The sequence below is a fragment of the Myzus persicae genome, unplaced genomic scaffold (assembly GCF_001856785.1).
Source record: "Myzus persicae strain clone G006 unplaced genomic scaffold, MPER_G0061.0, whole genome shotgun sequence".
Classification (NCBI taxonomy): Eukaryota; Metazoa; Arthropoda; class Insecta; order Hemiptera; family Aphididae; genus Myzus; species Myzus persicae.
In genome coordinates this window covers 734,367-806,455 of record NW_019104022.1, presented here as the reverse complement: position 1 = coordinate 806,455, position 72,089 = coordinate 734,367, and the positions used below count along the sequence as shown (strand labels likewise).

Below are 72,089 nucleotides of genomic sequence, written 5' to 3'. Positions count from 1 at the left end.
TCCATAATTGTACATTCAATTTTGAATACGGTGACTGCAGTATTTTATATTTACCTCTCACATCACAACACCAATTTTTACTGGATAACGACAACTAAAGTCAGCGCAGTCCTCATCAGAATAAAATAGCCCAACATCTGCTGAGCAATTTAATCTATAGTTGATTATGCTAAACCACAGAAATTGAGCTAAAGAGAATATTTCAAATATTATATAATATGCTCTCTATTATTCACTAAATTAGACTATGAAATATTGGAGACTGCTTCCGCTCAGAATAATTTTTTTACCATACACAATGACTTATTATTGAATTCCAATTTAACAAGTCCATTCGAGTGACCTACTCAATGACGAGATACTGAGTGTACCTACTACACACTGAGTGACTTTTTCAAATATTTTTTATGTCAAAAGACTCTTACAAATATACAATACCCTTAATATCCTGAACGTTTTATTTTAATTTTAATAATATTCAAATTATATTATTATTAACTTAAATAGCTACACTTTTATTCATTTTTAATCAAATAGTTGTTAATTTCAAAAAATATTAATATAAATTAATAACCTGTGTTTTTAATCTTGAATTCAAAAAAAGTTATATTTCTGAAAAGTAAAAGTATAATACAATTGACAATTCATAATTTAATACCATTCCTTATGAGAAAAAAAGCTTAATGTCTGGAATGAATGAACAATGTGTCACAACTCTTATTATTATTCTTAACAATTAATATTGTATATACCATACCTATAAACATATATATATTTATACTATACATCAGCTCACTTTACTAGTAACCCAATTTAAATAACTTTATTATAATAAATTAACCACTTAATTCAATATTAAACCATGACCTTTTTTAAAAATAATATTAACTTTTAGAATATAAAATGAACATAAAGGATGCCAAGTAAAATATTTAGGTAAAATATGTTGTTAGTACAAAATTTAAAAATACACTTTTATTTAAAAAAAAACTAAAAAGACATAAATTTGATTCAACACTAAAATATAAATATAGTACCTAGATTAAAATGAAACATATCTATAAATAATAGTGACCAATAAATAGAATGATTAATTTATCATACAAAATATCTAATAATTATGTCAAAGAATTATTAAAAAAACATTTACACACTTATTTAAAATTGTGATTCTTGTACTTCATTTTATTTTAAGACATTTATACGAGTTGTATTAATACAAAAAATAAAAATATGAAATATATGAAAGAAACCATGAAAAACTATTGAGGAATATAGCTTAACAACAACACTGGAAAATATTTTTATTAAATATTGATAGTAATTTTTGTCAGAAATAATACCTAACTATAGCTGGTACGATACTTTACCAGAACTGTATTTAATTAGAAAAATATTTATATTATATATAGAACTCATCGTCTTCAAAATAATAATATGTAATTTTTTTCTTTCAACGATTGATTTTTATACGAATTAATTGTACGGTATAAACAGTATTAAAAATATGGTTTCCAAAATATGAATAAAATATTTAAAATTGTTTTTAAATGTAAAGCAATGTAACTCGTATTACTCGTAATACGTCATCATAATGAATTCTACATAAGGTGAATAAGTCGAGATAAGTTCTCAAGGGCTAACGCCGTTTCAGCTTAACGAAATCATTATAAAAATAAATATTCATATATTCCAAACATAGATGTTAAGAGAAAATATTATTAGAGAGGTCATAGGTATTAGGTACCTAATATTCTCACTGATTGGTCAAAATCCGATGCAAAAATGAATAAAATACATTATAATTTTACAAGTGGTCGTATATTGATCATGGTGATGACTCTGAGTCATGCTGAGTCTGATTGACAAATATTATTTATTATAATATTGATATCATTATCTGAACTCGATAGAGAATTATAATTTTAAATAAATAGGTATTCGCAGTAATCACAACAAAATGCAAATTGAATGGTAAGTATTTGGTAAGAAGTGTTTTTTTTTAGCTTTTAAACTATTAAGAAAATGAATAACAATAAATACATATGATAATTATTTGTAACCAATGACATGACGGTTCTCGCAATCAATGCTAAAATAGCTTGCTTTCTACTCTTTTAAATTTAAGTTTTTGGGGATGTATCATTTGGACTCACTATAAAATATCGATAAAATAGACAGTGATGTAGCTAAATAGCTTATCCAAGGTGTCGTGCACTCGTGCAAAGTTAATCTAACGTAAAATATTAACTTTTAAAACAATCATACCTTTATATTATAGACTTTGGTATTCAAGCCATGCTGTTGCTGTTAAATTTAATTTACATTAAATGTAACAACCGTTTATATATTACTATCATAACATACCTATAGCTTAATTAAATGTTTTTAACATTAATGAGAATTGATAGTAATACTATATACAGACTAATTTCTTGCATACACTCCGAGACTGATTTCATTAATTCAGTAAATCATGAAAATAAAACAGTAAATAAAATAAAATAATACGTTCAAGACCGACATTGGTCTAAAGTAGATATTCAACCAATACTTTACAAAAAATCTACAATTGTATTTACTACTGGCAGTTATTTCAGAGCCATTACGATTTACAATGACTGTCGTGACAGACAATAACAAACATAATAGGCAAATAACTCTAATGACTAAAAGGTATTCTTACATTCTATAATATCGGTATGATATATAAAACAATTCATTTTTTAACTTTTAATCGAAATGGCTAATAATTAATCACTATCTTTCTATCTACATTTTTATTTATCTCTTCTTTCTTTTTTTTATTTCTATATAATATATTTACATCAAAGTATTTATTTATATTATTATTATGTTTTATTATTTAATACTTGTTTCATATTTGTAGTCAAATTTGTTATTAAACATGATTGAAAAAGTAGTAAATATATTGTAAACATTATTTACTTGGACTACCAAACACAGTAAATACTTACAAATCTGAAAAACTATTGTAAAATGATAATAATTTAAATAAAATATAATAACCAGAATTTTGATAATTTTTACCAATCACTCCGTATTTTTCTATGTTATCTTTCCTAGAGCTTAGAACATGATTTTAACGTAAATTGCAAGCTATTTGGTCGATCATACTGTAACTCGAATCTACGAGTCTATGCGCCAATCATTTACCAGCATATATGTTTTATATTATCGATCAACTGTTATTAATTTACAGATATATATTTAATGATGAATAAAATGCTAACTTGGAGGGCTAGTGATGCATACAATATCAAGAATGTTTATGTTAGAACTTTAAGATTTATAAAATCTTTATACTATTACATTTATATCTTATAAATTGTAATTTTTCGTGTGACGGACGTGTTCACATTTCAAATCTTAATATTTATCAACTTTCAACACTTTTATTTTATGCTCAGTATATTATTATGAACTACAGTAAAATATCCCTATACATAAATAATTTTAATTTAAAACTACAAATACATTTTTAAAAAAAATATTTTTTACCTTTGTAAACAGCATACAATTTGTTTGAATAAAACAAATAATTTTTTACTATTTCCTCGTCCAATACATAACAGTAATATTTGTGGAAGACTTTTGTTTTACACTTTTTCCCCTTAACCTAATGTTTCGTGGTGTGAAAAATAATTTGCTATATCAACATTAATGCATCAATAAACCCAAAAAGTGTTTTGAATTATCTTTCAAACTACATACTCATTCTACTCTTTAACCATTTACCCATACAACTGACGGCCATCTATTTTTTTCATTCTGAAAATAAAACAGAATTATTTACAATTTATAGAATACCGTGCACTAACGGGAAGTCCTGGTTTGTGCATGTTTAACAAATTTTAATTTTGTGAATAAGGTACATATTTTTCTTCTGACTTAACAGATTTAGAACTGTTTATGAATATATTTACAGGTGTGGTTTAAAAATGCATGTACAATTTACATTGCTAATTACTCTTAACTTACATAATATGTTAATATTTAATATTTATTAATTAATACTAATTGAGTATCATATATTATTATCTTACTACTATATCCCGTAATAACAATTGCTCATTAATATTAAATATTTCATATAATCTATTATCTCACCAGGTGTATCATTTGTCCATAAATGTATTCAATGCTTAACTGATTCCAAAGATTCTTTGAGACCATAATTATTTATATTTATATAATTCATTTTGTTTTTTCTTATATATCTTAAGTCCATCTTCTGATGTATGTAAGCAGCGAGGTATACAAAACTTTTATATTTGCAAAGGGAGTGGGGAGTTCTGTGGGAAAAACATAACCAATCACCTATACACAAAAAAGGGTAATAACATAAAGACTACTAATTACAACTAAAAAAATATACAAAATAATATAAATAAATATACCTACAATTTAAGTTGCTTGTGATAGAAATTTTATTTAATTGACAACGATTATCTACTGACGTGCTTGGTAATACCTATTATTATAAGTCTTTATTGAACAATGTATATGCATTTTTACAGTTATTTTAAATGATTTATCTTACAAATATTTCAAGCCAATATAAATGGATTATTGCACCTGAGGATTTTTTTTTTTAATAGTTTATTCCCCAATCCCCAGATAGCCAAAGAAAATTTAATTTCCACCTGCATGGCCGAGGTATTGTTAAACAACAATAATGAACACCGTTCAGTAAGAAAGTCGATGTACTAATCTCTTTACTAAAGGTACCTACTATTAAAATATAATATACAGAATATTTATGTGCTAAACTAATTGATGGAAAATATCGTGTTTACAGATCAGTAGATAAAATAAATGTAAACGTCTATTAACAATAAAAATGATTAAGTCATCATCGTCAATATGATAAAGACTATTTACGATGATTTATTATGAAAAACCCTATGAAGTGGAAAACAATATAATCGTTTATAACGTTGAGAAATTAAACTATTAGGAGACATTTATTGTTTAAATTATGTTCTAAAAAAAACTAATTTATAATCGATTCAATTTATAAGTCATATATCTACTACATAATTCTATGAAAAGCTTAAAGTTAAAAAATAAAAACAATTCAGTCTATTTAATAATTGTATTATGTAACAATAATTATTGTTAAAAATTATATAATATATATTGAAATAAAAAATGTTTTGGTTGTTGTTTCCATTTCCACCTTTGCTAACAGTGAAATGTTTATCCACGCATTTAAATATAAGTAAAAAATATTTGTTATATCACTTTTTTATTTAAAAATTTAACATCGTTTCTGTGTATTTATTTTAACAATCACAAATTCAATTATTACAAAAATATTTATTATTTACATTAAATGTACACCCATATTTTTTTTTCTCTAAGGAAAAAATTGGCACGTTTATTACGATATTTTATCAATATTATTATAATTCAAATATCAAATATAAATTAAATTTATCATGACATAGTCTTACAAAAATATTGAGGTCCCTACGTAACCAAAATATCAAATATGAATTCATTCATTAAATAATAAATAAATATTATCAATTTCTGGAATATTGTTAAATAAATTATAAATCTTTATGTTCAAATAATACGTTTCTTAAACTCAACACCTAAAAATTAAAAATGTTTGTTTTAAAAATATTGACTAGGTAAAACGGCCAAATGTGAGCTCTGCCCGTTTCGATCCCTTGTAGGTAACAAGTACTTAGTACACACAAATAGTTAATCAATATTATAAATTATAATATGTTATTTTCTGAAAGTGATAGGAAATCTTTGGTATCCAAAAACTATTCTCGGTGTAGCGTGAAGTTTTATTTACAGAAATATTATACGATGTCTGCCGTACACGGATGAATACAGATCGAATATACCAATGTCGTACTAATCAAACTTCACAGTTATTCCATCTTAGTGTGAATATTACTGGGATGTTTAAAAATTACCGATTTCAATAATACAATTTGAGTATGATTTCCATATAAATTAGTTATTCTTTTATATCTCTATGTTTAATCATTATAATAATATAATTATGCAGTGATAAATGTATCCTAATCGTTTAACTGCCAAAAAATTGTTTACTTTAAAACAACAACAAAAATCATGGTATAACGTATAAAGTAAACAATAATATAGCTTGTAAACGAACTAATGAAGCCGAAATAATTGTATACTCTTAAGTAGTAAGTAAGTATTATATATTATTTAAATAGATTCAATACCTAGCACAATAATGTATAGTGTGTTGGTGACACGTATCTATAATAAGTATACGAATGTACACACGAATGTTACATACTTAGAAAAAGTTTATGATGACATTTGGTTACTAGTAAAAAAAAAAAACAAAAAAAGAAGAAATAATGTTGTTAAGATGCGTGTAAAGTTTGTCAAGTCGGACTATAAGGCTTGAATCCCGTTCGAATTATAGCACGAAGCTTATTTGTTACAACGGATTAAGGAAACAACATTTCGTATTTTGTTGAAACTTCTATCGATGACGTTAATAATAATAATAATAGAATTATATAGAGAGCGAAAACACATTCATCCCATCGGAAAGTCCTTGGCTGTCATATCCATATGACCGGGAAACGTGTACTTATATCACTATAATACATGCAGTTTTTCAATTTAAATTTGAGTGTTTTTTTGAAATCTTTATTTCTTTATAAACTGAATAGTAATTACAAAACAGCATTTTTTTTTTAAATATTATGTATATTATAATAGTATTTTTTTTGTTATCATTTAATTGTTTACTTAACGAGAATTTCGATCCCCTATTCAACTGCTTTCATTCCACTTTATTCACACTTTATTTTAAAAAATGTCAATGGCTACAAATTGTTTTTAAAAAAATTCAAAAACGATAATACATTTCGAGATGATAAGAATCATCAGTGAGAAAAATCGTCCTGCAGTGTATACTAACCTATTTTAGTATTCAGTATAATATAGTGTCTATATATGTATATATATTCTGCAGATATGTGAATTAAATAGTCGATTTCCGCCGTTAAAAAAGTAAATAATTCAATTCCAGTTCGCAATACGACAGTGCAGAGATGACATAGGCAGGTAGAATATAATCGTTCCAAATAAAAAAAAACCAACTAAGATCGTGCTCAATATAATTATAGCTGGACCATATTCCGTCAATTTATGTTATATATTACGTATTACCGGTCTGCATGTATAGGCCAACTTCCCAATTAAACGACAATCTGATTTATTTTGTTATATTATTCACTTGACGACGTCAACGCGCACGTATTATAATATCACATACACGCACATAATATTATTATGTACCTAGGTACTTAAGAAGTGTACCCGAACCACTGTGGCGAAAATAATTCGAGACGATTATTGATTAATCGTATTCATCACGGTCGCCGTGTTATTCGGCGAGGAATTCGAGATCCTTATAGTGGAACCTATATATATATATACATATATTAGATACAATATATATTATTCAGCAGCGTGCAAGTATATATTATACACAAGTACCTGAGCTGCCAAAGTATGCAGCATAACAAGCTGCAGGAACAGGAGGACGACCGTGAGTAACACTGTACAATTAATACTGCCATTTAATTCGTATCATTCGCAGCGGAGAGCACTGGCGGCTTCGATCACGGCTCCACAATATTATTACCTAGGTATTATTATTATAAATAATCGCAACCGATGTGCATCGTTTTGTTTTATGATAATTATCGCCTGCAATATACCATTATACGATGATATTAATCTTTTCAGTCGCATTAGCCGAATTGTGTTGACACATCTGAAAATATGACTAGACACTCAAATATTATTATAATATTAGCTGGTACGTATGCATAGTGATTTGTATAATATTTTCGTGTACTGGTGTTGTACTGGTACAATGGTGCGTATTATATAATATTATGGTGATATGGCTGTCGTATGAAAATCCAACGGAAATCTTGTATTATGAGTTCACACTTGACGCATACGATGTGTGGTACCTACGTATTATATCGTGTATTATAATATTATGCAAATCCCATCAAAACATCAACCCCACGTGTTGGCACCACGCACTGCACAATGGCAGTTGTGTAATATAATATTAATAATTGTTACATAATTAAACGGTAAAAGCTGTGCAAAATGCTATTATATTGACGTTTTTTACAAACATTAAAGTTAAAAGTTAAAACATCAACGACGAAAAATAAAAAAAACGAGACATTCAGTTTTGGGTCTGAGCTTCGTTGTAGTAGTATATAGGTATATGATCATCATTAGAAAAGTCAGCACAGTCGAGGTTAGTCTACTAAAAAAAGGTAAAAACTCAGATTTTTTTGTGCAGAAACTTAGCGATATAAATACTTTAATGTTTAAACTATATATGTATGGTTGGTGAAAACTTTTTTTTTCAAATTTAAAATTATTTAAGTGTAGCTATTTACACTGCAGCGGGTCGGGGTGATACGAGAATAATCACTCCTTGCCTAATTCATACGATCTGACACATTATGATTCCGTTTACACTTTGTATGATGGCGCTGAACATCAAACACCTACGTCATGCTTTGAAGTTTGGAGACTCTTGATTCGTAGTATGCAGGAACACAACTGAAACAATTTAAGACAACGGCAAAACAAATTGCATCACGTCCTTATAGTTATAGTTTATATGTGTAGGTACCTACTAAGAAACATAAAATTAATCATTAACAATTTAATTTAATTAATTTTTGTCGTTATGTCACGTTTTATTATGTATCTATATATGTTGGTACCTACATTAAATATTAATATAATCATTATTGAATTTATATGAGGACCACTAAAAACTAACTTGCAGCATCCGTCCAATGAGTTATAATCAAGTCATCCTTTTTGTTTGATTTGTATGAACAAAAATTAGAACCAAGAAGTTTTCAACCCTTTCTTTGCATCATAATTATTTTGTATTAAACGGACCGCCGATTTTTTACGTAAATTGAAACAGACATTTTATTCTTGACAAAGGTCTTTTTTTATTTAATTTAAAAACAAAATCAATATATAATATGTATGTATATATTATATACATATTATACATAATATTATTATTTATTTGAAGTCAGTGGTATTTTAATGAACATTTTTCTTAATTATTTTTTACACAACAATTCCTGTATTGTACAAATTAAAATATATTTGAATAAGATATAAAGACTTCACTGCAATAAAATAAGATGAATTTTTAATCCAAACATCAACCATTTAATAGATACAGCTAGAGCCATGGGTTGTGCGGGGTAAGTTATAGGATCACTATTATTCTTTTCACTCTCTTACGCACGAGTATATTGATAGATCGCTTACGATATTTCTATTTTTCTGTAAAATATGAGCATATTGTAATTGTAAAATGTCACATACTCACGTAAAGTCATAACTCATTGCAAACAAATTTAAATTTCCGTCATATACAAACAGAGATAATAATTTTTCCAATTGTAAGGTTGGTTGTTGGTCAATTCACTCTAATATTAATATATAACAACAAAAGGTCGCAGAAGGTTTTGAATTGTACATGTCGTGTGGGTCGAAGAGAGAAAACAAAATATAGTGCTCTGACTTCTTACATTTTTCTAAAAAATACATTTTTGTCATTTTTATACTCCTAGCTATATTATACAAGATCAAATTAATAAAGAACTCATTTTTACACATGCCTACGTTATATTATATTGTTATTACTGTTAAGCATTACAAGAAGCACATCTTCTACTCCACGAATCGCAATATGTATTAACTAGCAAGTTATTAGGTACCTAGTAATAAGTATTAACCATTATTGTCGTTTTGTTTGAGCATAACCAATCGTGATACGTATCTTGAGTGCTGTCACAATCAGGTCTCAAAGAGTGTAAAAGAGAATAAAATCGTCTGATTGGAGCCAATAAACATTTTCTAATTAAGCACCAATAAATGCCTAAGGGTATTCGTATCTACGCTTTTAAATTGAAACTTAAAATAAGCGCTTCCGTTCGTTTGATCGCAATTATACAGTTGAAACACGAGCCGATGCCAGAGCTGAACAATATTTTGATGTACACATTTTATATCAGAATAGAACGATTTTCTTGTCAAATCAAATATTACATTTATATGTGCGTATAAATAAATAATGTTACTAACCAAAACCATGACCGTCAAATGCAAAAAACAGGGCTTATTATTATAATATATTATAGTGACGTGTGTATTGAGTTGAACTATAACAAACAAAAATAAATAATATGTTTATTATATTAGACTTTTGTCGCCTCGGAATCGCGCAAAATGCCACCACTAGTTCCACCATCGTGAAAACGCAAAAGTCGAATAATATTACGAAAATTGGTATGTCTCCTTATATAAAATCACGAAATCGATAATTTGCAATATTTTTATTTTTAACTGGCCTATATACTTTTATATGCATCCTATTTCATTAATAATTTCTTATTTTAGTATAAGGTATAATTTTCTAAAACGACGTAAAATCGTTTTTTCAGACATTTTGCAACAGGTCAACTTTTATCACTTTTTTATGTATGAAAAAAATATGGACTTAAAAAAACTGTCCACATTATTTTCAATTAATTAACAACAACAAAATAAAGCAATAGGTTTTACCTCATTTTTTTCAGGTAAAATCATGAAATAGGTACACTGGGTCAGTTTATACGTAATCGTAATCAGTAATCACCCTTTTAAAATTTCCGCTGGTGGTAACACTAAGTTTGGCTCCAAAAAAAACTAGGACCAAAACTAACGTTTACATTTTTATTACGCTGAATTATACAGCAAAATATACTTTATAGTTAAAAACGAACAAAGATTTTATTTGGGTTATAAAATTCAATAGTCCAATCCCTGTCGGCTGTAACTTAGTCACACCCTATAGTCACGCCAGTACCTATGCCACTGTAATACCGTATGAATGGACAAATTGTATATTGTGCCCACCACAGTGAAAGAGTAGCAAAAAGAGTAAAGTAAATATTGTTTAAGGTATTTTTTTTTATTTTTTTAATGAGCATAGTCATTTGCGCATCCATATGTTATTTATTGGATGATATAAATGAGTCACTTAATATAGGTACATTTAAGAATACAATTTTCAAAAAAAAAAAAAATTCAACGCATTGTAAAATGTATTAATAATTTATGCAGGTAAATAAAATTGTGCCAAATAACCAAGTACGGAAATATGCAGAGTAAAATGCTGGAAATGCGTGAAATACCAGCATGTTCACCTACATTTTTAGCTTTAGCCACAAGTTCAAATTATAGTTTTAAATATTATACTTATAGGCCATATTATTTTTAATTATTTAGATTTTTATACCATTCAAGCAGTGTCCCTTGGCGATGTACACTTCTTTTTTTCTAATGAGAACAACCTTTTTTTTGGACGCTGGGTCGTGGCCTCGTGGGTGAATGGAAATAGGTTTTAATTAGGTACGTATTAAAAATTTCCAGTTATCTAGGCAACATGGATCCGGATAATCATAGTGGATAATAATCTATAGGTGCCCACCTAGTGTACAACAAAATGTATTTTTTTTTAATTATTGTGTACATTATTTTAAATGTAATTATATATATATATATACCGTGTGTCCGTGGAAATCGGGTACACTTTATCACTCATTACCCTGTAAATAATTTTCATTTATTTCTATGAATTACAATTTTTTAAGCTCATGTATTTTACGCAACACAACTTCATTTTGTTTAAATGGCAACCCCTATTTTGAATATCATTTTTGAATTGATCTTTTTTTTCAAGTAATTTTGATCTATCAATTTGTATTCTAATCCCACAATTTTCAAAGTTAAAGCTAAGTATAATTTAAAAAATAAATAAATAGAATCATTCAGTAAATTTGATTTTTTTTTTTTAAATTTTAGGTCACTGACCCTGGCACCACGAAGTACAAATTTAGTGACAAAAATTGTTTCAAAAATTAGTAACCAATTCGTAATAATTCGTAACCACAAATTTGGAATTTGGAATTCAAGTATAACCACCCAAAATCAATTATCCGTTTGCGGGTGCCCTTCAAAATACGGAGAAAAATACGTTTAAATTGTACGTATTTTTTCCTTTTAAACACCATGATACAATCACACGTGATTAAACAATTTAAATAATAAATTAATTACTTTTTATGAATTGGTATTTTATTTCATTCTTATTCGTTATTTAATCATAGTGTTTAGAAGGGAAAAATACGCACAATAAAAAAAAAACAAATTTAGTAAATTTTCTAGTTAGTCCTCCCTTATAAGACGAATTATCATCCCCTCCCACTTCCCCGAAAGAATAATTCTGACTATGCCACTGAGTGAATGGCTTATTGTTGGGAATAGATTAACTTGTATACGTAAACAATAATTTATAAAGGTACGAAGGTAAGTACCAATAATGTAGTCTCTGTACTTGATACAAATATACATATACGTACCTACCTAATACTTATTACTTATTGATAATAATTGTCTACTGATGTGGTTATACAATTATAACCAAATAATATATCATATACATTTGTAATATCTACTTAAAACGTCCATTAGCATTAATGTTTTGTTTAATATTTGATTTTAAATAGGTATTTAATAATAGGTAAGTACCAGCTATATGTAGGTAAATGTAGGTAATAGTGTAATACGCATGGATTTTTATCGAGTTTGATGCTGCGTGAAAGTTTTTGAACGTTTTTACTTTCCTAAAAAGTCTAAACCTAATAAGGAATGTTTAGAACAAAAATAATACACAACATTGTAAAACCAATAAAGCCTCCTCTAAATCTAATAATCGATTTCATTTTATCAAATAGGTACCAAACTTGTATTTTAACAAGAGAAAACACTCCAAATATCTATATGATGGTGTATAGGTATAGGTAGTACCGACTTTGTACCTACATGAAACTTATTATTACATTATACTTTTATCATTTGAAATTCCGTTTAAAACGAATAATCTGTTCTATTTGCCATAATTTACGACGATACTCCTAACTTTACTATTATATTGGTAGGTATATAGATTATATTTTCTTATTTGCATTTATTTTATTGCCTGTATCAAAATTGTTTTTTTAAATTGTTATTGATATAATGATATGTGAACTATTTAATTTATCTATTCTATTTTCCATTATTTTTATATTTATCTTGATAAAAATTATATTTTTTATCTTTATCTGTATCTAGATAATTAATTGTTTGATATCTAGACTCAACAATATAGTCCAAAGTATTTAGTTATTCATTCTTATAAGTATAAGATTGTCGGTTAAAAATGTTTCCCAGAGAAGTACCTACACATAAAATTACCAAATTGTATTATGCACCTACGATAAATATAATAGTCGCACGCATCTTAGGCACTGTAAACAAAATATTATTAAATTATATATTATTGATATAATAGGTACCTACATTGTATATCATGAACTTTTTCTAGCAGTATTGTATAATATTTGTACATTTATTATTTGTATACCTACCCAAATATGTATACAACTTTTAAAAAAATGAATAATATTTAAAATTGTAGGTAACTAGGTGGTTAAATATTACCAAGGAGAAATGTATTATGATTTGAAAAAAAACAAATGCAACCTGAATATTGTAACAAACAATTAGTAAACGTATAATTATACTTTTCAATAACTAAACAATCGTATTATTGAATTATACTTTGAATTTTATTTCATTTTATTTTTCAATGATTTAAATTTATGGGATTAATATTTAATGTAGGTATAGTCTATAGTCTATACTCTATACTCTATACTTCAAAATGTGATAACTAATCAAATACTTAAATATTAAAACGTTAAACCATTAAAATGTGTACGATGTATGTATCTATTTAAAACAATTATTAATAGTTATACAATATTGTGAAAAACTAACAACAAATAGTTTATTGTCCATCAAAAGAAGAAAACCCACAATCATAATACTATATTTCCATAAAAAACATTTTCGTAATTTCAAGGAATTTATGTTACACAAAGTTGCTTTGATCGTATATTCATATGTTACATACGAAAATAGTTTTAAACTATTATTATATACCTAATATGAAACAAATTAGTTTAAAAATACAAAGTTAAAAAACTTCTGATTGACAACATCGTAGGTACCTAGGTATTATGTTAAGTTCTATTCTATTTAAAACACTAAGAACATAATTCAATTACGATTTAAGAGTAGTAAATTTAAAAAATAAATTAAATAAATGTGCCCACACCTATTCATATTTCCATAGTTAGATAACTTGTGTAAGTATTACATACAATGTAATTTGCTTTATTCCCCACACATTTGTATTATAAAGTAAGTAAGTACCTGATCTTAGATTGGATACGGCATCGGTAAGCATAATACAACATAAAAAAAACTATATATGTCACCGCGCTAACTAGCGATCAAATTGAGCAAGGTCGGTTCTTCACGGATATTGAAAAGTTTAAAAAAAGAGCAGTAGATGACGCTACCATTATCGTCAGAAAGTGTGGACCAATTGACCAAAGTTTATTATATGAATAATCTAGTCTCGAGATGAACTGGAAAGCATAATATACTACATAGCATAAATAAATGCATAATATTAGCTTTTGCGCCTGTTGGGGTAGGTTAAAATTAGAATTAGAGTTAAGGATCATAAAATGATTAAATAAATATTTTTAAAAATTCAAAAAATTGGAGCCCAGTAAGGCCTTCCGATAGTAACACGAGAGTAAGGAAAATCATCAATTTGTATGAGTTTTTTTTTTATCTACATCCCGTAAATGATGACCATTAGCTGTGTCTAGGGGAAAATGGTTGATTTGAAACACGTATTTGTAGCGTGGCAAGGGTGTGTTGCTAAAAAGTAAAAACCCGGGTGGTCACTAATCCGAGTGCTAACAACGACCAGCCGGTTCATACAAGCTCAGAGCATTGCCGCCAATTGGGCGTATGACCGCGCTGCACCAAACCACGTTTTAGTTTTTATAATACCCATGATGTGAAAATAATAATCCTGACATCTGCTGTTAATGGCAATAAAACAAATTTGAAAAAATTAAAAAATTATTTGGCAGTATGATATACATAACTAACCTATGCTCGAATTAATTACAAACGTTTTAGTCATATCCAAAATTTGAAAAAATGTTAAATAGGTACTGTTTCGTAAATTATCTAATATATTATATTTTTTGATTCGTTCGATCATCCTTCCATCGCAAATTTATAATACAAACAAAATACATACCTATAAAGAATTCGGCAGCAACTGGTCTCGTTAGACCCTTACATAAAAAAAAATTAACATTATAACATTTTGTAGATGTTATAATAATATGTGTATTATATAAATGAAATGAAATGTTTTGGATATCCACTTAGGTGAAAATGAAAAAATTGAGTAATACACCAACAGGGACACAATATTCAATAATAAACTACAACGGCAACATCCATTTTTAAGTCCTTAAATCGATCATAGTATAAGTAGGTATATACAAGGCCGGAAAAGCACTTTTAAATTGTTTTTATTTTAAGAAAAATGTATGAAAGGCCAATTTTGCATTTTCAAATATTTAACTTATACAGATGTCATACAAAGCTTTTCTTCAATCTCAAAAATAATTCAATAAATTTGATGACCATGTATATTTTATAATTTTATTGGATACATTTAGCTAGTCACTTTCTATAAACATATTGTCTAGACAGTAACAAAATATCTTACTTATTTTATAATAATTAACATATATAATATAATATTATATTATATTATATTATACATATTTATATTAATAAATAGGTACATTATTTATACTAAACATGTCCAAAAATTTGAGTAGGGACAAAATATTATAATATCCTAAACAGAAACAAAAGCCTTTAAAATTTCACTTTTCATTTAATATCAAACAAACATTTTGTACAGTTTAAATCGAGAAAAATATTCATCTCTCCCAATATTTTATATAATTGTCATCCTAATTATACTTATACATAAATAATATTGACAAATAAATTGATATAGGTAACCAATATTTAATATTGTAAATTATTACATTTTACTACTTACTACTAATTTATTAACATGCTAGTTTCACTGTTTTAGATAAAACAATTTCAATTTTACAATTTTTGGTTTAAAAAACATTTTATTATAACAATTTAAAATTTTAATAACAATCTATATTTAAATTAAATAAAAACAAAAATAAATATCTAATGATAAATCATATATTTTATCAAATAACTCAGTAATTATTATTTTAAATAAATATTTTTTCTTATGATCTAGGTTAAATAATACAGTTTTTATAAATTAATTATTAGAAGTTAAACTATACCATAATACATTTAAGTATTCAACTTTTAATAATTAATTGTTATATCACATAACATTCTTTACCAAATTCAAATATTTTAAAAATAAAGGTTTTTAACAGATAGAAATTTAATTTCCCACCGAAATTTGACAAAAAATAAAAATTAGTTCTATAATATTGGTGTTGGAACCACCTCTCATAACTATTAAGAGGTTTGAGGATTAAGTTAAAAAATTAATCATTACCTAATAAGTACTAATAAATGAGTATATAAACATAAAATGTACATTACAATATAATGGTCAAATCTGTACAATAATTATAACTTATAATATTTCAACTAAAAAATATTTGTCTACCAACTGACTAAATTATAATACTTCCATAATTATATTATATTAGTTTACCTTCTTATAAAATTTTTCAAAATTGGATGGGGTACAATAAAAAAACACTAAATCTTTGTTATATCACTTTACAGTAGGTGCACATAATTACTAGTGGTCAATATATTATACCACTTTTAAAAAGAAATGTAATTTAACATTATTTATAAATAAGTTTATAACGTTGAATAATAAGCTTTATGTCACTGATGATTTGGCATCATACCATGTTGTGGTCCCATAGCTGACATTGGAACATTACCATAGTTGTTACAACCAGGTCCAACCATATTTGGATTTTGTCCAACCATATTAGGGTTCTGCCCAACCATATTAGGGTTCGGCCCGACCATATTTGGGTTTTGTACAACCATATTGGGGTTCTGCCCAACCATATTAGGATTTGGACCACCCAAATTAGGATTTGGACCAACCATATTAGGATTTTGATTCATCATGTGTTGTCCCATTAAAGGTGAAGGAACTGGACCTCCAGGAGTCATTTGCGGATGCATGTTCATAGACGCAGGTGACATTTGTGGTTGGGGTTCGGATGGAAGAACAAAGTTTGACATTAAATCTCGAATGGCTGGAAAAATAGAACATTCATTGTGATTGAGAGCAAATTCAGCAAACCTCTTCATATGAAGACTAGCAGCAGATATTGCTGATGCTGGACCAGCGTCTCTCTTTTCAGCAAGTTGTGTAAGATTAGTAGCAGTATCATACACCAGAGGTAAGACTAGTGAAGGAACTTCATTACTATTGTATGTTATTCCAATTCTAGTGATTTGTAAAAAAAATAAAATTTTGTTTCTACAAATCAAAAGTGCTTCTTTGCCAACAGGCACAATTGGAGTTGCTGATGGTGGTATTCTTAGACACCATTGAACTGTCCATTTCATTTGTTGTTGTTGAATAAGTCCAGGAATCATTTCTAATTTGATTATTTGTATGAAGTCCTTGAGTACTGTATACGGGCAATTCAACATTCTAGTGAACCCAAGTAATGTATTTGGCTTACAAGGTGGTATTGCTACTTTACTTTCAAAAAACTTTTCTAAAATATTTAACTCTTCGACATTCCATGGATCTTTTTGTTCTGGAATACATGATATTTTTAAATGTAATGACTGGAAATGTTGCATGTTAATAAAAGCTCGACATTGCAATGTTTCAACTTTGAAATTTACAACACCTGGTTCGGAGGAACTCAGAGCAATCAGATTTTCTTCAGTTTGAACAAATCTTTGTAGATTTCTTCTCATATAAACACAACCTAAAAATCTTTCTAAAGGACACTGTTTGGGAGCAGGGAGTCCTTGTGGATGTGCTGTTGGTGTACATAATGCATTCAATGCTTCATGAGTAATAATGGTAGGAACTGCCCCAGCCCAAGACTTTTGAGGAAGCACTCTAGAAGTATGGCCGTATCCACTCTTATGATCAGGACTTTGTAAAGAATGTCCCGCAGGTGATTGTCCCTGAGCTCTAGCTGGAGACAGACGAGGTAAACCGGGAGAACCAGGCCAATTTGATGCAGCAGGTGATGTCATGCTTTGAGATTGAAATGGACTCACTTCTGGTGGATGTGTACTAGAACTCAATCCAAATCCTGAGCCTGGTCCTGGTGATGAGTTTGGTAACATTCCTGCTGGACTAGGTACATGTAGAGGGTTAGAAGGAGAACTAGCTAATAAACTTGAACCTGGTGAAGGGTGTGGTAACATTGAAGGGGAAGGGTTAATAGCTGATGGTGGAGATGCCAAGTTAAATGATGTCACCGGGCTATTGTTAAATTGCTGTTGTGAATTTTGAGACATGCTCGACACACCCACTGCAGGATGTGGACTTGCTGGTGTATGCGGATTACTTCCAGGTGTTGTGTTACCAGTAGAGTGAAACCGTAAACCTTGTGCAGGTGACTGAGGGCCTCTATGCGAGGAACTCAAAAAGTTACCTTCCACATTATCCATAGTGATTGGTGAAGGAGGGTTATCATCTTCAGACTGTGATCGTCGTCTAAACACATTTGTCTCGTCTACATATTTGGATAAAAATGCTTTTAATCCCGGTGTTGGTGTATACTCAGAAATTACAGACGTACGATCATATCTACTATAAGCTCCATCTCTAATGCTCACTAAATTTCCCCACCGTAATGTGATTTCTAAGCAATACTGTCCTTCATAAATAACTTTAAGTAAATTTGTTGAATTAGCGACTACTCCAAATGTAATCACTGGTACTTGTGGTCTGACTTGTAGAACACAAAGTTGTGGTATTGATGGTAACTTACAAATAGCAGTAAGGGGGTTTAGCGTATCAAGCATTTCATGTATAAGCAAAGATAGCTTTTTATTGTTGTTCAAATAACCTTCAAATTGTTCTTTAATTAAATTATGAGGATTAATGCTGCTATTTAGAGAGCCGAACACTATATTAAATTTACAGCTTGATGAATTCCATTGAATAGTGGCTGTAGAACGTCTATGAGTACCATATCCTATAACTAGTTTTAAATAATTATAACTCTTTATACTAATCATTGATGCTAAGTTATTTTTTTCAGATTGTAAGTAAGGTGACAAGTCTTCCACTAAAAAGTATAAATGTACAATCTGGGCCCAATCATTCAAAATTGTTTCTACTGTTTTTGCCATATTTTCAGCAACACTGACATCATAATTAATGTAAACTGGTCGCCTAGCTCCTTGTTCTCGACTATGTCTACTAGGTAAGGGACTTCCATAAAACACATATTCAGTCGTCCAACATCGAGTTGAGCCTTTACCATATACACGTATCGATATGGACAGGAGTCGCTTGCATAATGATATCCATTTGGGATTTGTCGCTTCGATACCAGATGGAGGTGGTAATGATAAAATTTTTAAAACAAAAGTTGTAGCATTTGCTTCAACTTGAACACCTTGATTACTGATACCACATTTTGTTAATTCTTGAGCTAGTACAGTAAATGGCAGTCGTTCGTCACACAAGGCTACAATATGGGCAAGTTCTGGTATAAAGTAAGCTGGATGTTTAAGTAATTTCCTTGGTTTATCTGGACGCACAATAACCCTTTTACGACTATTTGGATCCATTTTTTCTTGGTCTTCTTCAATAACAGCTGTAAATGGACCATGTGTAGCTACAAATTTTTCAATTGTCAATAGTGTCATAACCTTTAGATACATTTTTGGTATGTCTACCTCAATAGTTTCATCATTAGGATTATCTTCAATTGATGATTTTTTGACATTAGCTAGATAAAACTTATACTCAATTCTACAAGGAGATTTTTCATTTTCAGCAAACTCAACAATCAATATCATATTTGAAATTTTATGCAATTTTATATACATCCGATGTCGACTTATTTTTGACATAGGATGATCCGCATGATGTAACAATGGTAATCTTTCATAAGCCGTTCCAGGAAGATGTTGTAAAGTTGTTTCACATCGACGTTGAGTAATCCAAAATCTTAAATCACTTATAAGTAAAGGTACCTTACTATGCTCATTATTCAGTGCTTGCTGCAATACAACCATACTGGGAGGACTGAACTCAGGAACATGGCATTGAAGCATACCAGTATGTGTGTCAACCGTTATCAATAATTGTTCAGCCCGTAAACATGGATTAAGTATTGCAACTGATAAAATTGAAGGTGAACCTTGTAAAGTGCATTCCACATCTTTTAACAAATTTTCTAATTCTACTTTTAGTTCAGAAAGACGTATTTTTGTACGTACGTGAATTGTATGTACTAATAATCTTTCCATTGATAATGAATCCGTACCAATTGACTTTTCTGTTATCTCTGCATCTTTTGTACCAAGAGATGGCGAATGTAAAATACCTAATGGCTTATTAGGCTCTTTATCATCTACATAGATTGTCAACGAGTATCCAAATTGTTCAGATACACTACGCGAAAGTTCTCTCCAATAAGAAACTACTAGACACTTACCAGCTGTATACTCTGTTATGTGTATATGGCCTTCGAGTCGATCTTTATACAAAGCTCTGGTTTGTGAAAATAGTACTTCTAACTGCAAAGATTGACAAAAATAGTGTAAAACCATATAGACTTGAGTCAATGGTTCACCTCCTGTACTACAACATTCCAATAATCTTGCTTGAACAACTTGGTGAATATATTGCACCTGACGCGGATGTACCAAGGGTTTTCCTTCTCCAGTTTCTTTATCTTCAACCAATATCGAAATGTCTAATAATCTCCATGGTATATTCGGGTTGTCTCCCATCAGCGTTAAGGAAACTTGAAACTCATTTTCCACTCGAAACGTTACTCTGCCGTTGGCTACTTTTTTGCAACTCATTTCATTAATTAAATTACTGCAAACCATTCGGTGTTGAATAACTCTATTAAGTTGAAGCAATGTCTCACGTTTTTCAGCTGGTGTGATTTTATCTGGGGGAACAATACGTTCACGAATACAAGCCGGTAACCGTGAAAAAGTGCCTGTAGTTAGAACTTCAACTGCTGATGGTATATGAAAATTGGGCAATCGAGCAGAAACAACAGTCTCACGAGCAACTCGAGATAACATGTCAGCAGTGTCTATAAACAACAACGACTGTTTATCAAGAAATCCCATTATTTGAGTTGATTTATCTACTTTGGAAGCACTATTAGCCCATTTTACTAGGGCTAATAACCGAACAAATAGCTGTCTTGTTCGATTTGAAAATTTATAAATTTCAATTTTACGTTCCATGTCAGGTTTACGAGGCAACAATTCAGCAAGAACTGTAAGCTCATGATAAGTACGTTGCACAATAAAGTCAATCAGAACAGATAAAGAAAGAGATCCATCTGGAGGTAAACCATTACTCATATTGGGCTGATTACCTTCCAAAGGTGTTGGTGGCATGGTTAAACCCAAATAGCTTAAATCAATAAATTATCTGAAAAGTAATTAAACATTTGAATTAGTTATGATTTAACTTAAGATTCAGGAAAGATGATATAATAATTGTTTATTTTAAGTGGAGAGAAATTTTGTGATCTGAGGTAATCAATAAGGTGATATATAGAACGAAAATGCAGTTACATTAATGCATTGTCTAAGTAAAGATGTAATATTGAATAATTTAAATAACTTGGTGTTGTACCTGTTAAGATAGTTATTCTGATTGCTTCATTTGAACTGTGAGTCTTATGACATCCCGAAGCAAATATTAACTTTTCTTTTTACATACAATTGTGAAATATTTTGCACCTGAAAGCAAATTAATATTAATAATTTTAGTTTGAATACAAAATGTTCAAATGATTTAAATTTATTTATCACATTATAAAACTTATATATTTAAAGATATTATTCACTAAAATAAATTCATATTAATGTACTTTTCATGATATAGAATTCTTGGATTTTAGTTAATAATTTATATATTTTAACTACAAATTAATATGATAAAAACATATATATTATATCCCTAATTATACATTAGTACAACATATAAAAAAATTTAAGAAAATGCTTAGATAGATAATTAGAAAATTGAGGTTTTGACTATCATTAATCATGATATGATAAAATTTATGTACGAGCAAGTAGGTATAAATATTATCACCAAAAAGTTTATCATGTTAGTAGAAAAAATATAAACAATAAAACCAGAAAATTAAACTACAACAAATTATTTAAGCAACAAAACAATGATTAAATTTAAGCTGAGAGTGATAAAAAAATGCTGGATTACAGTGTCAGATTCTTGAGACTCTGCTGTACATAGTTAGATACAATAAAGTGTACTGTCTATATCAAAAGCAGACAACTAATGACATGGTTTATTTTTTTTGAAACAAAAATTAAAATAACATGACAAAATCAATAATACAACTTTCTACACAAGATTATATAGGTAGGTAAAAATTTTTTTTATTTTAAACAAAAATATTAGTGAGGTATTCGATAATTTTAATTTTCAAATTTCAACAAAATTGTGTTTTGTTTTTAGCAACTTTCACAATGAATAATTCTTAATAAAATAGGTGGTATTTTAAACTGTAAGAGCATTGAACTAAATATCAATAGAAAATGTCAATAAAAAAAAGTAATTATAGCACAAACAATTACCTACATTATACGCTATGATTAGGTAAGGTTTTTCGAAAGTCGGTATCTAAGAGTTTGCGAATGATCGAAACAATACGCGACGTTATAATACTGGAATAATAATACTAACGTCAGCTGCAAATATATACTTACGATTTATTATTTTATTCTTCGTAGTTTCGGTTGTATTATAGTTCTATTTGACTACGTTGACTGGACGGCTGTCGGGATTAAAATTGCGAATAATTATTAGATTATAGATACGTTAAAAACTTAAGTAGTAGCCAATTTAAACTAAATCGTAGAAGACAAACTTAAAAGGCGGCTATAGTAGTTTAATAGCTTCTATATTACACTATTATGCCGCGAAGATCGTAATGACTAGCGAGTCTGACAATATGACTGTGTGAGTGACACACTGACACTCACTATTTCACTCCGTAGTCCGTGGTAGTCCAGAGTAATAGTGTTAAATGTTAATATCACGAAAATACAGTCCACACTCGACGGTAGAACATGACGGTAGATAGTAAACAAAATATTATACATTCGCGGTACTGGTAACTCTGGTATTAGCGCATGGTTATACTGTATTCTGTGGTTGTACTGCGGTAATCAGTACGACACGACAATTGCCCCAATTCGCGTCTATTAGATCGCCAACCAATTACGTCGAACCCGCCGTTTTTAAATTGTCTGTTCGTCCGTCGTTTCCGCGTCTGTTGAGAATTGAATATCACACATTATTACATTAACACTATTTACATTTCGCACTCTTTGTCTTTTAAACTGCCATCTAATGTGCGACGTTTATAAGCTACAAAGCGTTTTCGTTAGAATTCTAGATCTTAACTATTCCACCGTCCCATGGGATTCTGTTGATTAAGATAATAATGAATTAGATTTAAAAAATATATTTGTATAAATGTATAATTTATATTTAATAGCAATTGGTTCGATTATTTTTGACATCTAAGCACTTTGAGACTTTGCGTACTACAAAAATGAAAAAAAAAGTTATAACCGTCTATTTACAATGCTATTACCTACCTATGTATTTTATAGTATTACTACTATATTAAATTATATAGTATTATTATCGATACATACAACTTACACCCTACCTTTAATGCTATGATCAATATCAATATTTAAAAGAAATGTTTTGTATTAGGAGTGTATTGCGTATAGTTTTTAGATCTATGATCTAAATCGTGTGCGTTATTAATACAGTTCTAAATTAAAATGTTCTGTTGTTTAGATATCACTAATTAGAAATTAATTTCTATTTTCTATACATACCTATAGGTACGTCACGTAAGGTTAATAACCATGAAGACTATTAACCTCAGACATAACCTAACCTATATATTAGCTACATTACAGTATGTACCAAATAATACCAATATATTATGATTAATTTTTTTCCATACATCATACTTCTTGAGAAATGGTGTACCTTTATGTATAATATGTTGTAAATTGTTTATTTATAATGAGTTCATCATAATATGGCCCCCCAGTGAAGATAAGATAAGTAAGAAACTCTTATTAGTCGTTTTATCTATGATTTATAATTCATATCTGTACCTGCAACCCAGTCTGTTAATTATTACACATTGTAAACATACTATAATGTTAATTATTTTATAAGAATAATTTGTATAGGTTTTTATGTTCATAATATAAGTAATGAAATATATCACGTAGTTAACTTTGAAAAACAGTGATACATTTTTATTCTCCATTGTAACAATCATGTATACTGTCAAAAAGGTACAGGAATTTATAAATTAGTTGTATTTGAATTTTGATTTATTTATATTTGTATAATCTATAAAGATGCATTTAAGGTTGAGTATACTTATAATTTATGTAAATGTATATGTCCTGACAATATTGTATTATAAAAGACATAATGTTTGTGTATTATTATTTTTTTATTTACAGTGTAAGAAATATTCATAATGGACCCACAAAACGTATTACCAAACTATTGATAGCAAATCGAGGAGAAATAGCTTGTCGTATCATTAAAACAGCACGTCGTTTGCAAATTGAAACTGTTGCTGTTTACAGTGATGTTGACAAAAATGCTATGCATGTGGCTATGGTATAAAAATTACTCTGTTTTATACTTTCAATTAGTAATACAATTATTATACATTAACAAGCTTAAAAATATGTTTTAAAGGCTGATCAAGCAGTACATGTTGGTCCAGCTCAAAGCGCACACAGTTACTTGCTCAAAGACCGTATTGTCAATGCTGCAATCAAAACCAATAGCCAAGCCATACACCCTGGCTATGGTTTTCTATCAGAAAATGCATCATTTGCTCAATATTGCCAGAGTAACAACGTGATATTCATTGGTCCTCCGCCCAATGCTATTGAAAGTATGGGAATTAAAAGGTAATTGATTATGTTTTTTGTATTTTAAATAATTGTATCATCTAAAAACAAATATTTTAAATAATGGTAGTAAGTCAAAAGAAATAATGTCTGAAGCTGGTGTACCAGTAGTTGAAGGATACCATGGCAAAGATCAAAATTCAGATTTTCTTCAACATGAAGCTAATAAAATTGGTTACCCTGTTATGATCAAAGCCATTAAAGGCGGCGGGGGTAAAGTAAGATTGAATTTTCAAATTTGCTTTCTAGATTTGTATGTATTATTATGCTTGTGAAACAAAATATGAATACAAATATTACTATTTAATATTTTGTTTCATTAGGGTATGAAAATTGTTTCCAAAGAATCAGAATTTTTTGAAAATCTTATGTCAGCCAAAAGAGAATCATTAAGTTCATTTGGTGATGATTCAGTCTTAATTGAAAAATATATACAACAACCTAGACACGTTGAAGTACAGGTATTTGCTGATCAACACAAAAATTGTGTCTATTTGTTTGAACGCGACTGCAGCGTACAGAGACGTCACCAAAAAGTCATGGAAGAAGCACCTGCAGTAAGATTCTACATATGATTCAGGCATTGATTAGTTATTAAATTTGTATTAACATGATTATTTTTAGCCCAGGTTAAGTGAGAGTCTAAGACAACATCTTGGAGAGACTGCAGTTCGTGCGGCAAAAGCTGTTGGGTATGAAGGTGCTGGGACTGTGGAATTCATATTTGACAATGCAACCAATATGTTTTATTTTATGGAAATGAACACTAGATTACAAGTAGAACACCCTGTTACTGAAATGATCACCGGGGTGGATTTAGTAGAATGGCAAATTAAAGTATTTTTATTAAATTTAGACATGACTGTGGACATAAGAAAAAATAAACAGTTGTATTGCAGGTAGCAGAAGGCGAACAATTGCCTTTAAAACAGAACGAAATCAAATTCCGAGGACATTCTGTTCAAGCACGTATTTATGCTGAAGATCCTTACAATAATTTTTTACCTGCAGCTGGAAATTTACAATATTTGGACTATCCTATTGTGTCTGATGATGTGCGTGTAGAAACAGGAGTAAGGCAAGGAGATGATGTTTCTGTGCATTATGATCCTATGATTGCAAAATTGGTAGTATGGAGTGAAACTCGATCAGATGCATTAGCTAAGCTGAAAAATAACTTGGCAGCGTTCAATGTAAAAAATATAATTACTTTTATTTTTTATATTGCCTAATATCTTAATATAATGATAACTGATAACTGAAGATTGCAGGTTTGTCGACAAATGTTCAATTTCTAATGTCGCTGTGTGGACATCCTGAACTTTTAAAAGGTAATGTTCATACGGGATTTATAGAACAACATAAAAATGCTCTTCTATCAAAAAATCTACCTAATTCTGAATTGGTTTCTCAGGTAAATGTTATTTATACTTGATTCATTTCTTAAAAATATTATTTATGATGGACTGCTAATTTGTTTATTATTTTAGGCAGTTATTGCTTTAATATTGTATGAAGAAAATAACACTATTAGTACAAATATTCATACCAATGATCCATATTCACCTTTTGCTACTCAAACTGGTTTCCGAGTAAATCACAATTATGTACAAAAAATTAAACTCAAACACAACCTTTGTGGAGGTAAAATATAATACAAAACATACAATTTTAACAATTTTAAAATTATTGTACTATATAATTTGGTTTTGGTTTCAGAACTGTACGATGTCAGAATTGAGTACTGTGGAGTAGGATCTAGTAATAGTAGATTTAATGTTTGTTTTAAAAATAAAGATACTGAAATTGAATCAAATGTTACTGGTAGTTTAGATACATCATCACCCAATAAATTTCATCTAACATGTGTAGTAGATGGCACATTGTATAGATCAAATATTGCATTTATAGAAAACTCAATAAATTTATTCAATAAGGTATTATTGATTATTATATCAACATTTATTTGAAAAACAGTTAAATAGTTGAGAAGTTATAATTTTTTTGTTTTATATTTAGGATGGAAATAATGAATTTACTGTTATTTTGCCTTTTGACGAAAAAACAATTGATAGTAATGAACAAGACATAGAAAGCAATGCAACTATTTTAGCTCCCACCCAATCGACAGTGGAAAGAGTAAATGTGAGTCTTGGTGATAATGTTTGTATTGGTGATCCTATTGTGGTTTTAACAGCTATGAAAATGGAAGTAAGTAAAACATGCTTTAGATAAAGAATATTTATATGTAATTTTTAATTTTAACATTATTTCAGTATGTTGTTAAAGCTCAAATTGAAGGGAAAATAGAAAAAATTTTACATAAAGAAGGGGACAGTGTCAAAAAAGGAGAATTGTTGGTAAAAATTACACCTTTAAATTGATTTTAAGTACAAACAATTGTTATACATTTTAAAAAAAATATATGACTTAATTTTATACTCGTTTTAGAATTATTACATCATTGACTTAGCAACATAGACATATTTATCACACATACATTCTAGTATTCTACTATATGTGTGATGTGTGTATTATCCGTAGAGTAATAAGAATATTCAGAGACTATACTATTTAAAGCACTACTGCTCTCGAGTGTTGATTCTTGGACATTTGTGACACTTGTAGCGCCATAATAAAAATGAATTTACGTTGTATCAACTTTATACAATGCTGTTCTGCCTAACATTGTCCATGCCAAAGTTTTCTTTTTAATACAACGTATAGGTAATGACATATTAGTACTAATTATAACATTATAGTAAGTAATATAATATGTAACTTATGGCAATCATTTAAATAAACAATGGAATATTCATGATAAAAGAACTTATTTTATCATGATAACAACTACATCAGCTGTTGATTAGAAAATTAAAATAATCACGTGGGGCTTTGTAGTTTGTTTTACAAAAAAGTTGTTCCACAAGACATTTGTTTCGTTGGACTTTTGTTCCATAAAACATTTGTTTACATAAATCATTTGTGCCAATAAACTTTGTTTCATAAATATTTGTTCCATAGAACACGTCTTGTTCCATATTTGGAATAAGTGTTTTGTAGAACAAATATTCATGCAACAAAATATATTGGTACAAATGTTTTGTGGAACAAAAGGTAAAATTTGGATCCCAAATCATTTGGAACAAATTCTACATATTATTATATAATATAATCACAATCTTATAGGGTGATTGTGTCCTATGGTGGTATACTGCCATACTGGTGTTGGCAATTCTGGTAAGTCAATCGGTCGTTCGGGCACGGTAAAATCGTTGATAACATTGATAAGAGGTCAAATATAAAATATATTTTACCTTTACTCAATTTTTATTTTTCGAAAAATTAAAAATGAAGCCCATTGTGGATTATGAAGTGGCGGCTACTGCAGATCCAACACCAATAAAATTGTTGACACCAGGGCCAGATTTCCAAAAATACCACACATCATGGTTGGAAGACAAATGGTTTCCTTTCATGGGGTTCGTATTGGGTGCGGGTTCAGTCTGGTACACCTATACAATGAATAGAAGACCTTTTTACTCTGGTGAGTTTTGTTGTTACATCAATTTAAACTCAAACTTTAGATGTATTTATATTGAATAAATAATTTTTGTTTAGGAATACATGTAAAGCTAGGTGCTGGAATCGTTGGCGCTACTGCCCTCTATTATTATAAACAATATAGAACTTCATATCTGGCAGATAAAGATGCCATGTACAGACACTACATTCAATTACACCCTGAAGATTTCCAAGCTCCAGGTTTGTAAATCAATTTACATAAAGCTAGGTATAATATATAATTTATACTTTAAAAACATTTTTATTAGTATTCAGTAAATTATCACTTGAAAAATAAAAGGTTTTCCGTCAGGTTTTTGGAAATATTAAAATAACTCTTATAGAGATTCAAATATTTTATTTTCATTCCAACTTAATGATAGAACTAATTACAAAGTATGGATTTTGAAAACAAGTTAGGACTCCTCACCTCGTGTACCTTCTAACAACTTATAACAAATTAAAAAATACATTTATCAACATTTGATTTAAGAATTTAAAAGTTTTGTGTTCAGTTTGATATACTCAACATCTATCTATCCTTTTTCCGATAATTAAATGGAAAAAAGCTGTTCGTAGAATCTAAAGTAAAATTATTATGTTAAAATCAGTTAAAAACATTACAGTTCATAAAATGTTTAATTTTGATACTTAAAATTGAGTACTAGACTCCTCATAAGTTGATCATACTGGAATTAAAAATAAAGGTTTAAGGTCAGGGCCGTTGCGACTAACAATTCTTGGGGGATCATCTTGCTTTGCTCGAAAACTGTTACTAATAAATAAATTACATTATATTACTACTGTTAAGTTTATATATACATTATATAAATAAAAATATTTTAATAACTTTATTCTGAGCATGACTGCATAAGTATATTTGAGCCATGATTATGACTACCAAAATGTATATTGGGCAATAGGCTACCTTTATATTAAATAATTAAGATATTCAGGCCAGGAAATTTTGGAATTGCCCTACCACGTTTATAAGACTTCGGTGCTGTTGTTAATAATAGTTTAAATACAATGTTACTCATAGTAATCATTATAAATCCTATAAATCAATTTTATTCTTTTAAGAAATAACTTGCACTAACATTTCATATACTAACATATTAATAAATTATGTCATAAATTACTCAACATGCATTCTTCTCAAATCATTCTTGTGGTACATTAAAATAAAGTATCAGGTATCTAATTAAAATTGTTTTGTTCCAGAACGCAAGAAAGTTGGCGAATTATTCAAGGAATGGGTTCCTGTACGCTAATTTCTAAGAATTTACAAAATTAAAATTAGTTAATCAGAGATAAATTTTCAACATTTATATTGTTAAAGTGTAAAGTAACATTAAACTTTGAATTGTAAAAAAATGTATGTCATGTAGATTATTTTTACGTACAGTTAATACAGCTGTATAATTATAAAATAACAAATATCCATAGTAATTATTGTCTATTATTCAGCTGTTTAATTAAAAATTCATTTTTTGAATTCTTAGTTAGTATCTAACTTATTTTAAAATATGGATATGAATTACTATTCAATATTACATTTAAAAAGACATTGTACCAAAGATGACATACATAAAGCGTATGCGAGTTAGCTAATTTATAATTTCCAAACAATTTCATTGATATTATTTACTATTATTTTTAGATTTGGCAAACTAGTAAATAGTCAAATTCAAAATTGTTGTTTGGTTTTGTTGTGTGAAGCATATGAGGTATTATCTGACCCATTTCGCCGAGCTATATATGATGAATATGGTGAAGAGGGTATTAAAAAAGGTGTTAATACCAATGAATTGTGCATAAGTCCATGGACTTATCATTGTAATGTGAAAAGCACATATTCGTGAGTCTGATATTATTATAATTCAATGTAGGCGAAAATTGAGTTTTCTATTGGGAAAGTGTGGGGAGTTGGCCAAAAATTATGATTTTTTTATAGCAAACCCAACGCCCATTGTTTTTAAAAATTCCAAAAATTTTCATCATATAATTTATTATAACATTAGTATAAATAAAATAGAGTCAGAGTATTATTATAATTACAACACTTATAATATATTCTGACTCCCTCCAGTGGCCAGTTTGATACGAAATACCTTGGTATTGCTATTTTTTTTGTAAACAGTCCTCATCATAAAAGACATTAAGTGTACAGATTTTGTATGAATATTATTTATGTCAAATGGTTAGTAATTAGGCCTGTGAAGTTAATGCATTAAAAAACTTTAAAATCATGAAAAAAAACTAAAAACTCTTAACAATGTATTAATAATATTAGAAGGGAGAAAAATAGATAGCTGCCCTGCTGTACAGTAGGTATTGAGAAAGTTTACACTATAATGCAAATATTAAATTTGAATTCAATCATAAATCATTGAAAATGAGAATCAATTTTGAGCATATATGGTCAGTTGACAGTTAGCCTATATTACTTAATGTAACATCTTATAATAATGATTGAATTAAATGTTTGCCGATACATTGCATTTTATTATCCATTATTATTATTATTATTATTATTATAAGTAACCAAAAGTACCACCTAGATTTTCTTTCCTATCAGAAAAAATAACTATTGAACTTCAAAATTGTGGTAATTTTTATACCTTAAATTGTGTGCACATATAAAAAAAGACATTATTATAAACCATTATATTTATAATATTACTAAAATACTTTTATAGCCCTAGTAATAATAGTACACCTATCCAGAATATCTATTATCTATGTAGGGTGGGTAGGGACGGAGTGGTCGAGTGGACTAAGGCGTCGATTGCAACTTGTGCCGTTGCCAGTTCAAACCTTGGTTACGGACAGCACTTTTCTCTGGACAAACATCTGTCTGGAGAGAGGCCGCCATCCCCAACCGGCATGGCAGAAGCCTCAGGGTGCCCAATCAAAATTCTGCCAAACACAAAACACACACTTGTTCAAAAATCTACTGTTCCTCCCTACATACAAACCAACTCTCTACCATACCACCTCACATCCAATAGCCTATGCTGTCGCGGATTCCCCCTAATAAAAAAAAAAATCTATGTAGGTAAATGAAAAAATAAAATAATACCTATCAGTCATTATTATTTCATTCACAAATTAAACAAATAAATATATTTCTATATTATATACTATTTTAAAACTTTATTTTAATGATTTTTTGGTTAATGGTGGGGTATAACTGATTTACGGGGGGAATTAATACTTAGGTATAAGCCCCCCTCCCCAAATTGTCAATTATGATGATTTTAGTTTGTCAATTTTTATGAAATATTTTGCACATTGTTTTAACAAAATGTACAATTATAGAGAGTATTGTGCACTTAATAATCCAATAACTAATTTGTTCATTAAATCAAATGGTTCAATACTTATGGATAAAAATAAAAATAAAGGTAGACCTGATATTGTGAAGTTGCGCATTCAATTAACATTAAACGAAGTAATTTTGTATGGAAAAACATGATAAAATTTGTATATAATTACTAATTAGCAAATAATTCTTAGATTTTTAATGGATCAATAAAATCAGTTAAAATTAAAAGAAAACCTAATATTATTTGTGTTTCAAAATCAAATGAAATACAAGTTCTGAAAATAAAAATACCTCGTGGGTTTCCCACAGGAGGAACATTAAAGTCTGAGGTATCAAAGCCAGGCATAGGACATAAAAATGTTAAAAGTATTGTATATTACCTATATAGGTATTTATATGTCTGTAAATGTGAAGCAAATAGAGAATAAATTAATTTTAAATAATGTATTGAATAGCTCTATACATATTTACTACAGAGGATTTACCCCATAAAGTTTTCAAACGAGATAATATGAATTTAATTATGGTTCAAAAGGTCTTGTTGAAACAAGTATTACTTGGTACAAGAATCGTTATTACCACATTAGACCATAAAATATTAAGAGTAAACATCACGGAAGTCATCACGTAAGAAGCTAAAAAATAAACTATTAATTCAATAATTATTCAACTTCAAGATTAATTATTTTTTTAAATGTTTAGGCAAGATTATGTTAAATTAATCCACAATGAAGGGATGCCTGATATGAATGATCCAACACAACGTGGTGACATAATCATCCGGTTTGACATAATTTATCCTCTTTATTTATCAATTACAGATGACACATTTTGTGAATTATTTAAAGACAATAAAATAAATACTTAAGTAGTTATAATTGTTTTACGCATATATAATCAGTATGATCATATTATGTCAATATAATTTTATAAAAAAATATGTTACCATATGCAAATCGTTTCATTTTATGAACCTTTTACACTATTTAATTTTAGAAAAATCTACCTAATAGTTGCTATTACAACATTGCTGTTTACTTATTGTTGTGGATACAATCAATTGGTCGTTTTCAAAACTTCTGCTGCAATAGTGTAATACAATATTTGCAAATTAATATAAATAATAAATAAAATATGTATGATATGAAAAAATAATATGTTGTCATTTTTCTTAAAACATTTTTAGTTATGAGCTATCCCTATTACCCGGTATAGTTTTCTCCCTGTTATTCTTTTAGCTTCGATTTGGAAAAATCAAACAAATGAATATGCTATTTTGGTTAAATTACTTAAGATGGAATATTCATCTGGATGTATTCTGGTTTTGCATTTTTTTTTTTAATTCCATTTTTTTCACACATACCTATTCATTTAGTTTTTTTTCTGTATTTTATATTTTCAAAACTAAATAAAAAAAGCCCTACGAAAGAGCATATCTTTGTTTCTTTCACTTTTTATAAAATTGAGAGGCACATTAACTATTATTTTTATATTTTTGTATTAATTATATTAACTATATGATGTAACACTATAATGCACAATCTATGAGTCAATTGAAATGTGTGCACATTATACAGGAAAAACATACTTGTATTTCAGATAAATTACATCCGATAACATTTATTATTGTAATACAACCCTATAAGTGTTATAATGATAGTTGTACATACGTATAATATCCTGTGATTCAACTTATATCGCAAAATGTATAGGTACATATAACATTTTATACATAGTGGTCATTGACCATTTGAATTTGCATAGCGTTCTCAAACGTGTATAAGTCTCTCAACAAAAAAATACCACAACCAATTGACGTAACCTCTTGATGCACTGAATATTCTATTGAAATCTCCATTTTAAGAACAGGAGTACTTGGTTAAAATTGATTTGATGCACTTTTGGTTGATTCAAAATCTAAATTAATTTTAATTTTTAACATAAAATTAATTTTTACTAATCCATAACTCCAAATACTTTCGACCTTTTTTATTAAACAGATATACCAATCATAAATAGATTGTATTCATACTAAATAAATCAATATTCCAATTTGGACTTAACCTAACCTAACCTACCGTTTGGTCTTAAAATCAAATCTCAGGGAAAATTAACTCAATATAATATCTATACTTATATATATAAAATAATTTGTTATGAGTAGAGTTAGGATGTTGATGACCTAAAAAACACACAAAAATGCCCTAAAAAAAGGCAAAAAAACCCTAAAAAAAATGCAAAAAACCCTAAAAAAAGTGCAAAAATGCTCTAAAAACTTCAAAAAATGACCTTAAAAATTATCTAAAATACTAATTAAGTAAGTGAAAAAACTTATTTATAAATAATAATTTTTATTAGAGATATGGGTATAATAATGGGTGTAATAGTAATTTAAAATATGAATTATAAATATATTAAGCATTTAAATAATTCAATATATAACACTCAAAGAGTAAATCTTATTGGAACGCGATAAATGTAATCACAATAATAATATTAAAATTATTTTTTACTAATTGTCCAAATCCAAAGTTAGATTTTAAATAAATTAAATTTGTATCCAAACTTGGGTGTAACATTTGCCCTAAAATCTATAATTTGTGAAAAATGCCCTAAAAGATGAAAAAATGACTTAAAAATGTTGAAAATGACGTTAAAAAACAAAAAAAATGTATTTATAGCTGAAAATGCAAAAATGCAAAAAAATGCAAAATAAAATTAGAATATTCTGCATCAAGGGAGCATGAAACAAATTTTTAGCTAGGATAGCATTGTACAGAATAAAAGGAAAAAAAATGCAAAAGTCATCAACAAAAATCAGTCGACCGATTAATTATTCTCTTTTGAGATAGAGTACAGTTAAATTTATCATTTTATACAATGATTCAGGCATAACTTGTAAATTGATTGTTGTTACACTGGAAAAATTAATTAATATAATTAAATCAGTTGGTATAACTAAATAGTAATATTAATAGCACACTTTATACCTACAATATTATATTACAAACTCATTTTAGTCCTGTCGATATTTTAACCATAATGAAACTTCACACAACTATTATAACATTGCTATGGTCACAGGATATATTTTTATATGTAAAAGTGAGTTTAGGCCTTGAGAGATCATATTATATTATTAGATTATTTGAGTATACATAGGCGATTATTAAACAACTGACGTTTCAGTCTCTATTAATAAAATTGATTTTTGAAAATTTAAGGGAACAAATTAAACTAATTTTTAATGACTAAATTCTCAATTCCGAAACCCTCCCTTTTTAAAATACTATTAATTTAAACTTAACTTAGCAAATATGCTATAAAATAAAAATAAAAACAAAATGATTACAAAATGTTACAGAATGGCATAGTGCATACTGCTGCTGATTGATTAATACATTATGTATTTGGGTACATTTTAGTAATTTATTCATTTTATGTAATGATATTTCAATGAATCCCAGGAAAAAATAAAAATTTTTAAAAATTTAAAATATTTTAATTCATTATGAAAATTAAAAAAATAGATACATACATTTGTAATTAGTGTTTAAAGAGATCACTTATTACACGGCCTGATATCACATAGAAATTGCCTATATTGAATTCCAAGAACGGTCGGTATCCAATCCCCTTAAGAAAAATTTATACTTAATTTAATATTAAAATTATAATATTAGGTACTGGAAATTCCCTATGTAGAGATCATAGTAATCTGATATGTGATGTTTTCATATAATCAAATGATTTATAAAATAATTTGTATAGTATGTAACGGAGCATTTATTTTTTGTGATAGTAATTTGTTATATTTTTAAAATGTTTAAATGTGTGCTTAATAAGTGATCACTTTACACACTATTTACAATATTTTTTTAATATTCAAAATCAATTAGTATTATATTTAAAATTTTAAAAAATTTTCTTTTATTCCGTAGTCTTTTAAACCTATTACTTATTTCAATAGTCGTCTACTTGTCTCTTTTATCAACCTATAAGGTTAAAAATGCCAAAACACACAAAATAAATAAATATAAGATCAAAATAAATTTTAATAACTTAGTTTACTGTAAATTTACAATACAAAAAGGAGCATCACATAAAGAGTTCTTTAAAATAATTTTACTTTGATGGGTCACCATTTTCATCGAATTTTATTTTTTTATTTGGTTTTTCTATAGGTTGAGACCTTCGTTTCTTATCTTCTGGTGTCCAAAGAGCATGATCAATAAATCTTTCGGCAGCTTTTTTATCAACTCTTAGCATATTTTTTTTGGCCATGGCACCTTTAGCCATATCCACAGTAGATTTTACACGATCCAATTCTCGTTTTATATTATGGGAAGTTGGATCAACACCATCCAATCGCAAGTAAACCCAATATAAGCTATTCAATGCAAATGCAATTAGTAGATCATGCTTAATTTTTTCTTCCACTGACAGAGAGTTGTAATCTATATCCATTCGTGATTCAAGTAATGTTTCAATATCTACAATTGAATGGTCCAAATTTTGAATACTTGCTACTAACTCTTCATCTTTGAGTAATTCTTCATCCAAGTCCAATGTTGCCATTTTTATTTGATCTAAATAACAAAAATTGAAAATAAAATAGTTGTTATTTTTTTTCTCATATCACTAACCAATAATTTTCAATAGCTAAATGAAAAAACCTAATTTTCTAACAATTAATTATTAACTAAATAATAAAATACCTATGACACAGATAAAGGTCTTCCCTATGTGTTGTGGAATTTTGATACTTCTGCTATAAATATAGAGGGAGTATGATTGTCTTGTGCCAATTTTTGTTATGTTGTACATTTGTAAGGAGATAACACATGTGGGTGTAGCGTCCTCTTAATTAATTTAGGGTTTACTCAGAAAATTGTTAAATAATATTTTTAAAAAAATCATGTTCCTTAGGTAAGTCTTTTCTAGCAGTATAGTTTTTTTGGTTGGTAAGTGTTTATAAATTTATTAGTGGTATTAACTATTATTTTATTATGTTTAGGAAAATTATAATCATTAGTAAAATTCTTATTACGCCTGCTTATGTGCCTGTGTAGGTACTGCAGACTTTGTATGGGTACGAATAGCTTATTAATTAAACTCTATAAACTATGTGAGTTGTGATAGTTTTCAGGTGAACATTTTGGTCACTGTTCTAAAAAGATTTAGAAGCATTGATTAGTTGCACACAACTGTACAAATTACATGTACCTGGGTAACCTTGTCAAATTGCAGTCATTTATTTAATTTCATCTTTGAAATTAATGTAATGACTATGCTGTTCCAATAATATGATGTAAATAGTTTAATTCAATATCGTAAACTGTAAGACTCACCAAGTTCGTAGACCTCGGTAGAAGGAAAATGAGTTGACCAACAATTTATTAAAGTCGGTAAAGTGTAAGATGAACGTTCGATAAAATATTATCGTCACAGTTACAAGATAGTATTGCTTAATACTTAATTAATTTAAACAATTATTATGTCTCGATCATGCTACACGCATAAAAAAAACTAAAAAATATTAGACAACAGACCGATCAACTGATGTAGACGCCAGAGACCTAAGTGCCGGAGCCGGACCGTAATCATAGATAAAGGAAAGATCTATTTATCTATGGACTGTAATCAGTTTATATTTTACATTATGTTATCTTCCTATAGTTATCAGTGGCCATATACATAGATAAACAACTATAAAAAAAATAGATAGCCGACTATCCCCAAGCACTGAACAGAAATACAGAATTTTGAAGTCAGTTCACCTTAGATCATATTAGTATATGATTTAAGCAGTTCACCGTATAACCACAGATTATATGAAAACAGATTGTGCACTTCCTATGTTACAATGTAAAAAATGAATAAGGTGCTCTGATTGATCGGCTCCCAAATCAGGGTGACCACAAATACCAATGCTAATTTATTGTGTATACCATATTAACACAGAGCAATATTGTGATATTAATGAAGTTTGAATCACGGACTAAGATAATATATCTTGGTATATCTTAGTCCGTGGTTTGAATTAAGCTCAGTGAACTATAGGATTTCAATTTTCAACTCAATGCTCATAAGTCACAATATTATACTTTGGTAAAAGTAATAGAAAAGTAAAATATGCAAATTGTTGTCTACAAAAAATATACTTATTTACATTTATCACAATATCAAACAGTATATTGACAATATTAAAAAATGTTGCAATACAGATAAATTACAAATAACTTTCAAAAAATTAAATATTGTTATTAAATATTTAAATGACAATTATAAATAAATACATATTAGGTATAAATTATAAACAAAGTTAAGTACAACTTTTATAACAAATGGCTTTCTTTTAAATTTATTTATACATGATTTAATATACATAATTTTCTATTTTTTTTTTGTTTTTTCAGATATTAAATTCCTATCTAAAAATTTAATTAGCAGCATGAATCTTTTGTTGAAAAAACATTAGTCATGATTAACTATAACTTAATACCAACTTCATTTTCAATAGATACTTGTGGAAACCTATTTATAAAAATGTTTTCTAACTCATCTATATATATAATTATAAAATTCATATTGTGACATTTCTTTTCCTTTTCTCTCTCCAATAATATTTCAGCAATAAATAAAAGTTTTATTTTTATTTTAAAGTAGTTCATTCATTTTAATGGAATTAGCAGATGCATTGAAAAAAAATTATAACATTTGATAATAGTAAAATAAATTTTATTTAATTAAAATGCATTATTGTATTAAATTATAGCAAACAAATTACAATTTTACAACTGCACAGTTTAAATGACTTACTGTACAAGAAGAAAAAATAGTATATAATAATTAAATTAATATAAATAAACTTATAAATCTGTAATTCGCTGGATTGGACCATCAGGCCTCGGGGGTGCATCAATAGATCATTTTTTGAGAAGAATTTTGGTAGCTGAACTAACCATATGCATCTCTCAGCCGTGTAATCGCAGCACGAGACGACCGCCGAGACGATAAAAAATTTATTACTTTTGACTTCTGGTCTTTATAATTGATAAGATTATTATGACCCGTGCCGATTTTATCTTCAGTGGGGTGAACTGCGCGACACCCAGCCAAATGGGTATTTCAATACATTTAAAGGCATAAATTAAGTTTTGTGTATACTTAGTGAGTTTATTTGAAAAGTTTTCTATCTTTTGCCCTGGAGCATAAAAATCCTAATAGCTGCGGTATCTACTGACGAGGTATAACGCATTTCCACACAATAACCACCAGCCAAAACCACCCAACTTTGAGCAGCAACATCTCATCAACCGATTAACGAAAAATGAAAATTTTAATGTGATAATTCATAAAAAAAAATATAGCCTTATTAATTTATGAAATTTAAAGTAAAGGTTACCACTTGAAAATCAAAAGTTAATAGTGGTTTGCCTAATAAATATAAGGCTGAAAAATATAAAAATATATATAATTCGAAACAGCGTAAATCTAAAATTTTGAAAAAAAAAATTGAAAAAAGTAAATAAACTTTTTGAAATATTGAGTGTTCTTTGGTTAAAGAATCACCCTGTATAACACAAAGAATAATTAAACTTGATGCCTATATTGAAGTATTAAATTATTTTTTCTTTGTAATGGTCGAACGGGCGCATGTAAATTCCACCCGAAAAAAATACAGGTAAAGACACATGTAAATTCCGCCCGAAAAAATGTATTACTATTAATAAACAAATTTCTGAATGTGTCTTATTAATCATATTATTACTGACATAACATAGATTAAACATTATAATTTAGAAGTGGGTATTTAAATAAATATATATTTCACATATTAAGTCAATAATGACAACATCAATCATGTATAATCGTAAGAATAGTAATAATTATAAAAGTAAATATAACAATCATAATATTATAGTAAAATTAAATCATAATCAATAATTAGCACAATATATATAAAAGTATTAAAAATCGTAAAATAGTAAAAAAATATTTATTTTTCAGGGCAGAACTATTTTTGTACCTGTATATTTTTCCGGGTGGAATTTACCATAGACCTTGTTTTTACCTGTTCATTTCGGGCGGAATTTACAATCTACCGGTGGAACTGCACTAGGGTAAAAAACAGGTAGTGGTCGAACTGCACTTGGGCTCAAAAAAATATTTTAATAAAATTATTACTCATTTGAAGGACTTTTTTTTTTGCTGAATTTGAAATCATTCTCCGCGGTTAATTAAGTGGTTCTTCATGAATATGTATCAATTCAGACCGAAAAATTACTTTAGAAAATTCATCTAGATAAAGTTTTGAAAGACAACCACGATGGGTACAACGCCATTTAACACCATTATTTACATGTTTTTCTTTCTAAAATGTATAATTTTGATACACGATTAAGTCATGGCCTCGTTCACTTGTAATAATTGTTAAACTGTTCATATTTACACAGCGACGCAATAAAAGTATAAATCTTATATGAGTTATTTAAATGGCACGAACTAATATATAATGCAATTAAATAAGTGCACCGTTTTCCACTTTAATTCTTTTTTTGAATGCGTGCAGTTCGACCACTACCTGCTTTTTACCTGAGTGCAGTTCGACCATTACCTTTTTTCAATCCAAGTGCAATCCGACCATTCATTTGTAGGTAATAAGTGCAATTCGACTATCCAAGTTGCGGTCGGGAAACACTATAATTATATATTTTACATATCATAGTTCCACATTTTAAAAATTAAAATAATGTTGAAGTAAAAGTTAAGTTAAAAAAATAAAATTAAATACATTCATATTTGTAGGATAAACATTTTACAAATGTTAGTGAATTAATTTCTTTTTTCATATATTGATTGATTTTATTTTTTATATAAATTTCTGACTAATACTTTTTATTAAATTCTAAATCTAAAGAATTGAGTCTTGGCAAATTAAAGTAAAATGTGCTCGGTATATCGTTAATACGACAACGTCTTGCCATAAACTGACACTGCATCTTGGATAAGCGCTTATCGGATAATCGATAATAATAATATACGGACTGCAATTCGGTCGGTAATTTTACCTTCAATATTATTACGAGTGTAATTCGTCTATTACGATCGTAACTCGGACACTACTAAAATCCCAGTGGACTTTACATTTTTTTTCAGGTAAACAAACGTACCAGCGAAATTCAATTTTTTTCCGATATTAAAAAAGCCCAGTGGAATTTACTAGAAAAAAAGGTTTAAAAAGGTCGCCATCGGTGGAATTTACATTGGGCCCCACATCACTTATGCAAATAATATTACCTGTTTATCTAACTGATATTCTGGCGAAGTTCACAGTCGCCCCTCTAAAGTTGTACAATAATCGCACAACACAAATAAGGTACATATGACTGAAAATGTAAAATGCGTCTACCTATAAACCATATTGACTAAAACCGTGTTGAAATTGAATGAGTAGTGAATCAGTTCTAACTGATTATAATTTGTAAATGAAAAATATTAATTAATTTTGAGTTATATCGTTTTATTTTATATTGTAAACAATATTTTAAAAAGAACAGCAATTTTATTTAAATTGTTTGTTTCTCACATTATGCGATATCCATCGGAATATTGTACATACACGGGACTATAGTATGACAACGAGAGGGCGCCAGTGGTACACGATTGTCGTCGTCGACGGCAGACTCAAGGCCGCCGTATTTCGCTGTCGTATTGTTGTACGTCAAAACGTCGTATTCTATACTGATCGTGTTGTGTTCAAACTTCTTTTTACAAATTCGTATGTATTTACGACTATTTAACAAAAGAAAAAGCAAGTTTGTGTAGAAACAGTAAACGAAATACGTGTTTTTGGAAAATAATACTTCGTGTATGCGTCTGTTTTTTTCTGACGGTAGATGGCGCAATTGAACTGTACCATTTCTTTGATCGTATTGTCGACAATTAATCTATCAAATAATATATTTAATTACAATTATCTTCAACCAGTGAAGTGTAACACGTTAAATATTGACGTTTATGACCATTTCCCAAAATGCGATTTTTCGAAAATCGATATTTTCGCTTTTTCGAACACGCTCAAATTTGAAACTGCAATCGTCTTAGAATTGCTTCTATCTTTAAGATACCTCAGTGATGTTTTTTGAGTATCGCTTCTCGGCCTATCGGCTAAGATCAAAGTGTAGTATCTGTTCTTATCAGCTTAACATCTGATACACCTTTCATTGAAAGGTTCAAATGTTAAACTAATTTTTTCAAATTTGGTGGAGATTTTGGGGCTTGCTCCTGCTCCACCGCGGGTTGACCCGGTATTGCAGTACCACCGGGAACGGCCCACATATCAAACATTAATACTATTAACTGGAAGAATTCAATCTTCAATTTTGAATTTGGAAAAATATTTTTTGAAAAATTTTTGAATTTTGAAATTTTGAATTTTCAAAAAAAAATTTTGGAAATTTTTGAAAATTGAAGTTTTGGAATTTCAGATTTTTAGAAGTTATATGTTTTTCGTCATCATGAATACCGAATGGTTCAAATTTAAGGATTTTGAATCTAAACATTCAAAGTTAAAATTAGAGATTCTCAAATACTCTTTGTTTTGTAATATACTAAGTAAGTAATATACTATTTCTGAACATTTTCGATCAGAAAAAAAATGTTTATAAAAAAATATTGTTTTACATATTGATGAGTGATGACCACAGTCTACAACTAGGGTTATTTCATTAAATCCATGCAAAACGTTTCGTTTTGTTTGAAAAAAATAGTAGAATACAACAATTAATATAAACGAATAAATTATTATTTGTATTTAGTCGTGGAAGGAGATCGTGCGATGCCAGTCCCAAGTTCTGACGAATACATCCACCAAATAACATAAAAATATATTAATATACAAAAATAATAACTGGGTAGTGATCTCTTTGTTAATTGAACAACGTAAATAAAATCGCAATAAAATTCTAAAGATTATGTACATTTTACTTATAAATTATAGATTTTTTATAAAACATCGGCCAACCTTTGAATGGATTGTTTATTTGTGTCAATATTTTGCTATGACTCGGATACCGGTTTAATTCCGTACCCGTGTCGTTGGCGGGGGGGGGGCACTGGGGACAAGTGCACTCCTTCTAATTTATTTTATGAATAATAATATATGGTAACAGGTAATAAGCATTCTAAGTCCGATCTACTTACAATTTATTAAACATATACTTATGATAGAATTCGTATCGATCAATGTCGAATACGGCCATAATAGAACCGATGCCAATTATTTCTAACATTATTGTTAGGGCCATCTCCGTAATTTTATATTTATTGTAACTTAACGGCTAACGGTTCTGGTTACGTCTCGGTGTATTGGTTTATATTGTTTCTTATAAATAATTTCATTTTATTTCCAACTTTTCAAATCTACCAATTTATCAATATTATGTATCTAAATTATATAAACTGATTTTATTTCATTTATTCATAAATTCATCATGTACCAACGTCCAACTATATTATGTCTAACCCATGCCTCATACTTGTTTTCATATAGTCTGTGGTTTAACCGCTCTTAACATTTTCGGACAAGTGCTTATCACTCTGGCGATTTTGACTTCAAAGATAAACCAAACTCGGCTATCTAGTTGTTTATATATGTTTTTGTCAGTGGCATGGGCACGCATGGTCACCTCGGCAACGGTCTTACCATAGTACAATTATAGGTCATCCGGAGGTCTAAATAATTATAGTCTGGTCAACTACCGGCAGTGTAGACTGTAGGCAACATTAACGCGCAACGTATGTTGTGTTATAGTGCCAGATTTAAATGGTGATGGTGCACGGATTCTCACAGCTATATACGCGTTTAAAAAATGCATAAAAGTGGATGAAATTTATTAAGGATGCAAACAATTGTTAAGTCAACGAGAAGAGGTCGATAGGCTCTAATTTGTAAATAGATTTTATGAAGGACATAAAATAATGTTTAATTTAAAACTATACCGTGTTTCAAAGCTGGGACTGCTGCCAGTTTTATACTTCTCCCAAATAAAAAATGGTAAGCACACATCTACCAATAAGAAAAAGAAACGGTAAGAAATTAACTTTGAAAAAATGGATTGAAAAATAAAAAATTAGAAAATACAAATAATATATAAGAATAATAATATACCTATCCATTTTCCATAATTGTTGAGCCACCCACCCCTGGGATCTCCTTACAATTATTCAGTCTTTCCAAATTGAAAGGGTTCAGCAACGGTTTCTAAGATTTGCAAATTCTTTTATAGGCGCCAAGGTTTAAAAAAATCAATTGGGGCTCTAAGTGAAAATATTTCCACCTCCATTACAAAATAGTGTGTAAAAGCTTTAACTATCTGTTCTTAATAATAGTGATATATGGCCACTTACATTTGCAATACCGCCATAACACTGGACATTGAAGTTTGATATTGATAATTTAAATTGAGTTAGAACATCATTATTCAAGGTTAACTGTCAGATAATTAGTTAATCTATTGTAGGTATCAAAAATGAAAAAACTCTAAAAACTGTTCAGACTTCAAATACGTTACCTTTATGAAAATGTACTGATACTTACTCTATACATGTATTGTTTGAAGTTGTTCTAACCATCGATTTATTAAATATAATATTAGTTAAATAAAAAACTTTTTCGAAATCATTTATTTTTTTTTTCAAAGTTAATAATTGTTGATAAAATTTGATACCAATTTTTATGGAGTGCTCAGTACCCCAAATAAATTTCAATGTGGCTTCAAGCACCCGTCTACATGTTCACATTAGATTGGTTCTTTATATGACATCCCTTGCATGCAGCATGGTTATAAATCCATAACTACCAGACTAGGATTAATATCTCACGGACATGCATTCAATCTCCAGTTTCAGGAACATCTTATCTAGAAAAATCGACTTAACTCACACTCTTGTCTTGAATTAATTTTAAAGTTCCTCAAAAAATTGTGTTCGAAATTGTACACCTTTAACTATTTCACTATCAACCACAGATTATATCAAATGCACCCATTTGGCAAAATATATGCATTGAAAAGTCAATATTTTTGTAGAAGGATTTATTGTTGTTTAATTAATTGCACTTTATTTATTAAAATTGTTCAGAATTTGGATTTTAGAATTTTGATGATAAGCAGATCAATAAATCTTTGAAGGATTTATATTGTTATTAGCATCAGCTCCTGTTTATGAACACAATTTTTCAAAAATATATATTCAGAAAAAAATACAGTTCAATTTAATTGTTACTTATAATTTATAATTAAGTAAATGAGTCTATCTTTCTAAAAAAACTGAATTACAACTAATATTAGTATTACACACTAAAGTCCAATCATAAAACTAAATTATTATACTAAGTCTTGAATTAAAAGTATACATAATATTATGGTACATATATTGTTCAGATGTTTAAATACTGTAAATATTTAATAGGTTTTGATTAAAACATATTTTTGTGTACTTAAGCAGAACAAGTACAAGCTGCCAAGATTACAATAATAAGATTATCATTTTTAAATATTTAATCACCATATCGGAAACCTGTACTCTCTTCTACTGACTAGTATATAAAAATAATAATTAAGTTTAATTTAAAAATTATAGAACTTATCATAATATTGTGTATTTGTGTATATTTAATATCTTTATATTATCACAGGTCACTCATTGCTGAATAATTCACAGTATTTTTGAGTTCGTTTGTAAAAGATTTCATTTTTTTGAATCAATTATTATCTGATCTCCTTTAATTATGTTGTAACTGTATAATCTCTTGTTGGGAAACTTCATTTCTTCGGGACCAATAACTGAACACACATGTTGATCCATATAAAACACCCGCATACGATGTGCTGGTATACCGGAAAATTTTTCAAACTTTTGTTTAAATTCGTTTACTGTCTGATATACATCTAAAATATGTTGTTCACATTTGTCACCACAAATAATCTTCACCTGAACTTTACTTTCAGGTGTCAAGTCTATGTTTACTAGAGGATCAAGTTTTCCGTGAACTTGAACCAATTCATTATATCTGAAACATTTTGACATTAGAGTTAGTGATCATTTTTGTTTAGATATCAAACTTTTAAGAAATACATCTATAGATTAGCATAAGTATCAAGAGCCTATTCATATTTCATACCGACCTACGATTAGTCTGTATTTATTCAAAAGTGTATAACTTAATATTTTTTTTTTTTTTTATTACTTAATTTATATTTCCACAATCTGTTTCATAAATTTTGAACAATAAGTGAAATTGATGAATGATGACTATGGCGTGAAGGACGGATTAAAGATACCTTCCAGTGAAGGCAGTTAAAGATGTAAAAGAAAAAATAGTGTTAAACAATGTTGGTAAATATTATAAGGAAAGATAAGTAGAAATAACAAAGGTAGATATAGAAAGAAGAACAAAAGAAGTTAGATTGGTCTAGGCTAATAGGTCCCTACACCACCAGTATAACTTAATATGTGATATAAATATATTATACCATTATTATTTATAATAATAAATAATTAAAAAAATGAAATTTTTTAAGCATTCAACTTGGACCTAGGAAACATAAGAGTAAAAATAAACCTAAGATTACCTATAACATAAAATATTAGAATAATCGCATATTTACAATAAGTATCTTAGATTATCCGAAAAGTAAATGCTTACAGTATAATGGAATATATAATATACTTTTTATTATTACTATAGATAATTAAAAGCTGTGCTGATAAAAGTAATATTTAGTAAGTATCTATAATTTTTTTTACCTGTCTGGTCGTTCGTTTTCAGGCTTATCCATGTAATATCTTATTAAAAACCGTTCGGCGTCTTCTCTATCATCAGCTGTAATTTCTGCTCCACCATTTAAAGTTTGTATGCACGTTAATCGCGCAATTAGCAACTGTCTGCGTTCATGTTCTGTGTATTCTTGTCTATCAGAGTTTTCCTGAAATAAAAAACAATCAGTTCCCATTTCCATTTGAGAAATTAAAAAAGAATATATTACTCACTTCGAATATCGGGCAGCCTTGTATCCTGAGGTATCTTAATGCAGGAAAGCGTCCCAGGATGTCAACGTCGTCCCACGTTCTAATTAAGGTTCTGTTTAGGTTTAGGAATCTGAGATGTGTAAATGCATCGTGTGGCGAATCCAACGTCATATCTTAAGATCAAAAGACCACGATTATAATAAAATCTTGCACATTTTGTCTTAAAACTCACTACAAAATCCACTCTCTTGTCTTGGGTAGGACAGCAGGCCTAAGTGAGAATCTGGCGAAGGTGGTGGAGTCATAAGTGACTGCAAGGGACATTCAGCAAGCACCAACGATTCAAGATTTGGAAATGCTCGACCTAGTTTACATACTTCAGACCACGTAGATACAGGGTTACCTGAAAACATTGTATTGCTTCAATTTAGTATTTATATTATACAAGTAATTACACATAATTATTATATCCTATTTCAAAAGTACGTACTTATAGAATGTATACTAAGGGCTCTTAAAGTTAGGTACCTGTAAAATGTAACCTTTTCACTGAAGGCATTTGAATATGTTGACAATTTTCATCGTCATCCAAGTCGATAACATCGTAATTATTCATACTCAGGTGTATTTCTTCGACCCTATATGAGTATTTTAATGTAAATATAATTGTTAATCTTTTTAAATTTAAATAAACTCACATGGGTATTCGTTTTAATATGTGTCTAAAGCTACGCCATGTAATATTTGTAGAATTCAACACGATACTCTTTAAACACGGGTATGTTTCCCCAGTGTCGTCGCAAACTTCAATCGCGCTATTTATATCTGAACTTAAATTGTTAAAACTTAGGTTTGCGAATTTCAGTCTCGGCATAATATGTAATATTTTGAATATCTGAAATAAGACATAGTTAAAAATAATTAATTTTGAACAAAGTATCGTACTTCTAAAAAAATGTCGTGATGTCAACTCGGACCAAAATTAATAAAAATATATTTGAATTAGTATAATTCATAATAATAATAGGTAAAAATCATACTATCTAATATACTTTTTTTTTATACAAATGTCAAATTTAACATATTTTCATATTAATTATATCAACAATACTGTAAAAAAATTGTTTACATTATCAGTATAGCCAGAAATATATTATTACCTAGATTAAGAACTATAACTTTTGTAAACTTGGTTCAATCCATCATGAGTTAAGAGATACTCTTATTGATATATAATATTATATATATATATATCACTTTACCACTACACACAAACCTAATCATATTTGGATAGCAAGTATAATTAATGTATAATATTTATTTTAGTAAGCAATAACTAATTGCTTATTGACATATTGATTTAGAATTCGATAGTCATAATTTGTGAACAAATTAGACTTAATATCAGTGGCGGACGGCGGCTAGCTTGTATCTGTGTGGAAAAGTGTCATTATGCAACGGTACGTAAAACCGAAAAAAAAGAAATAAGAAGCTTTCTTAGTAAACGTATAGTATATACAGACTTACAGTAGCACCTATACCCACATGGCAACATCGGAAACATTATTTTATTCTTATGTAAAATATGCAGGACTTACTTCACTCCATCTAGACAAACAGTTCTGAGCTAAATCTAATTCTTCGACACCATGACATTTATCTCTCAAGTCGGATTCTTGTCCAGCTGAATCAATGTCGCAATCATTTAATACCAATAAATTGGGTATCATATTCCTGGGATTTTTGCGTGGAACGTATATAGCTATAGGCATCTGATCGAACGTATCATCTTCAAAACATTCGTATTTCTCTACAATCGCTTCTAAAAGCGACGGCATGGCAACAACTATTTGTTCTTCCTGTTTCGTTTAAATATCCTGCAATCAAAATAATATCTTTGTTACAATTGTGTTCAACAACAGCGTTAATCGACAAGGATCTGATCATTAAATTGTGTAATATAGTCAAGTATTTTAATTAGTTTTTTAAACAGTGTAATGAAAATGTATAAAGATGTTATTGATACAGTTTGTAAAGAGCTATAAATCACAAATGTAATATTTGAAATTCATTTTATTAATTCAACAACCCTACAAAAGATAATCATTAATTTTTTACGATCAACCAACATTGATCAAATACTGAAATAAACCTAAAATTAAATAAGTATATAAGTTGGACCTAACCAGTTATAGATAATAATGGTTTGTGCCAAAACCTTGATATTATATTGGTAAATATCGTGTATTACATGATGTACATAGCATTATTATATTGATGTAAAACTTTCACTTAGCAGCACATAAAAAAAAATGCTGAAGTTGGTAAATTTCCTTTTTTTGTATTAGTTTGGTAAGACCATTGATCGGTGATTATAAGTACAGTGATGCTATAGTTTATGAATACATTTCTAGGCTGTCAAAGAGGGATTTCTTTTTCTACACTTCTAAATTTTTTGGCGATCAGTGGTTCATATTTATTGTTATAGTCACTTGTGGATGTATAACATGAGTGGCACATAAGCATATATCACATTTTTGTTGAGACTTACGAGGAGCTCTCAACGAGCCAACGAGCTACGTCCTTTGATTAAAGTTACGGCGGCTTTCGTTAGAATTGTCATAGTGGTTGTAAATCAAAACCGGTTGCACGAGACCGGTGAGTTAGCGTCCGTGGTGCGTGGACATGGTCACATGGACTAATAGGTATATACCAGGTATATGGTAAATTACTGAGTTTAATCAATTGTACTATGTGTCTATGTAAGTATTATTTATGACCGTGCGGGTATCTCTACTACGACTCGACTTGTTGATAGAAGTAAGTACAAGGGACTAGAAAAAAAAATGACTAACTTTTTGGTAGTGTGCATTTTATATTATACACGGTGGGACAACCACATGATATAATTCATGCTAATCGTTTTTTACAGAGTGCATAATTACATATAGTATACATAGTTATATCTATTTTTTAATTTACCTAAACATATACCTACTTACAAAGTACAAACATACATTATTATTATAGGTAATAATATATATTACCTATAGTAATTACATAGGATTACACAATTTCACATAACACATACCCATATAGATTATAACATATCTTTTACTTATTAATTACAATAATTACTACCTTAGGTATATAATACTTGTATATTTTTAATTATGTTTTACTTGAAAATAATATTGGTCAAACATTAACTGTTGTGTAAAATATTGATTATAATTACTTTAAAAATACAATCACTCTCTCGTGTAAAGTAAACACCAATACACCTTCGCACATATTATTTTATTCTATTATACCTGTTACCTAGCAAACCTTTGATTAACTTTATAAATTAATCAAAGATCAAATAGTTATAATTAAAAGTATACCAACAATTATTATTACCCAACTGTATGATTGTTATTAAATAAAAATATAAATATGTAATAAAATATCCTTAGAAATACAAACTAACAGATGATTCATCATTTACTTCAAAGATTAAGACATTCATATTACAGGTGTTTCTTAGTGATAACGTAACCTACAATAGGCTACTATACATTACTCAGTAAAATCCCCAATTTACCAAAAATTAAATTTATATCATAATTACATTCAAATGACACATAATATAGATTTGTCTCATAATGCGTCTCATAATACATTAAAATATATTATTTTGTTTGCCATACATTATATGGCGAAATTGTAATTTAAAGTTAAAATACAACTTTGAAGTATTACAAGCTTAAACTGCTTAAAGCCGCTAAAAAAAAATTTGTAGTTACCCACCTACTCATTTCCTATAAACGTATGACATTGCAGCCTTTGCCCTATATTTAAAAAACGCGTCTTATACCTAAATTAAGTTGTATTAATAATAATCTGTGTAATTACCTAATGTTAGTATGTGGCTGTTATAAATGTATAAAAATTAAATAAATTGGTATTGCCTAAAGGATGAGAATATGAGATATTCAAATAACATTTAATATATTCGTTACCAATTTATCAGCTATATTTTTTTTTTTTAATTTAAAAATATATGTATTATTTATACGATACAAAGGTATAATGAGTAAGTGTATAAATAATAGGAAGGCTCCCAGCAGTGCCACCTGACCAGAAATTTGGATCAGCTATATTAGAATTCAGATTATGACTTTTACTGCCTATATAACACTATATATATATTTACTTACTAAAAATCGTATATACACTATAATACCTACTAGTATAATATGAACAAAATCGTGATCTCAAAATACTCTGTCTTTTTATGCTAGGTACCAATATTCTTAAACCCGGAAAGGTATACGACCTGTGATCGGGTCAGGAACCTGTGTTGTCATTGTACAAGTCAAAGCCAGATGGCATCGTTTATGTGTATCTAAACGACTGTTCATAATGTATATACTATATACTATATAATATATAGGTATACTGTACATCAAGTATAAGCTATACAAGTTTTGTTTATTAATTGGACTACGCCTGTCCTCCTTTGCACTTTTTACTGTCACTAGAGAATATACAACTAAAATTTGATTCATTTATCTTAATATTTTGAATTCACTTATTCAATAGCTTTACTTCATTCAAATATGATTTATCGAAAATGACAGATCTCTTAGTATAGTTATAACTATAGTTTATGATGGTGTATAAAGAGAACGGTAAACATGTGAACGTTATTTTAAAGAAATTCTATGAGTACCTACAATACCTACTATTCTTTATTCACACTAATTTAATTCATTTGACAGAACAGTAGTTGGCAACCATTTTTGACTTTTGACCACATTCAAAAATAAAAAGGATAATAAAAGCATAATAAAAGCATAATTATAAACACAGAGTGATTTATTTATTGACATTTTATAAACAGCCAGGTACTATAATGATATAATATCCTAAATCACAATTTGTTCATCTAAATATTGAAACAACTTTATATTTATTTTTTTATCATTGAATTTTTAACTTATAGTTTTTAATTTAATTTCAATAATATTAATAACAATAATATTATGGAAGGTAATCAAATAAATCAATGTGAACGCATTCATATTAATAGCCATTAGTTAACAATAACTATATTATGTATTTTAATATTGTAAACTTAAATAATATATTATATGTTGCGATACTTTCATACAACTATTCACCCATTTATTGAAATTTAATAAAAGACTCACGCGTTCGATGGAGTTATGGTTTGCACTTTGGGCGTTTCAATTCAACGGTTTACACTTAACAGTATCACAACTCACAAGTCAGGTTCAGGTACCTCAACCTATTATATTATTATATGAACAACTATTATTCTCTAACATTAGTTTTCACCGAATCATGTTAAATTTTCCAAAAAAACAGCGTTACATCAGTTTTTCACGCGAATAATATTGACGGAGAAACCGTTGACCAGAACGGTTCCTCATACCACCGCTTATTGTCCTTGGCTTGTGTATAAGGATAGGACAAAGGACGTCTGTCACCCAATTTGTTGGAAAAAAAGGAACTCGTATACCCGTTACCGTATCTGCTATACTTTTGTCTTAAACGTATCTCCTCTATTTCTCTCCGTCTCTCTTTCCCTCTTTTTATAAACACATATTTATATATTTATATACAGAATGGAATAAAATAACAGGTGTTTCGTATCTGTTATACTCTGGTTTTTAGATAAAAAAACCATTGGAGTTAAAAATATAATATTATCAACTTAAATGTACTATTTACAATTAAAGCAGATAGTTTTCATACTTAATGAATACACATTTCCACATTTGTTGGTTACTATAAAGATATTTAATATGCTATATTATATAGTATGAGTAGTTGGTATGTAAACATCCGGAGGGTGATCATTATTACATAGTTAAGTACTTTATACGATAGCAGTATAATTACAATGATAGTAATTAAATTGTATATTTTACCTATAGCCACACTGCCCACACTGACATACAAATACAAACAACTGTTTGGGAAAATACTACTCTAATCAGTAGGTAATCACTATAAGATAAAATGTATAACGTTATACCTAGTATGTAAACATTATTACCATTTATCATATTTTACACAAACATGTTCAAGGTAAAATTATCTTTTTGGAGGATAAAAAAAAACATTTAGATATTGAATTTCAATGATTTCATTATATAATCTACTATATTACTATAATATATAATTACTACCTATTTTAGTCGTGTTTAGAAAATTAGAAAATTAATATTTTGGTTTTTTTTACAAAAATAGATCACATATTACCATGGAATATCATATAAATATGAATACAGATGTAACATTTTTTTTGAAACAAACATTCAAACTTAGGTACCATTATAATTTAAAAGACAATACTGACATTTTGCAAATACAGTTAGTATGACACTCATACATAAATAGTCACAATAATAAATAAGATATAAGTAAGCCACTGACTATGAAAATTAAAAAATCAATTATATTCACATATACATTAATTTAATTTAATTAGAATTAATAAGTGTAAGTGGCAAAAAAGAAACTAGGTTCAACGATACACTAAAATAATCAACGATATTTGAAACCATATGAATAATTATACATGACTAGAGAGCTTTGTCTAACGTAGGGTGCAAAGTAATTTAAGCCAAGTTTGTAGGAATGATATGGTAAAAGTGAGTGTCTCATGCGTAATCGGTTGTATTGAACTATAGAGGATCTCGGTACATTTAGTTTGTTGAATCATGTTGAGTGAGGTAAGTACGGGGCGATGTTTTTTATCTTGTGGCAAATTCCGCTGGGAGATTCGCCTATTGCGATGCGATATACTATAATATTGTTAATATTTTATGAACAAATTATTATTTATTACTATACAATTAAAATATAATTTAACTTATTGTATCTAAATTTAATTCGTGATCATTGTTCATTTAATTTCTGTAGAATAAATAAATGAAATGTAGTTGTATGACTTGCATACTTGCTATTATACTAAGATAATCTTCTTAATTGTGCGGATTATAAATATTATTCATTTTTCATATTGTCAACTAGAAGAAAGCCCACCAGTGTTATCATGATTGACATTTTCATTCTATATTTAGGTACCTTACATAATATATTTTAATGCTTATGACTGGTGCGCATTTCTAAAGTATTTTATTTATTTGAAACATAATGTTGTTTTAAAACATTTACATAAGTAAGAAAACTTAATTTAGTCAGATGTTACCTGTTTGATTTTCTATACGGCGCCAATCTTTTATTTTTACATTAATTCTAACCATAATAATCATATACATATAATACGTCAAGTACGTGACAAATATTTTGTTTAATATTTATGCAAGGCTGTCCCAAAGCGGTTTAAACTTATAAATTATAATATCTTTCTGACAAAGCAAAATAATTATATATTTATTTTGGTGTATATATTATTGCGAGACAGTATAAAATGTTAATTGTCTTAAGCATCATAAAATACTAATTTCATTAATTAAGTGTTACTCGAGTCTTAATTCAGCCCGTCGTACAATCTGATTTGTATTTCCCATTCACTTATAACAATAATGTGCGATGTGTCAGATTTTATTTACAGGGTTATAACCTTAAAATTTAAGTACACGTTTTAAATATCTTATAAACTAATTTTTCCAAAAATGTTATTAGGTACCATTTTTTATATTGAAAAATCATTTAGCTGTAATTGCGAATGCCTGAGTATAAATAAATAAATATATATTTTAATTGGTCCTAAATACATTCGAAACTTGACCATTAGTACCTATATGAATATTGGTTATTTTATATAGATATTACACTATGCTTTTATATTAAATTTAAATTGTATAAAATATTATAATACATATCATGATGAACGAACATATCAGAATTATAATTACTATTACAGAAAAAAAAAAGATTTTCTCTAAAACACATAAGTAATCGAAAAACAAACACTAATATTATAATATGTTATAATATGCCAATCAACATCATTTGTCCAAAAATGTATGGTTTCAAATGTTGGAACGATATTAATAAGTTATTTAATTAAATTTCTAAATGGTAAATACTAAATTGACTACCTATTTTTGATGTTTATAAATTATATTAATATGGTTGCACACTTAGGCAGTTAGGCACACATTTTACACCCCATCATGAAAATAATTATTTTAGGATTTTGTATAAAAAACAAGTTTAGTCAATGTCAATTGGTTCAAGGTAGTTGTGCTTTGGCTCATTACTAATTTCATTAAAATGGTTATGCATTGTCTGTGAAAATATTAAAATTCTTAATTTATTATTATTATTATTGTACCGTACTACCGTATTACACTATTACACTTGTACATGATATATGCCTATATAAATGAATATATTGTGAATTAAACATATTATTTTGATGAGGATTTTTACTGAATTTTGTATTATTACATATTGTGTGGATAATAATAAAGATTTAAATAAAAATATAATTCAATTACACACATTTATTTAATTATTTAATATATACATGAATATTCTTAAACGGTAATGTACTAATATAATATGGATCCTGGTTATTATAATAAATAGTTCTGGTAATGATATTGTTACACAAATCTTGGTTTTTATTTGTTAATTATTGCAACAGCAACTATAGTATGACGTACTTTAGATTACTGTACTATTATAATTTCTGTATAATATCGTATAACTGAAATAATATTTTTCTTTTCTTAAATTAGATATTATTTTTACTATCCTTAATTTTTGTCACTTATCTGAATAAAATCTTTTTTATGATAAGTTTAAATCAATTTAATGAATTACAATATAATATCATTAATATCTATAGTCATTATTTATGTGTAATAAGTAATAAGTAATAACTAATTATAATATTACATTACAACGTAGGCAATTTATAAGTGACAAACTGACATACGTTAGTGTAAATATCATAGAAATCAAAGAAATATACATTTTTATTATCCATTATTAGGTACGATTTATGTTATATTGTTATCTAAATTATATACAAGCAGAAGCTATTGTTTGATTAGGATGTTAAAAACATAATACCAATAATTATCATTTTGAGTTTTGACATATAATTATTATAAGCTACTAATAAATAATAATATAATTTATAGCTATTACAATTATTATTATTACATAAGATAACAATTTATAACATTGCAAAAGGTTACAAATTACAATACTGTACCTGAAAGCTTATAATTAAAATTAAATCAATGAAAAAAATTATTGGAAACATTAAACAAGAATACACTAAATGGGGAAGAAATGAATAAAATCAGTGGACTTATTATGAATTTAAATTTAAAATGAATAGTTGTGATAGCATATTATGGATGATTACTAAAGGTAAATTCTGGTTTTTTGTTGCTTCTACAAATGTTTTCATTTACAATTTGATATTTTGGAAGTACTTTAAAAACTATTTTCTGAAAATCTATTTATTCAAGCTTAATTATTGTTTTTTGTTGGTATGCTTACACCTAACGTATTAAAATTATTATTTATCATTAGTATTTATCATTTTAAAAAACCCGATTTATGAAAGTCGGTATCAATATGTTCATATTTTTACATTGAAAATAATAATATATATGCTACTAAACTGCAAGAGAATCATGATATTGTAACATATAATATACACCTAGCTAGTAACGAATATGAAACACCGTAAAATAATCCTGTTCTTACGAAATCTACCGAAATTACGTAAATACATAAAAGTAGTTTTTTTACATTTAAAACTGCTGAGTATTTTTTTTTTAAATTCATAACTACGTATTTATTTTATTTGATCGTATACGAACAACTGAATTCTTGAATATTATCAACTTAAATAAGCACTAAGAAGAAACAATAATTAAGAAATGTTTTATTAGTTTATAATGTGTTTGCGTATTGTAAATGTAAAATCGAAAAATGAAGTTATAATAACCCATAAACAAGTATTTTAATAGTGATTTTCATTGTATCCGAATAAATTAGTTGCAAAACGTGTAAATAACGTATACCTAGTACTTACTATTTATCCATTAGGTAACGTAATAGTTACAAAAATCTATTAATATTCACAATGTTTTATTATTTGTTCATCAATTCATCGTAAAACCGTTTCGCAACGATTGTCGACCTCTATATAATATTATACATTTTAAATTATAATATTAATATTGTTATTACATGTCACCGCATGTCAGCGCATGTCAGCGCAGTTAAAGTAAAAGCGATCTACACGGCATCAATTTTGTACTTGGGTGTAGAAAAATCCTCGATTCCATCCATAGATATTAGGTAGTATTTAATATTAACCTACTATTTGGTCGGCATTCTCGTGGAAACGAAACGGTAGACATATGGACTATTAAGTATTCTGATCTGTGGGTAGGCAACAGGGGACACAAGTATTATTGTAGGTAGGGTGGGTACAAATCGTTTTCTCGTATATTTATTCACGTAAAATCGGGGTGCCCATGCAAAGTCCCGACGACAATCCGAACGTTTACTGGGGATCGCGACGCCGCTGATGCGGTGATACAATATTATTCTGTTAAACGACCTGCAGTTACATCGTTTTTTTTTTCTCGGAACGGTCACTCGGTGCCGATCAGCAATCGATAACATCATATTTATAACTAATAAATACATTAAAATAATTTAATAAAAATTAAATAACAAATGTATAAAAATATTATAACGCAAGTTTTTACATCTCGTCGACCTCGAAAACCGCGGCGGTGTGTTACAGTGAAGTATAAGTTGTACGCGTAATCGAATTACGACGTAATAATAAAATACTACGCGCTCGGACGCCGCATCCCCCGCACCGCCTATCCGACCAACCGCTCGCACGCACCGGAGCGGGTCGTGTGTATTAGTATTGTTATTGTTCCGTCGTGCCCGTAGTCGTGTTTGTAAATAAAAAACAGCTGAACCGACGCGCGACGCGGAGAGGAGGTAGCGGTGGCGATGGGTCGGCGGGTGACCCAGTGGCTCGTCCTCTTCCCCCACGCGCTACCATCTACGACGAATAATATTATAACGTACGCGGTAGGCCTATCGCGTTTTCAATTTTTCATTTGCTCAAGTAAACAGAAGTACTATAAAATTAAGATACATATTTGACGACCCGTTATTAAATAAACGATAAAAGCTTCGATGTCACACAATTTATTTATAGAAATTGGGACGGTTATAATCATAATATTAAATTTGCGTTTAGAGCTCCACAGTAGCCACTGCACTTTTAAATTATAATATTATTATTGTTATAATAGTATTATTGAACAGTCATCAATACGGTCGATACGGTCTAAACCGTATAGGATATTAGGATATGACTATAAGTACTTATATGATTTTATCCAGTGGCGTGGTAACATATTATATAACGTAAAGTCTAAATGGGCACTTGACCGGACCATGTAAAAAAAATGATGATGTGCGGATAATTGTTGAGATGTCCAGTCCGTGTTACACATATTTTATAGTTGGTACAATGTAGTTTAGTCCATACATTATAAATTATAATAATATAATATTATAATGAATTGACAGATAGTTAATATGATTAACAAATAAAATCGTTTTCCCGCGTTGAAAATATTACTCACCACGCCACTGTTCATAATATCTATCATTCACATATAATCCCGGAGGGTCGAATTTCTACCAGTCTCCTGTGGATGAATTTAATACTATTGTAACACTTAAACCCATTGATAATAAGTAATAACACAGTCAGTTAAATGGAAGAAGTTTAGATTATTTAGTTACTATATTATATTCATAAGTGTCGGGGGGCTTTTTTAAAATTTTTTTTTTTAAAATCGACCTGACCTTGACTTTGTATCCTCAGTCCCCTGCTCGAGTCCTTTGTCTCGGCACTGCGAAAGAATTCTGATCTGGTACTTTTGTGACTGCCGTTGTACATCAAAACGAAATACGCGAACGGAAGAAAATAAACTAAAGAATAGTTAATAGACAATAATAACTTGATACACTTGATACTCCGAAATATTATTATTAAGTTATAGACAATATAATATAACGATTTCAAAAATTCATTCAATTATATATTATTTTCGTTCGTATTTTTATCGTGTGCACGACCCTATGCACATTGCACGCGCTCAGAACAGACAGAATACTTGCTGCAGTAATACGGCAAGCTGCGACGAGTCACGAGAGGCCTGCGATCGGCTGCGTGAAGCACACTCTGTTCTTTTGTTCTTCGCGCGATCCCTACCACTGCGCGATTTTGTTATATCACAATAATATTGTATTATCGACCGCGCGGTCGATCCTGGCCGCTCGCAGCGCCACCGTCGATCGCAACACCTCGTGTCGTTCGCGTCCGTCCGTGGCTTGTCAACACTGACCGCACAACAACAAGTAATGCCATCTCATCTTACATTCTTACCATTCGACTACGAACACCAATATTATAATTTAAAAACGTAGGGATCCGAGGTTTACTTTAGTAAAATACGGGACAATTTAAATTATAATTTACGAGTGTGGCAACGATGAAAGAGGCTAAGAACTAAGTCCCACCGAAACTAGAAAAATTGTATAGATACATCTGACTAGTGTAAGTTATAGTTATTGAAGTCCACATGCCTACCGCTTATAAATCAAAATGTCAGTTGCTTGTTGTTAGTACATAGTATAGAGAAATTAAATATATTATAAAACAAGGAAAATTATTAATTTATTATTATTATACTAATATACTATGGCACATTTTGGAAAACAAACATGTACATAAATTATAATTCGTAAATCATAATACTATTAGAATATTGTGTAAAGCCAATAGGCAATAACAATGAAAAATAATCGAAATAGTTATTAATACAAATTTAAATAAGTTATATTGTTAGTGTATTATTGAATAATGAATAATGATTAACGATTAAAGGTATATTATGTATACATGGGTAAATTTAGAGTCGGTACCTAGTACCTATACTATAAGTTTCACCTGTCCCATAAAGTTTGTTCTAGTTAAGATGATGTCAGAGCACTATATTTTGTTTCGCTTCTCTGACCCCCAAGCAACATAATACATTTATGATCCCTTAACCCTGTATTTATACTTTTAATATTGGCTGCACCATTCATATTACAGCAAATTTTCCTATTATAAAACCTTAAGTTAAGAACAAGTCAATAAGTTGTCTATTTTATGATATTTTAATTTGTATGAAAGTTATATAAGCATTTTTAATTGTATTATTTGACATGCTCAAAACTTCCATGCACAATTTTAATATCGTAAAATAGCCAACGTAGAAACACAGGTATAGTCAAAATAATTTTTAGAATTTAATATTCAATTTTTTGTAAATTACTGTTTAGTGTGCGTGTACTGTGTACTAATAACATATTACTGTGTATATTTTATACTTGTGTGTTGTTAGTTGTTACATTGAATTTAATTTATATTTCAGTATTATATAAAACTATTTATGTCTAAACTATTCATGTTCCATCAAACCATCGTATAGAGTTATAGGTACAATAAGTACATTAGAAGTACCCTAATACTAAATAATTAATTTGCAATCAGACTATCTTCGAAAAGGATTGTTATTCGCTTTAGCTTGCTTATCTCTAGTTCAATCGTTTTTCGTTATAGCTAGTGTTTGGTTAAGATGTTGTGTTTAATATGTAATGAAGATATCTTTCAGGGGGTCCCTAGGGGCCACGGCCACCTCCCAAGACTGTGTTTCTAAAAAATTGTAAACTTTTAAAAACAAAATTACAAAAAAAACATATTATACTATTGACAGTTTTCTGTAAATTCTGACTCCCCCCCCTCCCCAGACCATGTCTCTGGAGCCGCCCCCGGTCCCTTTTAAGTAACTAATTTACTATTATTTGGTAAATTGATTACGCAAGTAAAAGATAAATACGGTCCTGTTCAAACTGTAAAAATAATAACAAAAATAATAATAATAGGGTATTTAACTTGCATCATAAAAATTGTAAGATGTCCAATAGCCAAATCTTATGCAATATTGTTTGCTTTTTAAATATAACTTACAGCAGCAATAGCTTTAATATGTAACTAAAATTAATACGTTTCAAAATGGTTCAGTGAATACTTTGATGTAGGAAGTATATAATTTATAGAAATATCCATCATAAAATATACTACTTCCGGGCAGGTGGCTATAATGTTCCTTCGATATGGGGCATATTTTTCATTTTAAGCACTATTTAGTTACTGTCTATTAAACTATTATAAATATAGAGTGAACAATAAACAAATAAATGTTCAATAAATGTGTACATTTTTTTAAAGTTACCATGGTGACTTACGACTTGGTATTCAATAATTATTAGTCACTTATTAGAAATAACTAATAAGTAATAACTATCTGACGTATTTTATCTGAATATTGTGTTTAGAATGTTTATACTCCATAATAATATAATCAAAGCCTACCTATATTAAGAATCAAATTATATCTTAATTACGCTATTATAGATAATGACAAATGTATTATATAATTAGTACTTGTTATTTTACCCTTTTAAAATTATCTTAAGATAATATTAAATCCTTCATGTTCACTAGGTACCTAATATAAAATATTATTACATATTAGTTATAATTTATAACTAATCGTTTTATTATTCTTAATGGGCTGTTTGTATTTTCTATTTAAATTTAATATATTCATAAATTGTAAAGCAAACACAAAGAGAATAATATTATATTATCATAATAACATAATAATCTAATATGGTACGGTGTAAATAAGAGGTTAAGCTTTTTTAAAAGTACATATGAATTTGAGCTTAATATATTAAACAATCTGAAAAATATAGTTTACCCAATGATCTTTGATTTTTTTTAGATGAATACATAAATAAGCTATTTTGTAATGAAATTAATAATATGAAGAAAATATAATGGGTATATACTATATAATATACATTATACTTCTAAGCAAAATGTTTTTCTGAAACAAAATTAAGTAGACACCAATGAATGTTAAATATAAAAATATACGATTAGTGTAAAACTTTTCTCTTCAGATAAATTAATGTTATGTTTACGCTTTACAGTTGTATGAGTGGCATATGAATATATGATAAATAGTATGAAGTATTCAAATAATTAAATGTAGACAATCATTGTTCTGTTTTTGTGATTAATTTCGAGTTCAAAGTAATTTATGGAAACTCGCAAGAAATTTGTATTTGTTCTCGTCATTTTAATTTTCAATTCCTGAAACTTCGTAACCCTGAAGTCTGCAATAGACAAAAATGTAGACTATTTAATAGTCTTGGATCAATTAATTTAATGATGAAAATATTTAATTCTTATAACCAGTACCTATACCTATCTTGTGGGTCATTGGTCTCCCGGCTATGTGTGCCAAAATAATTGATACCTACATTGATCTATTACGCTAATAGCCGACTTTCTCCTGGTAAAAAATAATGTAACGATCAACAAGTTGAGACGTAGGAGAACCCTTTTTCCATTTTACAAACCCACAGTCATCGAGTATTGCCCACGCGCCTACTTGTCAAGTATCGTATTTACAACCGGTCGTCCAAACACAATATTATTATAATAACGCTTATTAATATATTGAAATTATTTGATTTTGAATACTTATATGTTTTCAATTAAACCATACTCGTGTACAGTTACTCATTCACTGTAGAAATTAAATTAACAATACGTCAGTATACGTAAGCTGATCCAATAAAACTAATTTTGAAGAGTAATTTATGTATGTACAATGTACGTAATTGATGAACTCAATATTTTAGAGTTATAACTTTATGTGGTGTAGACGCGTAGTCATGTATTATACGTGTAGTTGAACATAATATGATGGTAAGTTATACATTTGTAACCACTAACACCAATACTCAATATTCTAGAAGATACTTGTAGATTATGTATACCATGGTTTAAGATATACCGAATATTTTAAAGTTTAAATAAATTAAATTTAAACCGTGAATCATGATGTACAGATTTAGATATGTGAATTTTATTCACAAAGAAGAAAACTTATTTTCACTATCATCTTTAAAACGTTAATTTCTTTAAGGATTTTAAATAATAGTTCAATAGTTCTATAACTAAACCTAGACCACTATTATTATAACCATTCTGATTTTATAATCATGAAACATTTTCGGTGAAAAAATACACATAGTATCTACTGGCTGTACCTACCAAATATATATAAGCTATATTGTATTAATAATATTTAAAATAATAATAATAGTAATGATAGTCATTGCTAGGTAAATTCTATAAGTATAATGATAAATTATACATTTTTTTTTTCGGATTACTGACATTATAAATGACACTGAGACGCAAAGGCAAACGAGTCATCTATTTTTGTAACAATAAAGTGATCGTGTAAACAATGCACATGCACTTATTATAGGTGAAGAGAATACCTATCACATTCTGGAATGCCAGTCCACCTCCGCGCACACAACCATCAACTTATAACATGAAACACAGTGATAATACAATTTATATTGATGTTGTTTTATTATTCTCGTATATTCTCCATAAATGTAGAGAGGGCTTACCCCTGTCGTAGGTATGTACCTAACACAATTTATTATTTTAATTTTTAAACACTTAAACTTTATACTAAACTCAAATGAATCTGTAAGTAACAGCCAACAGGTTAATTATTGACTCACTCTCGCATTACAATATAAACTATAGGTACGCTTTCGACTTTCGAATTTTATCTTCATCCTATAGTATTGAGTTAAACTACTAATATTTCACCACTTCACATATTCATATATTTTATTATCTACTCCTTATACCTTATAGTAGTTGTAGGCTTTAGAATTTAACAGAACTATTTTATATTAAAACAAATATGAATAGACCTTGAGTTTATATATTTGAAGTTTCGTTTCTTCGTTTATAGCTATGGTCAAATATAATAATGAAGTCGACCCTAGTCTTTTTAGTTTATAGTGAGGTATATGATATAAAGGCACTATAGGTACTAAAATCCTTTTTGTTAGTATATATTTTGTTATATATAGTATACAATATAATATAGTGCATATCGCATTTGTCATGAGTATTATGAGTCATTTGGTCAAATCAATTCTTATTGTTCCCAACTTTCCTTTTTTGATAGTTAATATTTTTATTTAAGAACAAAAGGGTTTATGATAAATACAATTATAAAACACTAGTACCTATTTATAATCAACGATTTAAAAATTTGTATGAAGAAGATCGAAATAAATTTAAAATTGAATTATATGTTTATCACATAATGATAATTATATCTATCTATATGATATCATATTATTCGAAAATATTTATAAAAATAGTTAAAGCTGGATCAATATCCTTTTTATAAGATAATTATCTTTCATAAAAAACAATTTGTCGTTATATAGACAAATGTATAATTTAGCAATACGATAACAATAAATTAAATACATAATCAATATACTACGTACTTATGATCATTGTTCGGTAATTTGAAACACCTAATAAAAAACTTAGTGACATAAAGTTGGTATCCATAATATATGAAATTATACATCATTACATCAAACATATTACATAGGTACTTATATTATATATATATATAATATGTATTACACTATTACATAAATGTGCATAAGGTTATGGTTATACATTATATAGAATAAGTATGTATCGATATCAGTATTTAGTATTCCTGAAAGTTAAATACAAAAAATTAACCAACAATACATTTACCATAAAGTAAATGTGTCAATTTTCAAAGTAATTATTTCTATTAAAACTATTAACAAACACAAAAAAGTGCAATAAAAGTTTGAATTAATGAAGACTATAATAATACGACCTGTAGGCTATTTGTTACGCTCGATTTATTCAATAGTATCGGCATAAACTTTAGGGAGTGAATACCTTATTGCACGTTTTTGCAATTGTATTGTTTTATAATCTCGATAACCTTTTGCATATAAATATATATACTTACCGAAAGAGCCCTGGAGCCAATAAGAGTGTCTTAGTTAACGGAACTATTGACTATTGAGTGACCTCTTAAAAATAAAATAATAACCACACACTATTTTATGACATAACTCGGCTGCACCAAACGCAAAAATAAAACGTTGTTACACGTAGGTGGACTGTACCCGTATGACTCGGAATTTAACGGAAAAAATTTGAATTCTCAGACAACACTCGCTCGACAAAGGATATGGCGATAGTTAGTGCTGACTGTCGAGGGGAAGCAAGTTTCCATATAGGGACCAACGATGAAGTTGCGCCGCAATGACCGCGACCTTCGTGAACAGCGGGCGTGGTGCGTATTCTTCATGTGTGTTATTATTTGTCTGTGTTTTTGTTATTTTATTTGCCAATGTGGCAGTTTAAACGCCGAAATCCGTTTTACAATCAGAAGCGTAAAAGCACCCACATTATTTTGCACATTGCAGGTGTGATAAATGGTTTGTATAGTACAATTTTAATTTATAAAATTTAATTATTTACCCTTTATTGTAGTTAACTGTGTAAAGCTATAAAATGTACACAATATAATATACACGCCCACTTGTTATGTATCAAAATTAATTTTATACGTCTATAGGTATACTATAATATTTAAATCCGACTATACAAATATACATTCATATATAACGTTATTTAAAATTTTTAGTGTAACAGTTTGGTAGTTTAGTTAAAAAGAATTATAGACTATAAACATATAAAATATATTATAGTTAATATTCTATAACTTACCTACAACTGTTACAACTTATGGAAATTGGTAAATGTCTTTTAGACACAATGTCACAATATAATATGTATATATATTAAACATATTAAATAAAAACCACAACTTATTAATTTTGTCTTAAAATGTTTGGTACAACTATAAAAAAAAAATAGACACTACTACATGTAGCTACACAATTTGTAACTTGTAATAATAGAATGTGAATGAAGCGAGGAATATGTCGGTTTTACCTTAAAAAATGATTTGTTTTCTAGATTTGGAGCTGAGCGAGTATAGAATATACTATTAATATAGACTACGTGTATAATATTGGTTTTACACATTCACTTTAATGTCACCAGAAAATGTACTCCAATATTCAACATTGAGATTTTTTTTTTGTAGAAAATGTTTTCTAGTTAGTACTTTTAGAGGTCGAAAAACTAAAAATTTGGAAATTCTCTGTATACTTATTCAGTTTTGGAAAAACTCTCAAGACACAACGGGAATATTTATATAAGTATAATTCTGATAACATTAAGTTTAGATGACCGCATTAAGTCAGGAACATTTTATTTTAATGAAAAAAAGTTATCTTGTTATAATTTAAAATATATTAGTCGCAGTAAGTTGAAATATTACATTATACTTATATCATAACTTTCTATACACAATTAAATGAATGAAAATGTAGAAAGATTTTAAGCTATTTATACCACGAACTTGTTCACTCTATTATAGTGTTTATACGGCACAGTGGTATTGACTTAATTTATATAGCCTATGTATTTGGCAACAATTCGTTCAACCTACCAAATTAAGAAAAAAGTCCTACAAATATAGTACAACATAAATTATCCTTAGAAATAGATACATCCGTCTCCTTTGTTTAGGATCGTTTTATGTATGATTTATCATTGAATTCACAACACATCACATTACAGTTACCTATATATGTACAGTGTACACTGTACAGTCATATAGATATTACAGTTATACTGGCTATACATAATGACGGGATGATACACTCAACATATTCTTTGCACCATTTAGAAAAGTGACCTCTATTACGTTTATTTTTTTAAATTTTATATGGGAATTTTGAATGTCTCTATGAGTTGTGTGTATTTTTAATTTTTAAAAGGACTTCTAGTTTTTATTAATTATTGTTATTTTATTAGTAATGTTTCGTTTGAAATCGGTTAATGTGCTTATTTTTAGGAAATTGAGTTTTTAATAATACATAAATAGGTAATTAAATGATTAACTCATGTCTGTCATGATGTGATTTCTAGAAACATAAAATGTAATTTATTGGTGTAGCTTTTTATAGAATTATCCATTATTTGTTAGTTTGTTTTAGTTTAAGTTTGTTTAGTTAGTCTTATTAGAAATTAGAAATGTAGGTAACTTTTAAAATATTTTTGCACATTTTTCATATTTTAGTTTTTTGGTCAAAGCATTATTTAATTTCTCATCCTTGATAAAGTAATACGATAAAAAAGATAAATTGGCAACTGGTTAACCTAAACCCTATACAGCTACTGCAGTTATAACGGTTGTACCTACCATATAAATAAAGTATAATATACTTTATAGTATATATTATGTGAACAGTTCTCTCTTCTTGGTGATAATGAAACATAATAATAGGTATATTTTTGTTTAAAAAAAACCTAAAAATCTGGAGTCATTATCACGTAATACTATCGATGTTACTGCCGATGATACACTCAATATAATATAATATACAACGTTAATAGTCGTGCATGACGTACAAACATGAGTTGTTTGTTGCTCTCAAAATCATTGTTAGAGATGACCCTGAACTAAGAGAAGTGAAATAACACAGTCATTATATAATTATTAAAGTATTATACGCGAAATAAAAACACTTTAACGGCGATTTTTCTTTTTTCGTTGTAACGGGGAAAATGTCAACGTAAGGTCAAAGGATATTTTGTTGCAATTTGTATATCAAATTTTATGATTGCAACTTAATCCACACGACTTCATGCTTATGTAATAAATTAACTTATGTGTACAAAATATTATTATATTATATTAAATCACGATGAGAATATTTACGAAATTAATATCAACAATTCAAAAATAGAAGCATGTCATTGCCATTTTCGTGTAAATTTAAAGAACTTTAAGTTTGGTGTTATGATTAGCACTTATTATTTTCCCTATGGTATTGAACTTAAAAATGCAGTTCCTTTTTGATAAAAAAGAATATGTTATATGTATAATTGTATCTGTATGTAATTTATCATACATATTCCCACTATTAAATCATTGAAATAGTGCTACCTAAGCTATTTAGCTATGTTTATTATTGTTTTATATTTTATATTAGAACTATTTCGCGTGAAAAATAATATAATATTTTTATTAAACTTAGATATCTAATTAATTATATATCATATCCTCCAATCAGGCATTTATTTACTGGATAAGACTTACGTAGCTATTTTAAAATCTTTTTTTAAGTATAGGTTAGTATTAAACCCATGAGATACCTACATAATTTAATTAATATTTGGATTTTAGATACCTACACAATTATGAAATATCAGAGCGTTTTAGCATAAATTGCCCGTTTTTACTATGATTTGAATGAAATTTGCTTACAGACTATTGGTTAATATAATAATTGGTAGGTAGTAAGTACCTAAAAATGATTATCTCGACTTTTATAATTAATAATTGGATGGTAGAATAAAATCATTATCCGTGCAGAGGATACATTACATATTGCGTATGTGCATTGACCTAGTGTGAAATTATAAAATACCTGTTTTAAATAAAAAATTTAAATCATAGTTGCAAAAAATGTCTGAAAATCTGTCTTTTAAATTTAATACGGCAATGACATAGATTATTAAAAATGTGTTGCTAATACATTCAATTGATAATTATTGAAATTGAATTTATTTTAAATCATTGCTAAATAGTTAAAATTATTGTGTTCTATATTGGACACGAAGTGGTTTTCCTTTCATTTGTTCATTGTGGTCGTTAAAGTAGGGCAGTTATTAAAATATCAAGCGAGTGCTGTAATATATAATTTCATCTTTTCGGATACCTTTAATAGATTACAAATCACATTTATAACTTTTACATAATTATTTAGCTATCGAAAATTTTATAATTTATTCTGTACGTGCTACTAAATAAGACAATTATTCAGTATTCACTGTCATTAGTAATCACTAGTTATTGATATATCTGTGGTTTTATATAGGTACCTACACATATCAAGTTAGTTAAAAAGTAAAACAAATAACAATGGGTTGAATTAAACAAATTTGAATTGCCTATGCCGTATTCAATAGTTTTCATATTTGTAATAAATTATTTTCCTTTTAAATATAATAGATGAATAATAATAAGGCAAGCAATGCAGCTTGAAATCTTAAAATTACCATAATATTACAATACTTAAAATTTTACCAAAAATACCAAACACATCGGGATTTTTATTTCCATTCTTATAAATGGAAATCATGTTTTATTATAAACAGTAGATGATATTTTATCGTTTATAAAAAAAAACTCACAGAGGATATTCTGTAAATAATTTTCCTTGAAGAACTTTTCTATCTGATTAATCTCCTGTATTTTTATGAATGCAAGAAGTATCTAACTAAATATTGTATTTTCCACACACTAATAATTGTGGTACTTTTTTTTTAATAGATTTTCAGTTTTGAAATATTATTATATAGGTACCTATAACAAGTGCAAAGGGTTTATACCTTTATTTTACATTTCTAACTTTAAGGTAGTACCTATATTTTATATTTCTGTAATAAAGTTATTATTGTTAGTTTTTATTATTATATGATTTTGTAGTTCTTGTAATTCTTAAGGCGTAGTACCTACATACATCGCTAGGTGTTAATAAATGTTTGGTTACAGTCTTACAGACAATTTAATATAGGTACCTACCGGCTACCAATCAAAAAATCTATGCCTATTATATATCGTCTATACCTACTCTATGCTATTACCTATCAAAATAAAATAATGATTATTAAATAAAAATCGATCATTATTTTATTTTATTATTATTTTAGTGTTTATAGTATAAGAAGTCTGAAAACGTTATTGTAGTACATTAGTACCAACTAGAATAGAGAAATAACTGTAATAGGCACGATGTAATTTATTCATTGTTCCAACTCATCATTCTAGCTGAGAATTAAAAAAAAAATCAATTATTCTATCGAATGTAGGTAAACAGTGGTTGTATGTTATTTTACATCTTCATTCAGGGTCGTTCTAGACATTGTAATCAAAAATATATACACATATTAACACATGGTATAATAGTATGGTCCATAATATTGTTATAGTACAAGTGCACAATGTCACGCACGATTTTCAACGGGTACTGCGCGGAATCGTTTTTAGCAATTGCACGTGGAAGTGTTATTAAAGCGAAACGTAATCGTGCCATATTATATTATGAACTGCGTTTATGTCGTTTACGAAATCAATAAATAAATGCATAAGTACACGTTACTGGTGTATTCAACGACTGAATAGAGAACAATGTTTGTTATTGTCGTATACTGAGTGTCGGGAGAAAAACTTTAAGAAATGCAGCAAGTTCGAGGCTTCGTATACAAAGAGCACGACTGAATGCAAACGGGCATATTGATAATATTATATGAATAAAAATAAGTGTTTATGCAATTCCTGTTATAGACTAGGTATAGATACAACTATATGCATCAGTTACTGGATGTTGATATAGTACTGAAGAAGCTTTAACTGAGCGCGAGATAACTTAGCAAAACGCTCTTTGCAGGGTATTTAATGTATACACCTATAGCCTATTAAAGCATGACGTACTAAGTCATCTGGTTTGTTTAAAAGAATACAACTTAGTAATGTATACCAGATTTAGAATAAAAACAAATTACGAACTCTTACAGCTGTTATAGTGAGTACTGAGTATACATTTTGTTGGCATAGGATATGATACTAAAAATGTAATATTAGAAAACATTGACCACAAGTCAAACTAATGTTCACCAAGGTCATACATACATTTATAAACAGCGTGGACGTTGAATTATTTTCTAATATTTATTGAACGCATGAAAACTTTGGAAACTCTTACATGAAAACTCTTAAAAAAATTTCTTGGTTCGATTATTAGTAGGTATTTTATTTATAATTTACTTTGTATTTTATATATATATATTTATGTTTTTCTCTTTGTCTCAGAGTTTTTTTTTGTGTTGACGTTTTTTGAGTCAACAATTTACTAATGTTTGAGTCACACACGTTACGTCGTTACACGCATTCCATTATATTATATTATTATTTAATATAATATCGTAAAATGTATTAATTTTTACTACGATAGCCGATAGTCAACTGAGCCAAGGCGAAAGCATAATGCAATAATGCTCTTTAAAATATATTCTCACAGAATTATATGAAGCACTCAACTTTCGCTTGATCATAATTTTTCTTTTTAAATTACTATAATATAATAGTATGTTGGATGACAACATTTTATTATTTTAATATTTAAGTTATTCTATACGTTATTCTATAAGTTTTAACCTTATTGTTATTGATAAAAATAATTTTGTGGGACTTGCTGTTGGTAAATATTTACCTATTTTATAACAAGTATTTATACTTAAATGATAATTATTATATAACATATAGGTATTTAAATTTAAACCAGTTATTGTAGACTGCACTACTATAGTAACCACTAACCAGTACCTATACATTTATAATGTCAATAATGAGTATTTGAGTTTAATATTCTCGAATATTTCATGCTCACATATTCATTATTCCTCAGAGAATACCATTTTACATTTTTAATCAAACTAAGATGAATAATAATTATGTAAAAAGTAAGAACTTTTTCAATAAATATTTTATATTATCGATATTATTATAACTCTTAAATCAATTCATTAATGCATTTATACATTTAGTTTTTGACTGTTTTATTTTTTATTTATGAATGATAATAATTCAGAATATTTATTCGTCCATTCAAACTCCTGGAAATCACATAACATCTATTTAACCTAGCCATTATTTGCGCCACACGCAGTTTG

General features: G+C 28.3%; 8 protein-coding genes across 13 annotated transcripts; 5 read left to right on the top strand and 3 right to left on the bottom strand.

Annotated features, from left to right (window-relative positions):
- Nucleotides 1-16,911: 16,911 nt before the first annotated feature.
- Nucleotides 16,912-21,710, bottom strand: LOC111037728 (mediator of RNA polymerase II transcription subunit 14). Its single transcript, XM_022320457.1, has one exon. The coding sequence runs from the start codon at nt 21,682-21,684 to the stop codon at nt 16,981-16,983; it is 4,704 nt and encodes a 1,567-aa protein (XP_022176149.1). The 5' UTR covers nt 21,685-21,710; the 3' UTR covers nt 16,912-16,980.
- Nucleotides 21,621-28,555, top strand: LOC111037729 (methylcrotonoyl-CoA carboxylase subunit alpha, mitochondrial). 6 transcript variants are annotated; one of them, XR_002604906.1, is made up of 14 exons: nt 24,447-24,728; nt 24,826-24,988; nt 25,070-25,287; nt 25,358-25,505; nt 25,611-25,844; nt 25,912-26,124; nt 26,187-26,480; nt 26,552-26,701; nt 26,778-26,931; nt 27,007-27,224; nt 27,307-27,498; nt 27,564-27,647; nt 27,739-28,014; nt 28,477-28,555. XR_002604906.1 is itself a non-coding variant. In XM_022320460.1 (13 exons), the coding sequence occupies exons 2-13, from the start codon at nt 24,974-24,976 to the stop codon at nt 27,766-27,768; spliced, it is 1,950 nt and encodes a 649-aa protein (XP_022176152.1). In that variant the 5' UTR covers nt 21,621-21,725; nt 24,826-24,973; the 3' UTR covers nt 27,769-28,143. The 6 variants fall into 6 exon arrangements, 5 of the variants coding, with proteins under 5 accessions (XP_022176152.1, XP_022176154.1, XP_022176150.1 ...); XM_022320460.1 differs by lacking the exons at nt 24,447-24,728; nt 28,477-28,555 and adding an exon at nt 21,621-21,725 and having other exon boundaries at nt 27,739-28,143; XM_022320462.1 differs by lacking the exons at nt 24,447-24,728; nt 28,477-28,555 and adding an exon at nt 24,268-24,412 and having other exon boundaries at nt 27,739-28,143.
- LOC111037731 (NADH dehydrogenase [ubiquinone] 1 subunit C2) lies at nt 28,532-30,303 on the top strand. The gene is made up of 3 exons (XM_022320463.1): nt 28,532-28,834; nt 28,909-29,052; nt 30,076-30,303. The coding sequence occupies exons 1-3, from the start codon at nt 28,639-28,641 to the stop codon at nt 30,123-30,125; spliced, it is 390 nt and encodes a 129-aa protein (XP_022176155.1). The 5' UTR covers nt 28,532-28,638; the 3' UTR covers nt 30,126-30,303.
- A 77-nt stretch (nt 30,304-30,380) lies between these two features.
- On the top strand, nt 30,381-31,570 carry LOC111037732 (dnaJ homolog subfamily B member 13-like). The gene is made up of 2 exons (XM_022320464.1): nt 30,381-30,448; nt 30,515-31,570. The coding sequence occupies exons 1-2, from the start codon at nt 30,381-30,383 to the stop codon at nt 30,714-30,716; spliced, it is 270 nt and encodes an 89-aa protein (XP_022176156.1). The 3' UTR covers nt 30,717-31,570.
- A 552-nt stretch (nt 31,571-32,122) lies between these two features.
- Nucleotides 32,123-32,614, top strand: LOC111037720. The gene is made up of 2 exons (XM_022320445.1): nt 32,123-32,308; nt 32,374-32,614. The coding sequence occupies exons 1-2, from the start codon at nt 32,132-32,134 to the stop codon at nt 32,608-32,610; spliced, it is 414 nt and encodes a 137-aa protein (XP_022176137.1). The 5' UTR covers nt 32,123-32,131; the 3' UTR covers nt 32,611-32,614.
- A 62-nt stretch (nt 32,615-32,676) lies between these two features.
- Nucleotides 32,677-33,063, top strand: LOC111037721 (dnaJ homolog subfamily B member 13-like). The gene is made up of 2 exons (XM_022320446.1): nt 32,677-32,809; nt 32,885-33,063. Exons 1-2 carry the CDS (start codon nt 32,694-32,696, stop codon nt 33,048-33,050), a joined length of 282 nt encoding a protein of 93 aa, XP_022176138.1. The 5' UTR covers nt 32,677-32,693; the 3' UTR covers nt 33,051-33,063.
- Nucleotides 33,064-36,285: 3,222 nt separating this feature from the next.
- On the bottom strand, nt 36,286-38,016 carry LOC111037726 (nuclear nucleic acid-binding protein C1D-like). The gene is made up of 2 exons (XM_022320455.1): nt 37,534-38,016; nt 36,286-36,771 (listed from the first exon to the last, which is right to left on the bottom strand). Exon 2 carries the CDS (start codon nt 36,758-36,760, stop codon nt 36,308-36,310), a length of 453 nt encoding a protein of 150 aa, XP_022176147.1. The 5' UTR covers nt 36,761-36,771; nt 37,534-38,016; the 3' UTR covers nt 36,286-36,307.
- Nucleotides 38,017-45,455: 7,439 nt separating this feature from the next.
- Nucleotides 45,456-59,481, bottom strand: LOC111037715 (tubulin-specific chaperone cofactor E-like protein). The gene is made up of 8 exons (XM_022320437.1): nt 59,078-59,481; nt 48,817-49,095; nt 47,917-48,113; nt 47,747-47,856; nt 47,451-47,621; nt 47,240-47,391; nt 46,997-47,175; nt 45,456-46,259 (listed from the first exon to the last, which is right to left on the bottom strand). The coding sequence occupies exons 2-8, from the start codon at nt 49,054-49,056 to the stop codon at nt 45,938-45,940; spliced, it is 1,371 nt and encodes a 456-aa protein (XP_022176129.1). The 5' UTR covers nt 49,057-49,095; nt 59,078-59,481; the 3' UTR covers nt 45,456-45,937.
- Between the last annotated feature and the right edge of the window lie 12,608 nt (nt 59,482-72,089).

Bases quoted from the DNA above. Each gene is read 5' to 3' on its own strand.
- LOC111037728 (XM_022320457.1), bottom strand. From the start codon at position 21,684: ATGCCACCAACACCTTTGGAAGGTAATCAGCCCAATATGAGTAATGGT.
- LOC111037729 (XM_022320458.1), top strand. The intron at 25,288-25,357 runs GTAATTGATTAT...AAATAATGGTAG, and splicing joins GAAAGTATGGGAATTAAAAG to TAAGTCAAAAGAAATAATGT. The intron at 26,702-26,777 runs GTAAATGTTATT...TTATTATTTTAG, and splicing joins ATTCTGAATTGGTTTCTCAG to GCAGTTATTGCTTTAATATT.
- LOC111037731 (XM_022320463.1), top strand. From the start codon at position 28,639: ATGAAGCCCATTGTGGATTATGAAGTGGCGGCTACTGCAGATCCAACA. The intron at 28,835-28,908 runs GTGAGTTTTGTT...ATTTTTGTTTAG, and splicing joins TAGAAGACCTTTTTACTCTG to GAATACATGTAAAGCTAGGT. The intron at 29,053-30,075 runs GTTTGTAAATCA...GTTTTGTTCCAG, and splicing joins TGAAGATTTCCAAGCTCCAG to AACGCAAGAAAGTTGGCGAA.
- LOC111037732 (XM_022320464.1), top strand. From the start codon at position 30,381: ATGGATATGAATTACTATTCAATATTACATTTAAAAAGACATTGTACC. The intron at 30,449-30,514 runs GTATGCGAGTTA...TATTATTTTTAG, and splicing joins AAAGATGACATACATAAAGC to ATTTGGCAAACTAGTAAATA.
- LOC111037720 (XM_022320445.1), top strand. From the start codon at position 32,132: ATGAAATATTTTGCACATTGTTTTAACAAAATGTACAATTATAGAGAG. The intron at 32,309-32,373 runs GTAATTTTGTAT...AATAATTCTTAG, and splicing joins TTCAATTAACATTAAACGAA to ATTTTTAATGGATCAATAAA.
- LOC111037721 (XM_022320446.1), top strand. From the start codon at position 32,694: ATGAATTTAATTATGGTTCAAAAGGTCTTGTTGAAACAAGTATTACTT. The intron at 32,810-32,884 runs GTAAGAAGCTAA...TTAAATGTTTAG, and splicing joins AACATCACGGAAGTCATCAC to GCAAGATTATGTTAAATTAA.
- LOC111037726 (XM_022320455.1), bottom strand. From the start codon at position 36,760: ATGGCAACATTGGACTTGGATGAAGAATTACTCAAAGATGAAGAGTTA.
- LOC111037715 (XM_022320437.1), bottom strand. From the start codon at position 49,056: ATGCCGTCGCTTTTAGAAGCGATTGTAGAGAAATACGAATGTTTTGAA. The intron at 47,622-47,746 runs GTACCTAACTTT...CAATGTTTTCAG, and splicing joins GAAAAGGTTACATTTTACAG to GTAACCCTGTATCTACGTGG. The intron at 47,176-47,239 runs GTGAGTAATATA...TTTTTATTTCAG, and splicing joins AAGGCTGCCCGATATTCGAA to GAAAACTCTGATAGACAAGA.